The 72,089-nt window shown below is 39.3% G+C and overlaps 2 protein-coding genes across 2 annotated transcripts; both read right to left on the bottom strand.

The window, feature by feature from the left end:
* Positions 1-31,711: 31,711 nt before the first annotated feature.
* On the bottom strand, positions 31,712-59,461 carry TLR10 (toll like receptor 10). Its single transcript, XM_030314048.2, is given in 5 exon segments — positions 31,712-33,603; positions 33,605-34,470; positions 34,582-34,812; positions 35,624-35,721; positions 59,384-59,461. Coding segments are annotated over 2 exon segments (2,427 nt in total). The 5' UTR covers positions 34,408-34,470; positions 34,582-34,812; positions 35,624-35,721; positions 59,384-59,461; the 3' UTR covers positions 31,712-31,979.
* A 38-nt stretch (positions 59,462-59,499) lies between these two features.
* TLR1 (toll like receptor 1) lies at positions 59,500-70,594 on the bottom strand. The gene is made up of 2 exons (XM_030314049.1): positions 70,475-70,594; positions 59,500-61,960 (listed from the first exon to the last, which is right to left on the bottom strand). The coding sequence occupies exon 2, from the start codon at positions 61,891-61,893 to the stop codon at positions 59,524-59,526; it is 2,370 nt and encodes a 789-aa protein (XP_030169909.1). The 5' UTR covers positions 61,894-61,960; positions 70,475-70,594; the 3' UTR covers positions 59,500-59,523.
* Positions 70,595-72,089: the final 1,495 nt, after the last annotated feature.

Below are 72,089 nucleotides of genomic sequence, written 5' to 3'. Positions count from 1 at the left end.
CCAGGCTAAGTCCCTAACAGTCATGGATTCCGAGGATATTGGCTCGCTCTCAAGCCAAACACCAGCTCTCAAGCGAAGAGAACCCTGTCTCTGGGGGTTTGGTGAGTCTGTTTTGAAAGACCTTATCGCACCAGGCGGTAGACGAGGCACAGAAAGCTGAGCCTTCCTTCAGCCTAAAGAACAGTTTACACAAATGGTTCAGTACTTGCTTGTTAATAGATGTTCGCTTAATAAATATCTATGTGGCAGAATTATAACCTGGTAGTGAGGTGGTGAAGAAGGGAGTCACTCATCCTTGCTTTTCTACTTCAAACCTGCTGTCACAACAGAAGACACCAAGGGTTGTGTCTGATTACATTGATTCAGTTTCATCCTTAATACTGAACCCAGAGCTGTCTCCAGAAGCAATGCTCTTAACCACTGGGATAGAGTAAGACCTCTTTTTTTAAAAAAAAAGAAAAAGAAAAACAATGAGTAGGTAAAACAAACAAAAAAAAGAATAACCCAAGATTCTAAGAAGTAACAATGGAGAGCTGACTTCAAATAGAGTCATACTGCAAAGAGGTCGATCTCTCACGACTGACCGGAGTGACCGAGCGGAGAAAAGACTGGCATTTCTCGATGCTTTTCTGCAAGCCCCAACCTCACTCTCCTCTGGGTCAGTGTGTCAGAGATGACCATCACCTTCAACCCCGGGAAAAATGGAACCTGGAACATCCAACTGTGATGTTATCAAAAGGAAGTTGGACTGGGTACTTATTATTAAACATTGAATACTTCTTGGGTTGTACTGATATATTTTGAAAATCAGAAGGTAGATTCTCTTCCAGAAAGCTTTGTATGTATCGGAAGGGAGGGGAATTTGTTACCTACCGAGGACCTTACTTTCCAGATGCTGTGGCCTCTCCCCCTGCCCTCCTCAGCTTCTTCATTGTCCAGATCTAGACCCACAACTTCATACTTTCTGGCTTGCCTTGCTCTTTGCTCCCATCCCAATGAACAGGCCCTAGCTAGATCTTGGACAGATTTTCTTACCTTCTGCCTTGATTAGTGCATTGTAGAGAAAAAAAGCAAGGTATTCAAAATTCTGCTTGCAAGGAGAGCATATGGAACAGTCACCTCAACACAAATGTGGCCTTTCTTCTGCTGGGTGATAAACTGTATTGATATTTGGGAGGAAATCAACCTTGGGTTTCTGGTATAAGCCCCTTAATAAATAAATGTGGTCATGATGTTTTATATTTTTCATACATGGCTGCATCCAGCTTATTAATATTTTATTCTGGATGTTTTTCATGTATGTGTAGAATTGGCCTGTAATTTTCTTTTCTTATAATGTCCTTGTCAGATTTGGGTGCCAAGGGTATGCTGGCCTCTTAAAACAGCTTGCAAATTGTTCCACTTTTTCTGTTCTCTGGCAGAGATTGTAAAAAATTGGTCTAATTTCTTAAAGCTTTAGTCAAATTCTCTGGTGAAGCCATTTTAGCCTGGAGGAATTTTGTTTTGTTTTGTTTTGTTTTGTTTTGTTGTTTTGGTGGGAAGGATTACATTACAGATTCAGTTTTAAAAATTATTTAAAGGACTATTCATATTCCTAATGTCTATTTTGGCAGGTTATTTTTTTCTAAGAATTTGTCCAGCTTATATAAAATTTTTGAAAACATAATTGTTCATAATATGATATATTAGACTTTAAGGTGAAGACTCCCCACCTCCCCCCATTTCTGATATTGGTAATTTAGGTCTTCTCTTTTTTGTTCATGATCAGTCTCACTAGGGTTTACTTTACTTTGCTGAATTTCTGTATTGTACATTGTTTCCCAGTTCATTTTAACTTTATCTTTGCAATTGCCTTCCATCTGCTTCCTTGGGTATAATTTGCTATTCTTTCTCTAATGCTTGAGATGATTTATTGATTTCCAGTGCTTCTTTTTTTTTTCCTGATCTAAACATGCAACATAAATAGGACACCTATGGAAATATAAAACCCTATGAAAACAGCCAGATTTACCAACCCCTTTTAAAAGTCAACACTGAATCCAATAGGAATTAAATTAATGCAGCTCCATTTAGATTTTACCATTACATTGTTTGAATTCTATCACTCAAAACTCCTGCTAAAGATGGCAAGTTGAGGGGCGCCTGGGTTGCTCAGTTGGTAAGCATCCGACTTTGGCCCAGGTCATGATCTCGCGGTTCATGAGTTCGAGCCCCCCGTCGGGCTCTGTGCTGACAGCTCAGAGCCTGGAGCCTGCTTCAGATTCTGTGTCTCCTTCTCTCTGCCCCTCCCCCACTCACACTCTGTCTCTCTCTCACAAATAAATAAACATTAAAAAATTTTAAAAAAAGGCAAGTTGAAAACATTATTTACAGTTTTATGTCTCCCCTACCCCACCCACCACGAGTCCCACCAAAATGACAGTGAATGGTTATATGTGTGTGTGTGTGTGTGTGTGTGTGTGTGTGTATACATATATGCCCACAGGAAATAAAGTGGGCATATGACCACATATGCCCACATAAAGAGAAAATAAAGCGGAAAAGGAAAGAAATATTTTGGAGGCTGGAAGGCTTATGAACAAGTACTTCCTGACTTAGCCAACCAAAGGAAGCTGAACCAATGCCAACATTGGGCAGCCTGGAGCAGGTTGATTGGAGTCACTGGACCTTGGAAAGGCTCTGGAGGTGGTGGCTCTGTGGTGAAAGTGAGGCTGAGAACAGAAGGTTACGAGTTGGTACAAGAAGCACACAGACACTCGCACTGAGATCTGCCAACTGTTTACCCCCACCCCAGAAATCCGGAGGCTGGCTCTCTAAAGAAGGTAGGCCAGAGCATCATACAGAAAATTGAGGATGAAGTAGAATTTTACTTCCTAAACTGTGGACTCTTATCCCCTTTCCTCCACTCCAGTCTCAGATTGCTGACAGCCCGGCAAGATCACCCTCCAGAAAATTCCTGCCACTGGCAAGTTCCCTATAGCCCACAACACCACATGTGTACACACACACACACACACACACACACTGTCTTTCTCTCTCTCTCTCTCTTTCTCTCTCACACATCCCACACAGCTTCCCATGATTTTTTTAGTGTCTCATTCTTAAATGTTTTTTAATGTTTATTTATTTTTAAGAGAGAGAGAGAGAGAGAGAGAGAGACAGAGCATGAATAGGGGATGGGCAGAGAGGGAGACACAGAATCTAAAGCAGGCTCCAAGCTGTCAGCACAGAGCCTGACTTGGGGCTCGAACCCATGAACTGTGAGATCATGACCTGAGCCAATGTCGGATGCTTAACCAACTGAGCCACACAGGTCCCCCATTTAGTGTCTCATTCTTATATGTGAGATGGGAGCTAAGGATGATCAAACATCTGAGAAAACTTTCTAATTCGAAAACAGATCAAAACAAATAATAAGTTTTTAAAGAGCTCAGTATAGATAGAAACAATGCAAGGAGCAGAAGAAAACTTCAGAAATCTATCATTAATATGCTCAGAGGAAAAGAAGAGAAGGAAATTAGGACATTATGTAAAAGTTCATTGTAAGACCAACTGTTGAGCTCTTAGAAATTAAAACTATGACAACCGACATGCAAAATATAACAGAAAGATTGGAAGATAAATTTTGACAAATGTTCCAGAAAGCAGAAAAGTATCAGACATGGAAATATAGCACAAAAAATTTTTGGAGACCAGACCAAAAATTACAATGTTTGAAGAAAATAGAAGTTCCAGAAAGAGAAAACAGAGAAAATAGAGGTATTGAAATATTCAAAAACTAATTTTTAAAAAATCCTCAGAACTGAAGGACATGAGTTTTCATATTGAGAGGACTCATTGAGTTTCCTGCATAATAGATTTTAAAAGCCCCACACCTCGGGGCGCCTGGGTGGCTCAGTCGGTTGGGCGTCCGACTTCGGCTCAGGTCATGATCTTGTGGTCCGTGAGTTTGATCCCCGCGTCAGGCTCTGCACTGACAGCTCAGAGCCTGGAGCCTGTTTCAGATTCTGTGTCTCCCTCTCTCTCTGACCCTCCCCCATTCATGCTCTGTCTCTCTCTGTCTCAAAAATAAACGTTAAAAATTAAAAAAAATAAATAAATAAAAGCCCCACACCAAAACATGTAATTATACATTTTTGTAATTCCAAGGATAAAGAGAAGATTCTAAACACATGCAGAGATGAAGTAACAAGCCTCATTCAAAAGAAAAAATATCAGACTTCTCAAGAACTGCACTGAGAGCTAAAAAAAAAACAATACTTTCACACTTCTAAGGGAAAAATATTTTCAACTTAGAATTCTATACCCAACCCAGCTGTCAATCATGTGTGAACGTGAGGTAATTTTTTAAACATTTGTAACCAAGAAGGTACTGAAGGATGTGCTCACTCAAAACGAAACGGTAAAGCAAGAAAGATTTCATGGAAAGGAAAAAAAAAAAAAAGAGGATCTAATATACAGGAGAACAGAAAGGGATTTTGAATTGATAGTAAAAGACAACCCCAGGGTGACAGCTGTGCAGCAGACTTAGAGACAGCCAGTCACTGTAGGGAAGGAGGAAAGTGAGCACTGGGAAGTATATCTTCCCCTCAACATACTGAGAAGAGATTTACATTTCTGGTGGACAGTTTGGGAATGACTTAAGTAGGGTACACAGAAAGTGAAGTCTGACATTATGATTTATAATAAATCTATATTTGGTCTTTGTCCCTGTTCCTGGCACAGAGCTCCTAAAACCCCTGGAATCTCCTAAGTGGTACGAGTGATAGTGTCTTTTGTGATGCTGATGAAATGACTTTTAGACAGTCCTTATGTAATATGTAATATGGATGGGGGCTGGTTGCTAGAGAACCAACCACATGATTGCAGGGTTAAAACTTTCTGTCCCACCCCCCTGACCTCCAGGGAGGGGAGAGGGGCTGGAAGTTGAATCAGTCACCAAAGGCCAATGATCTAATCAATCATGTCTAGGTAATAAAGCCTCCATCATTACCCAAAAGGAGTGGGTTTGGAAAGCTTCTTGGTTGATCAACACATGGATATTCAGGAAGAATGGTAGGCTTGGAGAGGGCATGGAAGTTCTACACCCTTTCTCCACACCTTGCCCTATGCAGCTGTCCCACCTGGTTGTTCCTGAGTTATATCCTTTTCTGAAGAAAAGGTAATCTAGTAAGTAAAATGTTTCTCTGAGTTCTGTGAGCTACTCTAGCAAATTAATCTAATCCAAGGAAGGGGTAGTGGGAACCTCTGATTTATACCCAGGGGTCAGAAACACAGGTGACAACCTGGACTTGGAATTGGCATCTGAAGTGCGGAAGGGGGCAGTATTGTGGACTGAGCCCTTAACCGGTGGGATCTGGCACTATCTCCAGGTACCTAGTATCAGAATTGAATTGAATTGTAGGACATTCAATTGGTATCAGAGAATTTTTTGCTGGTGTGAAAAAAACACAGACATTGGAATTGGTGTCAATTCCAATTGTACAATTAATTGTACTAAGCAAGCAAACAAGTAAAAAAAAAAGATAATTATTAACTCTAGTAAGAAAGAAAATGTAGTCATAATATTCTATGTGGTTCAACCATCTATATTCAAGATTATAATTATGCAAACACTAAATAATAGAGCTTAAAAACGTATGATAAAAAAAATACTGGCCAGGAGAGGAAACTGTGTGTGTAAAGGGGGTGTTGTAACACAGCTAAACATAATGTTTTTATAGTAAGAAGACAATAGGGAATAACTAAAACCAAAAAGTTAATATAACAACAGTTCCAGGCACTGTTAAAAGTGCTTTTTATAAATTGATTCCTTTTTTTATTATTTTATTTTTTTAAGTAAGCTGTACACCCAACATGGGGCTTGAACCCACAACCCCAAGATTAAGAGTCACATTCTCTACAGACTGTGCCAGTCCCTGAATTAATTCATTTTAAAGCCCACACCAAACTTCTGAGATTTTTAAACCCATTTTACAGGTAAGGGTATGGAAAATAGTAGTATGAGCACATAATGTAGAAATCTGAAGACAGTTTCCAGAAGAAACAGCTTTAAGAAACAGAAGTGATCAGGTAGCTCAGTCAGTTAAGTGACTGACTCTTGGTTTCTCCACAGATTTTGATCTCACATTTTGTGAGATCAAGCTGCATGATGGGTGCTCTACTGATGGTGCAGAACCTGCTTGGGGTTCTCTCTCTCCCTCTCTTTCTCTCCCTCCCCTGCTCATACGTGCTCACTCTCTCTCTGTCCCTCTCTCAAAATATATAAACTTAAAAAAAACCTAGAAGTGATCATCTCTATGGAGAGGAAAGCAGGAAGGGAAAGGGATAGTAGAGAATGGCTGGTTTTCAAGCGAAGCCTTATAAAACCATTTGATGTGTTAACTTTTATATGTGTTGAACATTGGCAAAACTAAAAAACCTTATAACAAATGCACATTCTTAAAATATTTTTAACTAATAAAAAGACTCTACCTGTTGTAATCATCTGTATATGAAAAACTCACAGAAAGAAGCTCTCAGACCTCCCTCTCGTCAGCCCTGTCCTGCGGAGTCCTAGGGCACTGAAACTGCCATCAAATCTCTGCTCCGTGGAGGGGGAGGGGCCAAGATGGTGGAAGAGCATGGAAGGTTTTTTTGCATCTCTTGTCCCTGAAATACAGCCAGATCAACATTAAACCATCCTGCACACCTAGAAAACTGATTTGAGGGTTAACACAGCCATCTGCACAACCTGAACCAGAGAACTCAGCAGGTACATGGTGTGGAGAGGTGAACTGGGAGAAAGCCATGGAGGGCAGGGAGCTGTTTTTGCTTGCAGAGAGAAGATGGAGATGGTGAGGGCAGGGAGAGTACAGAAAGAATTCCCCCCCCCCCACCCAAAAGCACCTGGATAGAAAAGAAAGAGTATGCAAGGGACTGAACAACAAAGGGAGAAAGGAGAGAGGGTTTAAATTATATTAAGACTCTATAAATGTGGGGAGCACAGAGTCTGAAACTCTGCAGCTCGATTCCTGGCAGTACTGTGGTGGGAAGGGAAAATCCCCAGGAGCAGAGAGTGAGGTCCTTGGGGTCCTTCTACCACATGGAGAGAGGTGGTTCCCCTGCTGGGAGGACATTTGGTAGAAGTGGTGCGGCCTCTGCACAGGCAAAGATCCCAGCAGACCCTGGAAAATAACCACATTCGCTGGTGCTGGAACAAGGACATTAAGGAGTAAGCCTGGTGCCAGATATGTGTTGTGATTTTTCATAATCCCTGAAATGCGGCTGCTATAAGACTGCACTAACTTTTTCTGGGGCAGGCTGGCACCTAGCCACAGTCTTTGGGCATTGGCATCAGCATGGTCTCCCAAACGTTCCTGGGGGCAGGCTGGCACCTGGCCATTGCTCAATGAGAACTTCCCCCAGAAGGTCTGAGTGAGTCAACCTGCAGTCCCTCAGAAGTGAGGGTTGGGAAACACAGCCGCATCTGAGATAAAACTCAGGATGGAGGTGCTACCTGGCAACCTGATGGCTTGGTCACGGACAGTGTAAAAGCAGGGAGTGGTTGGAAGCTGGAGACAAAGGAGGGGTGCGCCACTGCTGGTCGGGGAGAGTGCAGAGTTCTGATACTAGAGATTGGGCAGCTGGGTAATGCCATTTTCACCCCTCCTGCACGTGTGCATACACACCTATGAGTGCCACAACAATCCACCCCAGTAAGCTAAGCAGTGCCGTCTAGTGGAGAATGAAGCCATTACACTGAGCTCTGCCCAATTGGGCCAACCTCGCTCTTCAGGAACAACACAAGTCTTTCCACCTGTTTAGTTTACAGATTATAAAGTGCTTCATAGTTCAACTTCCAGGGGAAACCGATGTAATTTCAATTGTACTACAGTTTTTTGGCTGGTCCATCTACCCAATTTTCCTTTTCTTTTCTTTTCTTTTCTTTTCTTTTCTTTTCTTTTCTTTTCTTTTCTTTTCTTTTCTTCTCTTTTCTTATTCTTGAATACAAAAAGAGAAAAAATTTATTTTTATTTTCCATTTCTGTTAAAAATATTTTTCTTTAATTTTTTTCTACTATATCTTTTTACTTTCCTGTAAAATTTTCAAATTCTGTTTTTTACTTCCGTTATTTCATTTTACTCAATTTAATTGTATTCATTTTTTTCAAATTTGCAAGCATTTTCATTTTTTCTTTTCCTTTCCTTTCTTTTCTTTTCTTATCTTATCTTTCCCATTTTTTTCCTCTAATCTATCAAGCTCCTTTCAACAACCAAACCAGAACACACCTAGGATCTGATTTTTTTTGTGTGTTGTTCTTAATTTTTTTAATTTTAATTTTTTTACCTTATTAATTCCTTTTCTTCCTTCAAAATTATGAAATGAAGGGATCCACCTTAAAAGAAAGAACAGGAAGAAATGACAGCCAGGGACTTAATCAACACAGATACAAGCAAGATGTCTGAACCAGAATTTAGAATCACGATAATAAGAATACCAGCTGGGATTGAAAACAGATTAGAATCCCTTTTTGCGGAGATAAAAGCTAGTCAGAATGAAATAAAAAATGCTATAACTGAGCTGCCATCTCAATGGATGTCACAGCAGCAAGGATGGATGAGGCAGAGCAGCAAATCAGCAATAGAGAGGAAAAACTTATGGAGAACAATGAAGCAGAAAAAAGAGGGAGACTAAGGCAAAAGAGCACAATTTAAGAATTAGAGAAATCAGTGACTCATTAAAAAGGAACTACATCAGAATCAGAGGGGTCCCAGAAGATGAAGAGAGAGAAAAAGGGGTAGAACGGTTATGTGAGCAAATCATAGTGGAAACCTTTCTTAACCTGGGGAAAGACAGACATCAAAATCCAGGAAGCACAGAGGACTCCCATTAGATTCAACAAAAACTGTCCATCAACAAGGATTATCATAGCCAAATTCACAAAAGACTCAGGCCAAGAAAGAATCATGAAAGCAGAAAGGGAAAAAGAGTCCTTAACCTACAAGGGAAGACAGACCAGGTTCACAGCAGACCTATCCACAGAAACTTGGCAAGCCAGAAAGGAGTGTCAGGATGTATTCAATGTGCAGAATCGGAAAAATACGCAGCCAAGAATTCTTTACCCAGCAAGGCTGTCATTCAAAATAGAAGGAGAGATAAAAAGTTTCCCAGACAAACAAAAATTAAAGTGGTTCGTGACTACTAAACCAGCCCTGTAAGAAATTTTAAGGGGGACTCTCTAAGGGAAGAAAAGATTAAAATAAAAAAAAAGACCAAAGCAACAAAGACTAGAAAGGACCAGAGAACACCACTAGAAACTCCAACTCTACAGGGAACATAATGGCAATAAATTCATATCTTTCAGCACTCATTCTAAACGTCAATGGACCGGATGCTCCAATCAAAAGACACAGGGTAACAGAATGGATAAGAAAACAATATCCATCTATATGCTGTTTACAAGAGACCCATTTTAGACCTAAAGACACCTTCAGACTGAAAGTAAGGGGATGGAGAACCATCTATCATGCTAATGGTCACCAAAAGAAAGCCGGAGTAGCCATACTTATATAAGACAATCTAGACTTTAAAATAAAGACTGTAACAAGAGATGAAGAAGGCCTTATATCATAATTAAGGAGTCTATCCACTAAGAAGATCTAACAATTGTAAACATTTATGCTCCAAATGTGAAAGCACCCAAATATACAAATCAATTAATCATAAACATAAATAAACTCATAGATAACAATACCATAATAGTAGGGGACATCAACGCCCCACTTGCAACAATGGACAGATCATCTAAACAGAAAATCAACAAGGAAACAATGGCCTTGAATGACACACTGGATTGGATGGACTTAACAGATATATTCAGAATATTTCATCCTAAAGCAGCGGCATACACATTCTTCTCCAGTGCTCATGGAATGTTCTCAAGGATAGATCACATACTGGGACACAAATCAGTCCTCAACAAGTACAAAATGATCGAGATAATGTGTATATTTTCAGACCACAATGCTATGAAACTCAAAATCAACCACAAGAAAACATGTGGAAAGACAATAAATACTTGGAGACTAAAGACCATCCTACTAAAGACTGAATGGGCTAACCAAGAAGCTAAAGAGGAATCAGAAAGTACATAGGAGCCAATGAAAATGATAACACCACAACCCAAAACCTCTGGGACACAGCAAAGGCGGTCAGAAGAGGGAAGTATGTAGCAATCCAGACCTTCCTAAAGAAGGAAGAACGGTCAGAGATACACATCCTAACCTTACACCTTAAAGAGCAGGAAAAAGAACAGCAAATAAAACCCCAAACCAGCAGAAGACAGGAAATAATAAAGATTAGAGCAGAAATAAATGCTATCAAAACAACAACAACAAAAAAACAGTAGAACAGATCAATGAAACCAGAAGCTTGTTCTTTGAAAGAATTAACAAAATTGATAAACCACTAGCCACTTTGATTAAAAAGAGAAAGGAAAGGACCCAAATAAATAAAATCAAGATTGAAAGAGGAGAGATCACAACCAACACAGCAGAAATACAAACTATAATAAGAGAATGTTAGGAACAATTATACTCCAATAAAATGGGCAATCTGGAAGAAATGGAAAAATTCCTAGAAACAGGTAAACTACCAAAACTGAAACAGGAAGAGATAGAAATCTGAACAGACCCATAACCAGTAAAGAAATTGAATCTCCCCAAAAACAAGAGATGAGGACCAGGTGGCTTTCCAGGGGGAATTTTACCAAACATTTAAAGAAGAGTTAACACCTATTCTCTTGAAGCTGTTCCAAAAAATAGAAATGGAAGGAAAACTTGCAAACTCTTTTTATGAAGCTAGCATTACCTTGATTCCCAAACCAGACAAAGACCCCACTAAAAGGGAGAACTATAGACCAATTTCCCTGATGAACATGGATGCAAAAATTTTCAACAAAATACTAGCCAATAAGATCCAACAATACATTAAAAAAATTATTCACCACAACCAAGTGGGATTTATACCTGGGATGCAGAACTGGTTCAATATCTGCAAAAACAATCAATGTGATACATCACATCAATAAAAGAAAGGACAAGCAAGAACCACATGATCCTCTCAGTAGATGCAGAGAAAGCATTTGACAAAATACAGCATTCTTTCTTGATAAAAACCCTCAAGAAAGTAGGAATAGAAGGATCATACCTCAAGATCATAAAAGCCATATATGAAAGACCCACCACTAATATCTTCAATGGGTAAAAACTGAGAGTTTTTCCTCTAAGGTCAGGAACAAGACAGGCATGTCCACCCTTGCCACTGTTGTTAAACATAGTATTGGAAGTCTTAGCCTCAGCAATCAGACAACACAAACAAATAAAAGGCATCCAAATCAGCCAGGAGGTAAAACTTTCACTCTTCGCAGATGACATGATACTCTATATGGAAAACCCAAAAGCTTCCACCAAAAAACTGCTAGAACTGATCCACAAATTCAGCAAAGTTGCAGTATATAAAATCAATGCACAGAAATTGGTTGCATTCCTATACGCCAACAATGAAGCAACAGAAAGAGAAATCAAGGAATCGATCCCATTCACAATTGCACCAAAAAGCATAGAATACCTAGGCATAAGTCTAACCAAGGAGGTGAAAAATCTATACACTGAAAACTATAGAAAGCTTAAGAAAGATATTGAAGAAGGCACAAAAAATGGAAAAATATTCCATGCTCCTGGATAGGAAGAAAAAATATTGTTAAGCTGTGAATACTACCCAAAGCAATCTACATATTCAATGCAATATGTATCAAAATAACACCAGCATTCTTCAAAGAGCTAGAACAAACAACCCTAGAATTTGTATGGAACCAGAAAAGACTACGAATAGCCAAAGCAACCTGGAAAAAGAAAACCAAAGCTGGAGGCATCACAATCCCAGACTTCAACATGTTTTACAAAGCTGTAATCATCAAGGCAGTATGGTACTGGCACAAGAACAGACACTCAGATCAATGGAACAGAATAGAGAACCCAGAAATGAGCCCAGAAACGTACGGCCAACTAACTTTTGACAAAGTGGGAAAGAATATCCAATGGAATAGACAGTCTCTTCAGCAAATGGTGCTGGGAAAACTGGACAGCAATATGCAGAAAAATGAACCTGGACCACTTTCTTACACAATACACAAAAATAAACTCAAAATGGATGAAAGACCTAAACATAAGACAGGAAACCACCAAAATCCTAGAGGAGAAAGCAGGCAAAAACCTCTTTGACCTCGGCCACAGCAACTTCTTACTCAATACATCTCTGGAGGCAAGGGAAACAAAAGCAAAAACAAACTGTTGGGACCTCATAAAATAAAAAGTTCTGCACAGTGAAGGAAACAATCAGCAAAACTAAAAGGCAAACGACAGAATGGGAGAAGATATTTGAAAGCGACATATCAGATAAAGGGTTAGTATCCAATATCTACAAAGAACTTATCAAACTCAACACCCCAAAAACAAATAATCCAGTGAAGAAACGGGCAAAAGACATGAATAGGCATTCTCCAAAGAAGACATCCAGATGGCCAACTGACACATGAAAAAATGCTAAACATCACTCATCATCAGGGAAATACAAATCAAAACCACAATGAGCTACCACCTCACACCTGTCAGAATGGCTAACATTAACAACTCAGGCAAGATGTTGGTGAGTATGTGGAGAAAGAGGATCTCTTTTGCACTGCTGGTGGGAATGCAAACTGGTGCAGCCACTCTGGAAAACAGTATGGTGTTTCCTCAAAAAATTAAAAATAGAACTCTGCTACAACCCAGCAATTGCACTACTAGTTATTTATCCAGGGGATACAAGTATGCTGTTTCAAAGGGACACATGCACCCCAACGTTTATAGCAGCACTATCAACAATAGCCAAAGTATGGAAAGAGTCCAAATGTCCATCGATGGATGAATGGATAAAGAAGATGTGGTACACACACACACACACACACACACACAATGGAGTATTACTCGGCAATCAAAAAGAATGAAATCTTGCTATTGACAACTATGTGGATGGAACTGGAGAGTATTATGCTAAGCGAAATTAGTCAGTCAGAGAAAGACAAATATCATATGACTTCACTCATATGAGGACTTTAAGATACAAAACAGATGAACATAAGGGAAGGGAAGCAAAAATAATATAAAAACAGGGAGGGGAACAAAACATAAGAGCCTCTTAAATATATAGAACAAATAAGGGTTGCTGGAGGGGTTGTGGGAGGGGGGATGGTCTAAATGGGTAAGGGGTATTAAGGAATCTACTCCTGAAATCATTGTTGCACCATCTAACTTGTATGTAAATTATAAAAAATAAATAATAGAAAAAGTAGCCTTTGCTCCTTGGAGGGTGGAAGGTTCTGTGGCACAGAGAGAAAACCACTCTTCTTCTAAGACGTGTAGCAAGTGTGTGCACATACACAGGTACATATACATTAACCTTCCATGCAGATAATCTGGAAACTACATGGTCGCCTGTTGTATTTTCTGAGGAGATATCTATTAAACAAATAGACATAACAGTAAGAGCCAATTATGCCATCTAATGAATTACAACACAAAATTAAACATCATGTTTATGTTGGTCAGTTTTAAGAATGATGATTCTGCTGATACTTTTATGGAAAACAGTTACTAATTAATAAATGTTGGAGAAACAAGAATGATGAAGACTTTATTTGTTACTCAATCTGCCCTAGGATCCTTGTTTAATCTCTTCCTAAGCCATTTATATAGTTCTGTGCCTTTTAAGGTTCACGTTTTTTTCCCTGTCACTCAAGGTAGAAACAGAGGACTCCTTAAATTATGTTAGAAACACACCGGCTCCCAGATAACACAAAGTCCACCAAAGAGAGGAAGGAAGGGAAAGACTAAGTCCCGAGGTACCCCTGATGTACGTGGTTGGACTTTACCCTCAAGCTCCAATGCAGTGAAGCAAACATTAAAAATCCACAGCTTGTTTATTTGTGAGAAGGTTGGGGAGAGGGAAGAAGGAATCCCTAGGCTCTTAAATAAGACCATATTTAAATGACCCCTTTAAAAAATAGCCTTTTTTGGGGCGCCTGGGTGGCTTGGTCGGTTAAGCATCCGACTTCCGCTCAGGTCATGATCTCGCGGTCCGTGAGTTCGAGCCCCGCGTCGGGCTCTGTGCTGACAGCTCAGAGCCTGGAGCCTGTTTCAGATTCTGTGTCTCCCTCTCTCTCTGCCCCTCCCCTGTTCATGCTCTGTCTCTCTCTGTCTCAAAAATAAATAAACATTAAAAAAATAGCCTTTTTTTCATTTTTATTTATTTTTTTAAAGTAATCTCTACACCCAACATGGGGCTCAAACTTACGAACCTGAGATCAAGAGTTGCATGCTCTACTCACTGAGCCAGCCAGGTGCCCTTAGCCTTTATTTTTTAGAGCAGTTTTAGGTTTACAGAAAAATTGAGTGGAAAGAAAACATAACTGAATAGAAACCACAGAGATTTCCTATATACCTCCTGTCCCCACACCAACACAGTTGACCCCACCATCAGCATCAGAGTAGTACATGTGTTAGAATCTAGAAACCAACACTGACATATCACTCAAGGCCTCTCGTTTGCATCAACGTTCATGCTTCACACTGTGCATTCTATGGGACAGATGTACAATAACACATATCCACCATGATAGTATCATAGAGAATAGTCTCAGTACCCTAAAAATCCTGTGTCCCTTGCCTATTCATCCCCTCCCCTCAACCTTCTGCAACCACTGATATTTTTTACTGCTTCCATAGTTACACCTTTTTCAGAATGTCACATTAGTTGGAATCATGCAATCTATAGGCTCTTCAGATTGGCCTCTTTAACTTAGTAACATGCATCTAAGTTTCCTCCATTTCATGGATTGATAGGACCCCTATATCCTGATTTTTAAAAGAATTTTTTCTATTATAGTATAGTAGGTATTTACGGATATTTATGCCTTAAAACTTTAGAGAAACACAATGCATTTCCACTTATTTCCTGGAATAGCTGTATCTCTTTTCTACCTCCTGGGAGGGTCCAGGGATCTCATGGAACACTGTCTGGCCATTCACTAATGTGTTTAGTGTCTATCATTGACCACTGTTCCAAATACTAGGGCTGAGTAGCAAATAACCCCAACACTTAGTGGTGCACTTCAAACATTTATTATGCTCACAGATTTTGGGGGTCAAGAATTTGGACATGACAAACCAGAGACACCTTGTCTTGCCCTACAATGTCTGATGCCTCAACTGCAACACTTGAAGGCTACAGGATGCTATCATCTGAAGGCCCCTCCATTCACCTGCCTGGCAGTTGAAGCTGGCTATCAGCTGGGGGCATCATTTGCTCCCCACAACCTGGTGGCTGGTTTCAAGGGTGAACATCCCAAGGGAGACAGCATCAGGCAGGAGCCTTATTTCTTTTTACAATCTAGCCTTGGAAGTCAAGCATTCTGCAGGATTCTATTTATTGAGGCGTCATGGAGCCCGCCCTCTCTCTACCCTGGGTCTCAGCAGAGGAGAAATAGATTCTGCCTTGTGATGGGGAGTGGAAAGTTTGTAGAAGAACACGTGAAACCGGAAATATTGCTGTTGCTATTTTCAGAAAATACAATCGTCTTTGTAGGGCAAAGACTTTGCTAGGCCCTGGGGATTCCTAGTGAAAAGCTATGGTTTCTGGCCAGAGAAAGGGTACAGGAACAGTGGGTAAACAGGCAATACCCCTAACAACTTTAAGTTCTAGGGTAGCAAGTAGCCAGGGTGCGTTGGAAAACATAGGACAACATCATAACCTGACTTTGGAGTTCAAGAAAGGTTTCACAGGGAAATTGTTGCAGAATCTCATGCAAAGTCTCACCTGCATTTGTGAAAACACCGATGTAGATCTGTGGGAGTCCACTTCAACACAGGCCACAGGGCTTCGTCCGCTGACACAGAACCTGCAAGTACTTACCACCCACCAGGCCTATGAAAAGGTTTCCCTGAGTAAGACCTGATGCTGGCTGGAACCTTCCACCCCTTCCACAGGGTGGCAATATGGGCCAAACCAGTATGAGAGGCAGTGCCTCTGACCTTCGAGGTCACCCAGGATTGTTGACACACCATTACCATGTCACAGAAACAGGCTTGTTAGAATTAACTGCTCAACTAGGTGGTGTTGAAAATGGTCTGAGGTCAAAAATGACAGAAGCGCAATGGGCTGAATTGCTTAATGAATATTTCCATTTCCCTTCCCTCTACCTGTTCCAAGTTTCGGAGAGAACTCAGGGGAGCACTATTTGGACAAAATAGATTAGTTTGCACCTATATTTTACAGAGAGGGAACTGAGAGAGAGGTTCAAGTGACTCACTCAAGATGACCAAACCTAAGGTTGGTTTGGTGGGGTTTTTTCTACACTGTGCAAAGTCCTAGAAAACATTCCTTTGAAATGTGTGAACAAATGTCCAATTTGTAGTGGGGTTTGGGAAGATTATCAATCAATTCCCTAATTCGTGAATTAGCATTCGGGATGCCACAGAGAGAAACAGGTGGGTGTCCTGGCCGCTTGTGGATTGCCACCCGACATGGGAGGACAAGCAGTCCTCCCTGCTCCCCCTCCTCTCCGTTCCTTTCCTCCCCACTCCCTCTTCTTCTCCTCCGCCCTGCTCTCCCTCCTCTCCAACTCCCCCTCCTTCTCCTCCTTGCTCTCCCTCCTCCCCACTCTGCCTCCACTGCCCTGAGGTAGATTCAGTTCCCTCAGCGCTGAGAGAAGCCATTGAGGCTGCATGAATGATATAGCCTTTTAATTTGCTTTTAATTACTGTGGCCTGGTAACCCTTCCAAATACCCTTCACGGAGAGTAGTTTTATTTTTCCACTTATTAACCTCATTCACTAGACTGGAAAAAGAATTCCCCCTCCCTCAAGACCGCCCCTTTCATTCTTCTAGTTCCTTTTTTTTTCTTTCTTTTTTTTTTTTCCAGCACCAGAAAACTAATGCATGTAAAACCGGAGCCAAGTATATGTGGTTTCAAACACAAGCCTGTTTGGAGCAGAAGCCCATGGGATTGTTGCATTTCAGCCTCGAGGGACAGCCCCCTTGGCCTTGGTCTGTGAAAGGGAGGGGCCTGAATGGCCCTTTGATTCAGCCCAAATCTGGGGTTGGAGGTGGGGGGAGGAGAAGGCCTGTCATTTGACACTGTCTGTTGCACTTGGCCCTGGGCCTCTTTCCCCATTCAGGCCTCCCTGAGGATGCCCTGACTTGGCTGGTGCCTCAGTACCCGATATGCCTGGCTCCTCCGTGAAGTCCACCAGCAATCCCAAAGGTGTGGGGAATTCGATTCTCTCTGAGAATGCTGCTCTTAATAAAGTTCTTCCTCCCAACACACACACACACACACACACACACCACGTGCACCCCTTGCACAACTTCAGTAGGGTGTTAACCATATATCTGCTAGTTGATTTCTAAAGTATTTATTGCTTTAGGGGGGCTCAGTTGGCTAAGCATCTGACTCTTGATATGGGCTGAGGTCACAATTGCACGGTTTGTGAGTTCGAGCCCTGAGTTGGGCTGCAAGCTAACAGCACAGGACTCTGCTTGGGGTTCTCTCTCTCCCCCTCTCTCTCTGCCCCTCCTCTGCTAGTCCTCTCCCTCTCTCTCTCGCTCTCTAAATAAATAAACGTTTTTTTCCAAAAAGTATTTATTGGGGGGCGCCTGGGTGGCGCAGTCGGTTAAGCGTCCGACTTCAGCCAGGTCACGATCTCGCGGTCCGGGAGTTCGAGCCCCGCGTCAGGCTCTGGGCTGATGGCTCAGAGCCTGGAGCCTGTTTCCGGTTCTGTGTCTCCCTCTCTCTCTGCCCCTCCCCCATTCATGCTCTGTCTCTCTCTGTCCCAAAAATAAATAAACGTTGAAAAAAAAATTAAAAAAAAAATAAAAAATAAAAAACAAAAAGTATTTATTGTTTTTGTTGTTTGCATGTCAAGCCTAAGAAATAGACAAACAAATCATTCAAATTAATGCAAGAGCTTAACAAGGTTAAGAGGCAAATACAGTGTTGTGGTTATAGCCCTGGATGTTGAACAATGAGCTTGAATCCTGGCTTTACCATTTATGATCTTGGAAAATTTATTTAATATCTCTGCACTTCTCTGGACATCAATTCCCTCATATATAGTTATAATAACAATACCTCTTTCATAGTGTCATTGTGAGATTGATGAATTCCACACATATAAAATGCTTAGGACAGTGCTTGTCACATGGTAAGGGTTACATAAATGTTGCTATTATGATAAAATTTTCTGGCTTGCATAGATAGGCAGCAAATAGTTAAAAGATGTAACTTTTAAAAGATCACATTTAAATCCCAACATAAAAATAAAATTTCTAGGAATAAATCTAACAAATGGTGTGCATGTTATAAGAAGAAAATTATAAAATTTTGTGGAATGTAATTAGAGACCCAAATAAGTGAAGAAATATTCCATGTTCGTGTGGAGGAGGATCTACTATCTTGAAAACCCTCTTTCTCCCCATATTAATCTTCACTTCAAAGAAATTCCAAACAAAATTTTGATCAGTATTTTTAGTGTGTGTAGTGGAACTTGACAAGCTGATTCTAAATGAAGATTAAAGATGGGATAATTGAGAAGTGCAATATCAGCACAAGGGTTGATGAACAGAACAATGAAATAAGAGAGAATCCAGAAAGACACTCCTGCATTTAGAGAAATTTGGCGTTTGGCAAAGGAGGCATTACGGATCAGTGGGAATAGGATGAAATAAGTAATACTGGGACAATCCGTCAGCCATTAGCAAAGATGTAAAGTTGGGTTCCTGCCTTAGCTGTCCTGTGGACTAAAGACTTATGTGTGAAAAACAAAATAAAGAGGACTATCCTTATGACCTGCCTGGGTCTCAGAACAGAAATTTCTTTTTTTTCTTTTTTAAAAATTTTTGTTAATGTTTATTTATTTTGAGGGAGAGAGACAGAGTGTGAGCAGGGGATGGGCAGAGACAGAGAGGGAGACACAGATTCCGAAGCAGGCTCCAGGCTCTGAGCTGTCAGCACAGAGCCCGATGCGGGGCTTGAACTCATGAACCACAAGATCAAGTCCTGAGCTAAAGTCAGATGCTTAACCAACTGAGCCACTCAGGCGCCCCGAGAACCAGAAATTTCTTTTTTTTTAATTTTTTAAAAAATGTTTGTTTATTTTTGAGAGAGAGACAGAGTGCGAGCAGGAGAGGGGCAGAGAGAGAGGGAAACACAGAACCTGAAGCAGACTCCAGGCTCTGAGCTGTCAGCACAGAGCCCGATGCGGGACTTGAACTCACAAACTACGAGATCATGACCTGAGCCAAAGTCAGACACTCAACTCACTGAGCCACCCAGGCGTCCCGAGAACCAGAAATTTCTTAAACAAGAGTCAGAAAGCACAAGCCATTAAGGCAAAGATTGATAAGATTAACTATGTTAAAATTAATCTGTCAACATTTTATTATTTTGTGGCTAACCAAGGTAGGTTAAGGTCCTAACCTTGCACCCTCTCCTTGTAACAGAACACAATTACATCGATCCCCTTTCAATGGTGACCTTGCAGTACCCACCTGTAGAGTAAGCAGAATACATATCTCCACACAATTGCATTTAAGTCTGACCGTGTGACTTGCTTTGGACAACAAAATGTAGCATAACATATATGATGCTTAACAGAGCATGTAAATGTGCTTGTGTGGCTACCTTGTCCTCCTCCATCTACCATGAGAAGACCATGCCCTGAGTCACTGCTTCAAATGAGAGGTACCTGGAACAGACCTAACCAGAACTGAAGCCCGACACAACCACCCTGGCCGACCAACAGAACTGTGAGTTTAGAAAATAAATTCTGGTTGGTACAAACAACTGAGATTTTGAGGGTTGTTTTCAATACAACACATGCTAGCAATAGCTGACTAGCATATTGACTTAATCAAAAGATTGTTTTCTTTTTTGAAGGATGTTGGACGCTTACAGAATCAATGAGGTGGAAGCTGGGAAATAGGCAGGAACTAGGATATTCCTGGAGGATAGGATTCGAAGACCACCAGGGGGTCTAAACAAAGGCTCCGGAAGACCAGGGCACCACTGTGGGGATGGAATCGAATTCTTTTCTATTTCTTTGATCCTCTGGTCAGGATTGAAATACCAGGAAGAGAGCACGCAATTGTCTACTGTTCTAAGAGTCTGGGCCACCTCTCTACCAACTAACCAGCAAGTGCCAGAATCTTGGTCACTGTCTCCCAGACTATATCTGGGAAAAAGGATGCCTCAAAAGGAAATAATGTACTTTTAGGAAGGGGGAGTTGATACTGGGCAACCAGAAACAAGAGATGGCTAAGACTCATGCTGACCAAGTTTCCTTCTGATTATGCTATTTCTTCCAATAGGGGCCGGTAGAACAGAATACCCACGAGTATATGCACTTACCTGGTCAAATCAGTAATTGTATTTTTTACAGTAAACTTGTGTTTACTCTCGAGAGAAGGCCATATAACTTTTCCTGTGTCTATGAAGGATCTATCTGCATTCCAAGTGACTTAACCAAAGCAGTGCTTCCCATGGAGAGTCACCTTAGCCAACGCTGGCCTCCTAGGGATCTCCTCTGAGACCCTCATTCTCCACTGACAACACAGAGGACAAGAGGAATAGTCTAGACAGAGCATGGGAGACATGAAGGGAATAGCAACAAACAGGTTAGTTGGTACAAGATTTTGCTTTGAGAACCAAGGCAATCAGAATGGGCTTTATCTCACATAACCAGCTGGGCATAATTGGGGGTTATTTTGAGTTGGAGAATAACTCAAACATAACGGTGTTTCAGGAAAATTATTCTTCCTAGGGTATACAGGTTGGAGAACAGAAGAAAGAGATTGGCCACGACTCTGTCCCTATGTTAGCTTTTCAAGCTAGAAGTGTAGCCATAGGCAACTTCCCTAAAGTCGGTTTCGTCATCTGCTACTCCCCAAAGTCTGCCATCCAAGGCCAAGGCAGGTCTGTTCCTGCTAGGCATCAGAGACCAGGTAAAATTAGGTGTGTTCAGGATCGTATGGCATGGCATCGACAAAGCATTTGGGGCATGCTTCTGCACTGGGGATTCCCAGCCTGTGAGCTACGAATCCTTTGGAGAGCCTTGGAGCTGTTACAAGGGGACCCAAGTCCGTGTCCAACCCCAGTCCGAGGCGGGGTAAATAACATATCTTATACATCTGCACTACTCTTCCCAAAATATATATAGAAGCCATTGGGTTTAATTCAATGCAAATACATTTTCGAGAGTTACTGTATTCATCCTAACAGTTTCTTATTAGTATAGATTTTTCTCAGTCGACAACTACTACTGACAAAATTATCAGACAAGGATCTACAAGAGAGAGGTGATATGTATCACCTGCTTCACTGACCTGTGAAGTTTAAATGACTGAATGCATGCAGGTGCTTAGACCAGTGCTTGAAGCAAAGTAAAAGTGCAGTAAAGCAACTATTATTACATGGTGATCGTCATCCATGAAGGGTAAGGACCACTCATCTGGATGATCTCTAAAACCATCTCGTGTCGCTGAGTTTTTATGGCTTTGTGAATTCTGTGACAAATCTGGTGGGTAAAGAAAGGCTTTGAGATCTGTTGTCCCGCCGTTTCGAACGCAGAGAATGGCTAAGCCTATAAGCCATCGTAAGCTTCAGTAGAAAGCATCCTCGGAAGAGGGCCCATATCTCTTCATCTGACAGAGAGGTGGAGAGAGGCGCAACACAGAGGCCTCTGGGCACTGACTGGTACGACACAGTCACCTGTTGCTCCGGTGATGCGTGAACTAACTGCTGTCAGACACAGCTTACCCACTGGAAAGCGCAACAGCAACTACCAAAGCAGCCACAGGGTGTCGCTGTGACCCCAAAATTTCACACAAGGGCACGCCCCTGGGGGCAAGACTCCAGTTCATTTTTAAAGTTTTCTTTCCCAGCCTTCTCAAACTTTATTGTACACAGGTATCAGCGGGGGGGGCTTGCTAAAATGCAGATTCTAATTCAGTAGGTCTGGGATGGATCCTGAAAGACTGCATTTCTAACAAGCTTTCAGGTGAGGCCTCTAACAAGCTCTCAGGTGATGCTGATGGTGCAGCGAAGTTCTGGCTTTCAGCGATTTCCCCTGGTTCCCAACCGTTTTCCCCTGATTTGGGACAGGAATAAGAATGAAGTAGAGCCGAAAAGTGGCTTCATTATATGGCTTTCCGAGGCGGTGGAGGAGGGGGGGGAAAAAAAAGAAAGAAAAATGAGAAACAACAAAAGAAAAATCAGGGCAGCTTTCTTGTGACATCCCAATGTCCTGAGTCCCTCGCAGCTACGCCCCCGGCGTCTGAAGAATGACTGATGTGACAGGTGCCCCGGTTCGAGGTGAGCTCCGGAGAAGGTCAGAATGGTTTTTCCCTGCACTTCTTTCTCTGGCACAAGGGCTCATTTAGGAATTTATTGCAGAATTTACAGAACACCAAGTGGTCAAATGCTGCAGCGAACACTGGAAAGCTTCCCCCCCCAAGCCAAGGCAGGGTTTCCAACGCGCCAGCTGAGAATTGAAGTGCACTGACAGGAAGAGACCCTTTGCTGATGGCATTACTCTTGCGTGCACAATGGGATCTATTTTAATGTCGCGAACTTCTGCTTTCCACACCCGCAGGGGAGGGGGAAAAGGGCCACTGCTGAAGTGAAACTCTTAGTAAACCCGGTTTGGGGAGGGGGGGGGACGTTTGACTTCCTGGTGGCCCTGGCCTGAAGCTTAGACGCACACTGCTAAAGGAGAAGTTGCATTATTGCTGGCGCCTGCCGTGTTTGTTTCTTCTTCTCTTGAACCTTTTCCTCTTTTTTTCTTTTTTTGTTGGTTTGGGTTTTCCTTTTTAATGACCGTCGTATATCCTTTTTGTCCTTTTTCGTTTGGCACCTGAGGCCAAGTTTTAAAAATTAAAAACGAAATTCTATCTATCAGGTTTTAGCTATTATATCAAATCAGTTTCAAGCTTATTGAGCTTCCCGCTTGTGAAGACTGAGGAAGATGTCGGGTCGAAGTTTTTTCTAAGGTTCTGACAGTGGAAAATATATTCCTTTCCCCCCTCCATCCTCTCCTGGGCCTCCTTATGGGGCAAACCTCCCCATCCAATTTGATTTATAAAATATGTAGCAGTGTGTTGTAACTGAATCTAAACTAAGACTGAAAGTTGGGCTATTTGCATGATGTTCATTCCTCCCAGTTAATATGCATATATTGATAGGCATAGGTAGGAGGACGAAAGAGTACTTGGTTGAGGGGAGGTTGCAAATGAGAGGTGGGAAGGAATAATGAAAATGGGAGGAATGTGGTGCTCATCATACTCCTTGCCCCCGGACGGGTTTGGGGCTCCTACAAAGGTTAACAGCAAGTGCCGAACAAACAGACTCATGTCAGACTGTGGATCCCCCAGCACTGAGGCTTTGGGTGCTGACATGTGCGTTGTTAATTTTTTTTTTTAAGTTTTGTTTATTTTATTTTTGAGAGAGAGAGAGAACCCCAAGCTGGCTCCACACTGTCAGCGCAAAGCCCCTCCAGGGGCTGGAACTCACAAAACCTTGAGATGATGCCCTGAGCTGAAACAGAGTCCACCGCTTAACCGACTGAGCCACCCAGGCGCCCCCTTGCACACCTGGTTTTGAAGATATACATATATATGTATATATATATATTTTAATCTTGCATAACACATGTAATTCAACTAATTTGTTTTGATTATATAAGCCACATGCTTGGCTTGGGGGAGCTGATTTTTCTGAACCTTCTAAAGACAAAATGTTTTTAAATTTTAATTCAACTTTAAAAACCAAGAAATTGTAAAGGCAAGAAATACGACATGACTTTGTGGTCTCTGCACAATTGTGCACCCTGGAACAGTACTGTACAAAAGCTGAAAGGGAGGCAGCAAAGGACCAAATTTATTTTTGCCCAATTGGCTGATTATTCACAATTTCACACTCATAAATTTATTATTAAGCATCAGAAGACTTAGTGATTTTTTTCAATTCTATTTTTCAGAAAAATATTATAGAAAAGAGCCCAAATAAATAGTTGGCAATGTTTTAAAAATGAATAGAAATGTAAATTTTCATGTTATAATAGTTACAGAAATTTTTCACCAGTTCATTAGGTTGATTACACATACATGTGGTACTATTTCTTAAGAGAGGTGGAGGGAAGAGAGAGAGGAAGAGAATCTTAAGTAGACCCCACACCCAGCATAGAGTCGGGTGGGGAGCTTGATCCCACAACTGAATGTGAGATCATGACCCAGGCCGAAATCAAGAGTGGGATGCTTAACCGACTGAGCCACCCAGGTGCCCAGGTACTATTTTTCTTGTAATGAATATGCAGTGTTTCCTCTTTCTTTAGTTCCTCTTTAATGATGGAGGTTTCTGAGATTGTGTATATAAGCCATTTTTTACTTTTTAAGCAGTTATGTTTATCTTATAGATGTGGTGGTTTATAGTGAAGATTTGTGTGCAATTATTTACCTATTTTCTAACAGGGTCATTTAATATGACATTAGATTTCAAATTATAGTTATTTTTAAATGAACTCTATGCACTAGTATGATTGTCTTATTTTTTCTCTCCAGTTTTTTAAAGTAAGACATAATTGAAATATATTACATTGGTTTCAAGCATAGAACATGATTTGAAATTTGTATACATTATGAAATGGTTGCCACAACATCCATCATCATACCTAGTAACAAAACTTTTCTTCTTGTGATGAAAACTTTTAAACATCATACCCTCTTAGCAACTTTCAAATATGCAATAAATTATTAGTAACTATAGTCATCATGCTGTACATTATATCCCGCAGAACTTATTTATTTTGTAACTGGCGGTTTTGTAAACTTTTTACCCCTTTCATCCATTTCACTCACCCCCCACCCAGCCTTTGGCTACCCCCACCTGTTCTCTGTATCTACGAGTTTGGTATTTGTTTTGGTTTTTGTGTTGTGTTTTAGATTCCATACATAAGTGAGATCATTCAGCATTTGTCTCGCTCTGTGTGACTTATTTCACTTAGCTTAATGTCTTCTAAGGTCTATTTCATATTGTCCAAAAAATGACAGGATTTCCTTCTTTTTAATAGCTGAATAATATTCCGTGTGTGTGTGTGTGTGTGTGTGTGTGTGTGTGTGTGTGTGTGTATACTACATTATACCACATTTTCTTTATCCACTCATCCATTACTGGACATTTCAGTGTTTCCATGTCTTGGCTATTGTGAATATGCTGCAGTGAACATGGGGGTGCACACATCTTTTCTAGTTAATGTTTTCACTTTCTTTGGAATTGCGGGATCATACGGTAGTTCTGTTTTTAATTTTTTGAGGAACCTCCATATTGTTTTCCAGAGTGGCTGCACCAATCTACATTCCCACCAACAAGGAATTCCCTTTTCAAGGGAACAAAGGTTCCCTGTTCTCCACATCCTCGCCAACACTTGTTATTTATTGTTTTTTTTGATAATGGACATTCTAACAGGTGTGAGTGATATCTCATTGTGGTTTTGATTTGCATTTCCCTGATGATTAGTGATGCTGAGCTTATTGACTTGGTGAGATTCTGGATTCCAGCATTGCAGCTTTGGAATGCTGGGATGTTGATACCTACCCTGTTTTAGGAAGAGAGATTTTGAACCTCCTACTACTGCATGGAACTCAGCATGGCTCCTCACCTCAAGGATAAATGAATTTGGGTTTATTGAGAGAAAACACCTCAGCACAGACATTAGCATCATCTAGGAGGCACCTTCATTCAGCAATGTCAATAGTGCAAGGCTCTCTCAAGGGCTTTGAAGGGCCCCAGGTTTAGCCACCTGAGTTAGCTACAGTGGGCAGGCCATGGTGGTGGCAAATGGGGAGTGTAGCTGTCAGTGTGGTGTGCGAGCAGAACTGAGGCTCCTTGAGATCTCCTAGAATTACTCATGGGGACCTTTGCAGGAGGCCAGAAGCCCTGCTTAAGCCGGTGGGCCAAGAACAAAAACTTGGGGTCACTGATGTTGATGTGCCTTATTTTAGCCATAGGCCAGTAAGGACTGGCAGCATTTGAGTTATATACTAAATAATGAGACTTACTCTTAAGCAACGAGACCCCTCCATTCAAAAATATGGTCTAGCATGAACAAGCATTTCATGGTGAATATAAATATGAGTGAAACCAATAGTTAACAGGCTCTTTGGAGTCGGCATAGCATAGTACACAGGAAAGCAGACTCTATAATTAGACTACCTTGGATTTCTGTCATTTATTAGCCATGAAACCTTAACTTTTGGGTACCTTCTGTACTTAATCTGTTACATAAGAATAATGATAAAATTTAATTCATAGATCTATGACAATTAGCAAATATAACTCACAACATCCCTAGAGCAGTGGCTGGCACATATAACCTCAAGAAGGGTTAGAATTTATTGTTACACACAGGGCCACGATACTAAAAAAATCATGGAGACTGACTCAACTCTTTTCCAGAAATCAAAGAACCAGGAGAAGGTTGAGGGCTAATGGGTCTCTGGATCTCCCCAGGACTAATGAGACCAGGAATCAAAAGAAGACATTGGGCCTAATGGATAATTAGAGCTAACCGGTATATATAGCTTCTTCTTCTGCCCTATTTTTTCCCCCAGGGCCAAAGGTGCTGCTGCCAGGAAGTTAAATACTTCAGGTCACTAGGTTTAGAAAGTTCCCAGACACAACTAAAAATCTAACTTCCTCCACAGAGAAAACAGAACCTAATAATGTAGAGCTTTCACCCATCCTGATATAAAATAAGAAATGCATCCCTTCCTTCAATTTTTTGTCAAAACTGTAGGAGAAACTTCCAATAACCTTAATATTGTGTTGCTAGAATTTGCCTTTGCCAATCTGTCAGATCCATTAGTCTTACCACTGAATTCACCACATGAGCCATAGCACTTGAGACAAAACCTCCTGTGCTCAATGACTTCTGCTAAAACCAAAACAAGTTTGAGTAGCCAGAAATAAGCAATTAAGTTCTGGCCACATGAGCCAGGATATTTTCCTTCTCAGAGCTGCCTCCAGGGTGTGCAGGGCTCTGGGAATATATATATATATATATATATATAATATATAATATATATTCATTCGTCTATATATAGAGACTCGTGTCTATATAATAATTTGATTTAAAAATGTTTCAAAATGTACACCCATAGGAGGCTTGGTGTCTTATTAATGAAGATGGATAGGGGCGCTGGGTGGCGCAGTCGGTTAAGCGTCCGACTTCAGCCAGGTCACGATCTCGTGCTCCGCGAGTTCGAGCCCCCGGTCAGGCTCTGGGCTGATGGCTCAGAGCCTGGAGCCTGCTTCCGATTCTGTGTCTCCCTCTCTCTCTGCCCCCCCCCGTTCATGCTCTGTCTCTCTCTGTCCCAAAAATAAATAAACGTTGAAAAAAAAAATTAAAAAAAAAATTTAATGAAGATGGATAGAGAAGAGTTACTTATATATCACTTATTTTCTAGGTGGTTCATTGAAAGAGTCTTTGTGGATCCAAGCACCATGTCTTCTTGTTTCAAATCCAAGAACCATCTCTTCCGGCATTTTATTATCCAATGCACCCTCCATGGTTAATTTATATGTACCACCAGGAGAAAATGGTAGCAGTGCTGTAATTAATCACAAGGACACGGTCTTCAGAGCCTACTTACATTAAACATTATAGCTCTTTGTGCCTCTTCAGTTCCCTAATAGTATGTCTATAACACTGGTCACATTAATAGCCGTGACACTGCATCATCGTCCACACTGCCTTCCATGACTCTTTCTCAATGGTTGGTACTGTGCTTCATTGATGCAAGCCTTCCCCAAAATATGCAGGTCAATGTGAACCAATATTCCTTTTCTGGTCTTGTTAAGTTTACCATTCATAATTTTATGGTATAAACATAGAACAAGGCATTTTCCAGTCTTGTCTTCCCATGGACTATTGAGGTAGTAATCATTGCATTCCCAGAATGGGAGCTCCTTTGATGCTGAATGGACCCTTGCCTTCCATACACTAACACCAGTGGGGGAGGGTCAGTGAGGGGTTCAGTGTGAAGAGAGAAGCACAGTCCCACTCTTCCAGGATAAGTACTTCCCTCTTCAACATGGCTTAGGACAGGGAGAGCACAATGTCACCACATCAGTGGAAGGTAAAAGAGGACATTGATTATAAGGCCCATTTGTGTTCAATATTGAAAGCCATCCTTGAAAGACTGCCTAACACATGACATAGAGCCTACAGCAATGGCAGTTATCGGATGCCAGATGCTGGGGAAAGAGGAGGAGTGCAGGGTGAAAGACACCTGCTGCCATGCTTGCCATCCTATGGTGCTATAGACAAGAGGCGGCACTATAGTCAAAACACAGATAGACACAAGCCCACACTGGTGGCTCAAGTCTAAGGGCTGGTGGTAGACTATTGATAGCCCTGACCCCTGAAATCATCTTGTGTTCAGTGTGAGAGTCATCTCAAATCAGCATGTTAGCACCATTCTGTTGGCCCAATCTTGGGTAGTCCCACACTGCTTCAGCCAGCAGCAGTGATCTGCTTGCCAGATTGTCCAACTCAAATTGGGGTCCAACAACCAAACTCTGAGAGGGCCCCCTAGGCATGAGTTCTAGAGCTCCTCAGGATATCTGATTGACTTCATGTGTAAGGCAGTGGGTCAGAAAGCATCTTGAGGGGGACAAATGAAGACCAGGATCCATATGGGTCTGGGTCTGGGCCAGGGATATCTCACTTGAAGAACACTGCCAGTCTTGGTAGTACCAGACCCTAAGAAGGACTTAGAAATTCAACAAAGGCCCTTCAAAAGAGTTGGTAGCCAGGATGGAGGAAGGGGTCCAAGGCAGTGGGGAGACACTGCAGAGTCCAGGCACAAATAATTTTGGACAGTCTAAGCGGGATATGCAAGGGGCCCAATCCAAGGCTCTGTTGTTGAGAATGGAAATGAAAGGATCACAATGATGAAATCAAATACAAAAAGTAAGAGGCATCTTGTCCTGGATTGGAAAGAAAAGTCTCATCAGTGTAGGAGTTAAAAGATCAATGTTTGACCTCAGGCTTAGGTGAGTCATTTAAAATTCCAAAGATGCAATTTCCCACTTGAAAGTGAGAGTTATATCTGATAGGTTCTAAACTCTCACTCATAGACTTACATTCCTAATCTATGCTTTTCTTGAATGGTTCATCATAATACATGAAGGAGTTGCACCTCAGAGAAAATTTGCCATAAATTAGATTTAAAACTCATCTCCCTCCAAACCATTTGGAATTTGAGGATTATAATCCCATTTTATCATAGACCTCTTTGCCACTTTTATAGAATATAGAACATTATCCACACTGGACTGTTGACACCCAGAAAATAGTGCCATTTATCTGTAGAGATGCACAGTGGTTGGGAAGGCATCCTGAAGAATCCGCAGAAGACTTGAACAATATTGATACAGAGCTCAATCTCCTTGAGAAAAAATGGAAGAAGCTCCAGGTTGGCAAATGACAAGGGAATGGGAAGGAACTTGTAACTTCATAAGACCTGGAATCATTTTCAAAACATGATCAGACTCATTACACTGGGTTCTGTTACAGCATGCAGTCTGTGTATGCTTACTTCCTCATCAATGTCATGCTTGAGGAGAGTGGGTCCCTCGATGAAATCTAAAACTTCTTGGGTAAAAGTATATCCTCAGTTCTGCATGAGGCTAGGTGCTACTTCAATCTCATATCCCAATATTAAACGTATGTATGATTCATTTTCTATTATATACCACAAGAGTCAATATTATATACCTAATAAGACTCAAAACCAAGCAAATTAGGAAGTTCTAATTTTCTGGAAAATCTTAAGTTTCTGGAACAGTACAATGATCTGATAGGTAAGATTTCATGGTAGTCTATCTGCTGAAACAAGAAGTTGCCTAGAGGTATACCTAATGTATTATTTTTAATTGTGACAAAATACATCTATTTTTAAAACCGCATTATTAAATTGAGGATTCTACCATGGAATAACTCAACCCTATTGACTTCAGGACTAATGTTACCTACTTTACATGTTCTCAATTAACTGCTCTTTAAAGATAAATGTCTCACACTGAGTAATTTACTCAAGATTTAAAAATACTCATACAGTGTCTGTCTGACTCCTCCAGAAGCCATGAATCACACTAATAGCAATGGCCCAGATGCAAAAAGCCTGGTTGGAAAAGCATTCTCCCCATGCTCTGATCTTGCTGCACTGTGGTTTCTTTGGGTTTCCCCTTTTACCAAACAGACCATGAGCTCATAAGGGAGGAAGAAGAGAGACACTCAGCCTCAAGGCTGCTGAGCTCTAGCTTCTCCAAGTAGACTGGTCATTGGCCAAATGGTAGCACAACCTGGCTTAGAGATTGACACCCAACCCTGTCTCTATACTCTCAAGTTGACCATCTTGAATACAATTTCTCAAATGACTGCTAGCATGAGAAATTCATAAGATCACAACTATAAGGAAATAAGGTAGATGCAGAGCCTAATTTTACCCTACTTAGGATATTAGTTTTATTAGATTGAATGAGATGAAGTAGGTGTTGTAGGTCAAGAGCAACCACATATTGGCAATTTCACATAATTCAAGCTGTACTCAGAAATACTTCAATTCTGGATTCTCTGCCTTTTTCCCCTGACTTTCTATCCTGAAGCTGGTTGAGTCCCTGCTAAGTTCCTCTAGCTTACCTGGCATCCATTCCATAAACACTTATTGACACCTTCTCTGAACCAGGGACTGAGTAAACACCTGTTGATATAAGGGCAGAGGGAAGTCTGTCCTTGCCTTTGAGGAGCTCATACTCTAATGAGAATGGGAAACTTTAAAAATATATAGATCATTTGTTGTGATAGAATATATTTGAAGTGTTATGGAGAATCAAGGGGCATCATACTTAGAAGTGAGGAAGTTTTCAAAAAAAAAGTTGACATTTGGATTGTACAGTCAGTCATGCAATATGTTAAGGTCTGGGGGCAGAGAAAGAGATTGAATGTTCTGGAAAAGGGCCAATAACTTGATACGGCTCAATGATAGGAGGCAGGAAGGTAACAGGAGATTGGTGTCAGATCTTAAACAAGCATGGCCATTTTCTTCCTTTATCAGGTGGGTAAGTCACAGAAATTTTTCGGAGGTAACATTTTTTGAAATATAATTTTGCAAAATTTAGAAAAGCTTGTTTTCTTTCTATGACTGGGGAGACTAGAAAGGAAGAATCAAGCAAAATGAGTAGGATGCGTAGGCTTTAAACATTATCTTTCTTGTTTTTTCTACCTAATAAAGAAATATAGATTCACTTAAGCAACTTCAACATTATGGAAATATACAACATAGAAACCAAAAGTTTTCTGTAATATAACCTCCCAGGCCTAAACCACTGTTACTATACCAAAGTGAAATTGCCAAAGTATACCAAAGTATGCCAAAGTACTGAATATAGATTCATTTAGACTTTTATTTCAATATATAAACCACCATATTAATATAATTTTCTCCATACCAGTAAATATAGAACTACCTCATTCTTTTTAATGGCTGTGTAACATTTTATCACATTAATGAACTATAATTTATTGAATTCGTTTTTATTCTGTGGAAACGTGAGCTGTTTTCAATTTTTCAGTATTACAAATATTCTGGGATGAACACTGTTTTATAGAAGCCTTTGCAAACTTGTATTTCTGTAGGATACATTCTTAGAAATCCTTCGAGGAAGTGACATAAAAGTAGTCATTTTTCATTTAAATGATATTGCCAAATAACCATCATAAAGGCTGTATCAATTTCTATCCCCACGGTGTATGCAAGGCCCATTTCCCTATGGGAAGGGAGGATTTTTATAGGCAGTCTGTTCTTATCAGAGAGATTACAGAACCTTGAGACTCTTCATTCAGCTCCACAAATGTCTGTAGTTCACACATCTCTCTGGTTTCTAATAAATTAACATTAATAGAAGCTCTAAGTTTTGCCCAAAAAAGTCCACATTTACGCCTATCTTTGGGCCATTCCAAGTATGCTTTCTTTTCCATAAGAGCTTTCAGCTTAGGATACCTGGTAGGAATACAGTAGAGTGGAATGGGTTCTAGCAAGATAAAAATTATGTAATCAGAATTTTCATGGAAGAGATTTTGGTGGGCAAAGTAAAGTTCATAATGGCACCACTCACTCTGGACAAAGTTGGGAGACAAAACAAAGATGGACTTACAGCTTTTCTCAATGCAGTTCGTGATATTTTCAGTAATGCTCTTACCAGGATCAAAGTTTCCTTCATGAAGGCAAATCAAGTTCTCTTCTTTCTCTAGATTGGGAATTAATTCATGCTTCACCCAGGTAGAATCATGTTTATTGTATGAAATAAACACATAGAACTGGACATTTCTCTTGAGTTGTTCTTGGGTTGTTTTCCTAATCCTCTGCAATGTCTGTGTCCACTGACCTAGCATCCTGAGATACCAGGGCAGATCAAAGTAGAGGCAGCAGAAGGCCATAGCCGTCCCCAGAACTAGCATGATAACCACAATGGTGACAATCAACAGAGCTGTGTTGCAAGATAATTCAGGAAGATGAACATCCTTTAACCGAGTCCCCTTTAGATTCAAAGGGTATTCACAGATATATGAATCTGACCATCCAATCATCATGCCCTGTGAATATTTTTCCAGCTGAATGAAATCTCTTAATTCACAGGTACACCGGAATGGATTTCTTCCTGCATTCAGAGTCTTAACTTCCTGACAGCTCTGGAAAAAATCCAGAGATGGGCTGAGAATTAAGTTCATTTCAATGTTCAGAATTGAGAGTTTTCTGAAATGACTGCACCCAGGAAGATCAGTTAGAAAGTTAAATGCGAGATTTAGTTCTCGCAAAGACTTCAGATGAATAATCTCTTTAGGGACAGTTTGAATTTTGTTATTATTCAGGTCAAGTATTTGAATACTTCTGGGCAAGCACCTGAAAACAGAATCAGCAAATTTGTTGGATGACAGGTTCATAGTGATCAAGGTTTCTGGCCAAAAGCAATTTTCATCATTTTCATATTGTAACAGATTCTGGCTGAGATCTAAGTGCTTCAAGGATGTGTTGTTGGCAAAGAAACTCACTAAAGAAAGTGTCTCCAATTTATTGCCCTTCAAAATTAAAGTTTTCAAATGAGGCAATTGGATAGGTTGCTTAAACAGGTCATCTGTTAAGATATTATCAGCAAAATTTAAATGTTTGAATCTTGTAGGATAATTAGGAAACTGCATGTGTGGCATTTGTGCATCTGATATAGTCAGGTTTTCTATATCCATTTTGGTAAAAAGCAAGTAGACCCTTTCCTGTGGAATATAAAAAATTCTGAACTGTATGTGCTCCAATTTTATAGTTCTCATTGCAGTATTTGAGTAATCAAATGAATTATGGTCAAGATAAACCTTGCCTCCAAAAGTCACATGTTGGACTTGGAAGCATTCTACTATGATGCCAAACAAACTGGAAGATGAGGAGAAGGTCGTCCCAGAGTAAATCAACTTTATTAAGCAATAGAATAGATGTCTTGGAATTCGCTAAAGTAAGATTTTGTTGAGTTTCATAACTTGAAAATTGGCTTTTGCCATCTATGTTTGTCATTTCTAGTATTTTTGAAGTCTTGATTCCGTCACGCAAAAGAACCCAGAAATTTGTGTTCATTGGTAAAACAATATGAAGTTTTGTTGTGTTTAAGATGGGCAGGCTACCTTCTTCATAATAAGAAAGACTTCTTAATCCTAAGAAGACTGTATTTAGATGCAAATGAGCAATTTTCTGGAAATCTGATTTTTGTATTTTTGCCCCACTCAAACCCAGGATTTCCAGATGTGACATGTTGCCAGCCTCCTCATGGATAGGCACACTGTCAAAGTCATTGAAAGAAAGATCTAAATATCTGAGACCTGCCAGTGAATACCAAGTTACAATCTTCAATCTGTTGTAAGACAAATCTAAATATCTTAACTCTCTGTTGAATTCAAAGGTCTTGATATCCAGCTCTTGGATTCTGTTATGGCATAGAATCAAAACTTTCAGTTTAGAGACAGAACAAAAATCTGAACTCTGAAGCTGAGAAAGGAGGTTGTAGGATAAATCCAGTGTGGTTGTGGTTGGGGTCAAGTCTGCAGGAACCTTTCTTAGGGACATGTTGGAGCAGTTGGTTGTCAATTCCCTGTCTTCTGGTGGCTTTGACGCGTAGCCCAGCACTGACATAACAATACTACAAAATACATAAATGCTTCTGATAAGTGTCATTGTAATTCCAAGGATTCAATCACTTGGTTCCTTCATATGGATGATGAAGATGAGTTCAAAATCCTAGAAAGATATATAATGTTACATGGTTATGTCATTTTTTAAATCCTACAGGATTATTTTTGATGCCCAAAATTCACTATATTCACCAAGAGTTTGGAACAGAGTTCTAACCTGTATATTGAGTCTTTGACATGATCTGAGATCGTGACATGATCTGAGAGTTTGGCTTACGGATTTCCAAGCCAGTTGCTGTGCATATCCCCATCACTGAGGCAAGTCAGAATTCCCAGAAGGGATACATATAATAGTTGGCAGAAGTGCCTTTCTCCCAGTTCAACTTCGGAATTTCATTGCCAGGCCATATTCAACACTCCCTTGCGTCCCATTTGGATAGCCTGAAGGCTTTAAGAAAATTTAAAGTGAAAAATTTTAAGATTTTATTCTTTTAGAGAAGTTTAAGGCTCACAGAAAGATTGAGGAGAAAGTATAGAAATTTTTCCATATCCCCCCAACCCCACACCTGCATGGCCTCCCCAGTTAGCAACATCCTCCATCCGTATGGCACACTTGTTACAATCGATGGACCTACATTGACACAGTATAATCACTCAAAGTCCACAATTGACATTATTGTTCACTCTTGGTGTTGGACATTCTATGAGTTTGGACAAACGTATAGTGGCATGCATTCATCATTATGCATACATTCATTGCCCTAAAAATCCTCTATGCTCTGCCTATTCATCTTCCTTGTACTCCACAACCCTTTAGAACCATTGATATTTTTATTGTCTCCATAGTTTTGTCCTTTTCAGACTGTCATTTGGCTGGAAACATACAGTATATAGCTTTTTCAGATTGCCTTATCTTACTTACTAGTATGCATTTAAAGTTCCTCCATTCTTTGCATAGTTTGATAGTTTGTTTCCTTTTAGCACAGGATAGTATTCCATTATCTGGATGTACCATAGTTTGTTTATCCATTCACCTACTGAAGGACATGTTGGTTTCTTCCAAGTTTTGGCAATTATGAATACAGCAGCTATAAACAACTATGTGCAGTTTTTGTGCAAGATTTAAACTCTCAATGAAGGTACTTTTTATTACCAAACTATGGGCTCCTGAATTAACGTCAAGGAATTGTTCCTCAACTTTTACATTTGTGGACATAGAGAGTCCTTTGAGCTAATATCTGATTTTCAACAATGCTTACCCATACACATGGAAGGTCTAAAACAGAAATAAACAGAATGGTTCCTGTCCTTATGGTTCCATATGTCTTCAGGTTGGTGGCAACAGCAATCTAGATCACTGACAAATAAGAGAAATAATGATAATAACAGTTTCCATTTCTTGGGGGCTTTGTACAGTGCCAAAATATATACACCATGTCTGCACAGGTACATGGGCACACACACACATAGCTTCTCAGAACAATGGGATAGCATGAACAGCAGAGAGGTCTCACTACACCATATCTTCCCATGGAGTATTATATCTTTTGCTCCTCCTGCTGTTCTGTGGGAGTTACCAGCCTGAGGAAAGTGAGGGTTGGTGTGTATTGGGCACATGTATTAAGCAGGAAATACATGCATGTATTAAGCAGGAAAACTCTCACCAAGCTACTTACCTTGCCTTGGTGTTTTCCCAGTGCATGGTGTAGGAAGACATAAAGTTTAAGAGTTTACAAATTTAATATTAGAATCTAACCACTTCTTGATAGAGACCCAGGGGGTCTTTCCTATCAACCTTGTGCCTCTTCAGTCATTTCCACCCAACAAACAGAGGAATCTTTAAAATGTACATCAGAATCTGACCCTCTTCTAGTCCAAATCCTCCACTATTTTCTTATTTCAACTGGAGGAAAATCCTGAGTCCTTGCAACAGCTGACATCTTCAATCCATTTCTCCAACTCTAGTCTGGTCATTCCTTACACTTCCCAAGCATGCTCCCACATCAGATTTTTGAACTTGGATTTGCTGTTCTTTTTCCAAAATACACTTTCTCTAGATGACAAGTGGCATGCTCCCTCACTCCCTTCATATCTCTGCATGAAGATCACCACATCAGAGAGACTTTTTTGACCACCCTCTACAAAATATCACTCCCCACTCTCTATTTTCCTTATCTTAAAGTTATGTTTCTTTTCTTTTTTTAAAAAAACGTTTTTATGTTCATTATTTTTGAGAGACAGAGAGAACAGAGCATGAGCAGGGGAGGGGCAGAGAGAGAGAGAGGGACACACAATTCAAAGCAGGCTCCAAGCTCAGAGCTATCAGCAGAGCCTGATGTGGGGCTCGAAGTCGTGAACTGCAAGATCATGACTTGAGCTGAAGTCAGATGCTTAACCAACCGAGCCACCCAGGTGCCCCAAAAAGTTATTTTTCTTTCTAGCCCTTCTCACCACCTAACATGCACATTTATCATTTTTTTATAGACTCTCTTTTCTTACCCCTTACTAGAATGTAAGCTATGTAGGAACAGAAGTTCTATCTGTTTTATTCACTGCTATAGCCCCAGTGCCCAGAAAAGTTCCCAGCAGAGTGGGTACTTAATAAATATATTGAATAATGAATATTATGAAAAACTTAGTTCTTTAATTGCCTCCGTTCTGTGTCCAAACAACTTGAAGTCTGACTCTTCTCTCAAAGTCCTCAGAATTCTGCATCCATGAGTTTCCTCATCTGTAAAATGCAGGAAATAGTATTCCCCTCCCAGAGTTTCAAGATAAATAAATGAGATAATATGTATGAAGGCATGGTGGGGGGACAAAACAGGCAGAAGTCATACAAGAGGACACCTGGAATATTACCCATGTTCATCTAGATTTTTCTTTCTCTAGAACCTGCCTAAGTTTGTTGTTGTTGTTTAGAAATTCTAGAAAATGTGGACATTTCCCAAAATAACTTAAAAATGAAATACTTTATAAAACTATTTTGTAGAATATAGAAAAATGGATACAGAATTGCTTGACCATCTTGTGACATGACTGTAAAGAGAAAACTTTGGATTTTGATATTCCTTGTCCATTGTGTGCTCAGGGGAAGAAAGCACAAAAGACACTGGTGGGGAATGGGGTTGAGAAGATGGTAACCTGGAACTGGCCTGGGGTTTTCACCTTTCCACTGAGAATATTCTTCCAATTTATCCCAGGTAGCCTTTTCTTGGTCACTCCTTTTTATATGACACTTAATATAGCATCCAATGATCAATATAAGAACAAACCACGAACATAAAAAAAGAGCCCCTATAATACAACTTTATGTTCATGATAATTTTCCAGATTTTAAAAATATGGGAAAATAAATTTGTTACCAGTACCATAACATTAATCCATTACCCACCTTTAGGATGACCTTAGTAACTTGTCCTGGGTGATGAATCCATACATTTATATCTATTCAAGGCAGATAGCATCTCCACTCCATACTGACTCTGTCATGCACATGAGGCAGTGGCCACTTGATGTCTTTTTAATAACAACCACTAACATTCATTGAGCTATGTAATACTAATTTTATATAGCTTGATCCTTACAACAACAGCCTTACAGCGTCAGTGCTACCGCAGTTCACCTTTCACAGATATGGAAGGTGGTGCTTAGAGAGGTCATATGACTGCCTCAGAGTCACAAAGTTAATAGATGGTGAGTCCAGTGCCTGGTGTCTTAGCCCCTCAGCTACCTTGTCTCTCTAGGGTGAGTCAAGGTAAATTTTGTTTTCAAAATACCTTGTAATAACCTAATCATAATAAAATTATATCTCACTAAGTCATACTGATTCTTTAAACTTTCCCATCATAGAGTCCAAGGAACCTAATGAGTAAGTCTGCAAATGCCACACAGTTTAGGTTTTATATCAACTACTTATAAGGACTGACATGGACTGAACCATTCTGTTGAGCCCTGTCTTGTTTAAGCCACTATATTTTGTTACAGCAGCCAACCTATGTCCTAACTACATACTGTTACATTTAGAATAAAACCCAAACACCTGAAATTGGTTTATAACACTCTCCATGAGCTGCTCTTGCTTCTTTCTAGGATCTCTCTTCATACCACCCTTCTCCTGGCCCTCTACACTCCAGTCATACTGTCCTTCTTTTGCTCCCTGCCACAACTATACTCGCTCTGACCTTAGGACTTTGCACTGGATTTCCCACCCCCCTCTCCCTGGGTTACTCTTTCCCAACCCTTCCTTGGCTGGATCTCTCTTCTCATTTAGATCTTGGCTTAAGAAGTTTATCTCCTAAGGGCGCCTGGGTGGCTTAGTTGGTTGAGCATCCAATTTGGGCTCAGGTCATGATCTCACGGTCTGTGGGTTTGAGCCCTGTGTCAGGCTCCGTGCTGACAGCTCAGAGCCTGGAGCCTGCTTCGAATTCTGTGTCTCCCTCTCTCTCTGCCCCTCCCCTGCTCACACTCTGTCTCTCTCTCAGCAATAAAAAAAATTTTGAAAAAAAAAGTTTATCTCCTCTAAGAGTCCTGACTTGACCACCTACCTAATCTAAAGTGGCCAGACTTGCTGTTAGTTCACATCACCTTATTTTATTTCTCTTCAAAACAGAGCACTTGTTTATTGACTGTCTCTTCCACATCTTACACCCATGAGGGAAGAAAGGAGCTGATGAGCTTTTTCACTTCTGTATCCCCACCTAATAGAATAGTGCACAAAGCACATGCTCAGTAAATACTTTTTAAATGTATCTATGAATGAGGGGTGCCTAGCTGGCTCAGTTGTTGAAGTGTGTGACTCTTGATCTCAGGGTTGTGAGTTCAAGCTCCACGTTGGGTGTAGAGATTACTTTGAAAAATAAAGTCTTTAAAATAAATAATAAATTCAATTCTGTATCTCTTAGCACATGACGGCACATAATATGTTCTCAAAAATGTGTGTTGAATGAATGAATTTGTGTTGTGCATTCCTGATATGGTGTAGTACATGATGGTCAGATCATGAGTTTGATGTTGGGGACTGATAGATTTGTGTTCAAGTCCTATCTTAGTCATTTACTGCCTGTGTTAACTTAGACTGTTTATTTAACTGCTGAAAGGTTCAATTTTTCATCTATAAAATAAATTTTGTGCAGAGGCACAAGAGATCACTTATATAAATCACTGTTACCATGTGTGGCTTATTCAAATGGTAGCAGTTATCTAGGCCAAGGGTAGGGTGATTTCAGACACAAGTTTTAAGGAGTGTCAAGAAACTCAAGAATCAAGATAAACAATGTTTTAATGGAATATTTTAAAATTAATTTTAACATAAAAATTCACAATGAACAAAATATCAAAATTTTTCGTGAAGACAGGATCAGTATTACTGAATTTTGCTTTTGTCTCAGGATCCAATGTGGCTTGGCAGGACACTGACAGTTATAGTCATTAAACTGACAAAAGTGTTTTTAACATCATCATCTCACAGAGTAATTAAATTTTTAGCAACTTACTTAAAGCCCCTAGGTTCGGAGGCTATGGCCCTTGAAAAATGCGACAATATCTAACCTAGTTGCTGCTTCTAGAATCCCCTGAAAGGAGGTGTCATGATCTCTATACATTACTCACCTCTTCTCCCTACCCAATACCACAACCTCATCTGTAATTTATTCTAAAGAAGGGAGAGGAACTAACTCTTTTGAACTTTCCTTAATGTAAGAAAATAAAAAGGTCTTATCTCTCAGTCAATGCATGTGCACTCTGGCATTTCATTACAACATTTTAAAAAGTATAACATAAAATTTTTATGAAAGATGCATTCAATATGTATTGCATATTTTTATCATACTTCTCCTACTATTACTACTCTGCTGAAAATAGGTAAAAAAGAGAATGACTTTTTAATAGCTTATGATTTAAAAATCCAAATCAAAAGACACTATGAAATGACTGTTAGTGATTTATCAAAGAATACTTAACCATCTAACTTTTCTTTTCCCAGTGATAAAAAATTAAAGAAAGGGTTAAAACCTATAGCATGTTGTACAATATTTGCAACATAAGAAAGAGCAAGAATGACATTTTTTGGGTGTCACCTATGTGCCTGGCATAGAGCTAAATGTTTTCCATACACTATCTTGTTCAATCCCTTCAATAACTTAACAAAATGGTGGTCTTTTTAAAAAAGGTTTTTTTAATGTTTGTTTATTTTTGAGAGACAGCACGTGCACATACATGAGCAGGTGAGGGGCAGACAGAGAGAGAGAGAGAGAGAGAGAGAGAGAGAGAGAGAGATTGGGAGACACAGAATCTGAAGCAGGCTGCAGGTTCTGAACTGTCGGCACAGAGCCCGACATGGGGCTCAAACTCACGGACCACAGGATCATGACCTGAGCCGAAGTTGGACGCTTTCCCGACTGAGCCACCCGGGCACCCCAAATGGTGGCCATTTTTATCCCTATTTCACAAATGGAGAAGCCAAAACTCAGAGGTTAAGTAACTTACCCAAAGTAACTCAGTGAATAAGTCACAGAGTATGGATGTGAACCCAGACCTATCTAGTCCCTTCCGGCACCCAGATTGAAGGCTTTTCAAACTGTGAAATGAAGTTTTTTAGGATGTGATTACCCATGTTGATTCCACTCTCAGGGGTAGCTGTTATGGTGGCTTCTTCCTCCCTTCCCACCCCATGCGCCTTTCTCTGAAGTGGCATGCAGCTACTAGGGGTCACTCTGCTAGATATCACAAAGCTCAAGAGACTTTGTCTACATCCATTCCTAAGTTATGAACTCATGAGAACTGAAATAAAACTTAGACCATACACAGAACTTCAATTCATCACTCAGTATAGGTGGTCTGTGGTAAAGCTCTTCTAGGAATCAGGTGCTTAGGTGCTATTAATAATCATCCTGTACTCTATAGCGGCCACATGGCCATCTTCAGCCACCGTGGACTTTTGCAGGAAACTGAACAAGATATCTACATTGTACAAAATCTATTAGAGGGGCTCCTACTTTTTGACATAAAACACAAATGCAGAACTTTAGTAAAGGAGCAACAAATATGCTTTAAATAGCCAAAGCAGATGATATTAACATGTACTACAGGAAAATAAAAGCTGGAGAAACCTCACCACAAGGATGGGATCATCCATTCTGAGTAGAAGAACTGACCAGGTTTAATCAGCGACCAGTGAAAGAAAATCCAAACCCTCAAGCACCTACAAGACAGTTCAAGTCCTTAGATCAGTAGCCCCAGCATCACTCATTAATTGTTAATCTTTAGATGAATATAGGCAAAATAATAAATACTAAAAATCTGAGTAAGGCTACTTTCCCATGTACATGTGTTCGAATGATCTCTTCTTTAGAAAAGACCCATCCCACCCTTATTTCTTTCTCATGAGTGTTAGAGCAAACAAGGCTAATAGTTCTTACCCCCTGGCTTGCAGCGGCTCTAGCAAAACTGCAGGTGTGGATGATTTGTTGGCTGGACCAGAACTGGCTGCAGGAGTGCTTGAATCAAGCTTTTCAGTGAAGCTTAAGCTCCTTTGCCCCCTACTGCATGCTAGTGGCATTACACGTTGCATGAATTTATTACAATCTTCAAGCACTTTGTTAAAAAATGGCAGTAAAATACACATACATAACATCTACTATTTTAACCATTTTAAAAGTTTCTTTATTTGGAGAGAGAGAGAGCAAGCACAAGTGGGAGAGGAACAGAGAGAGGGGGAGAGAGAGTCCCACGCAGGTTCTGCACTGTCAGAGCAGAGCGCAATGCAGAGCTCAAACTCTCGAACTGTGAGATCACGACCTGAGCCAAAATCAAGAGTCAGATGCCCAACCGACTGAGTCACCCTGACTCTCCTAACCATTAAAAAATTTTTTTTCTTAAGATTTATTTATTTTTGAGACACAGAGAGACAGATCATGAGCAGGGGAGGGGAAGAGAGAGAGAGGGAGACACAGAATCTGAAATAGGCTCCAGGCCATCAGCACAGAGCCCCACTCAGGGCTCAAACTCACAAATCGTGAGATCGTGACCTGAGCCAAAGTCAGACGCCTAACTGACTAAGCCACCCAGGTGCCCCCACCCCTAATCATTTTTAAGTGTGGTGCCATCAAGTACATTCATATGGTTGTGCAACCATCACACTGTCTATCTGTAGATCTTCTCATCTTCCCAACCATAAGCTCTAGACCTATTAAACAATAACTCCACATTCCCCTTCCTCTCCACCCATGGGGTCCACTATTACATTCTCTGCAGGAGTTTGACTACCTTAGGCACCTCATATGAGTGGAATCATGCAATGTTTGCCCTTTTGTGACTGGCTTAGTGTGTAATGTTTTCGAGGTTCTTCCATGTTGTAATGTGTCTCAGAATTTCCTTCTCTCTCTCTCTCTCTCTTTCTCTCTCTCTGTCTTCTAATAACTGAGCCACCTCAAAACTCACTGGTAATGCTAGAAGCATTCTACACTCATCATCTCAGCCCTCCTGCCTCAAATCTGGCCACAGTTTCGTGACTACCTGGTGTAACTGTCACAGTCTTTAAAGGGTGATTGCCCAATTAAACTTATTGTTGACTCCTTATCTAACCTTTTAAGAGGGCACATCTCTATAGCTTCCTGGGACTTCATTCTCTGGATGGGGTGGCAGGGTAGAAATTATTCCAGTCTGTTCTCTGAAATCTCACCTCCCTTGATGAGAGTTCTTTGGGGCCCAGTTACCCTTTCTGGTCTAGTAATAACTAAAACAAACAAAAAAACCAAAAAGGTTTCTAATACTTTCGTTGAAAACAGTGAGGTCCACACATATCTCATTTCACCTTTCATATTGGACTAGTCTGGCCTCCATGATCAAAACCTGTTCTTCAAGAAATCCTTCTCACTACATACCAGTGGTGGTAAGGCTCAGTGATGTACCCTCCATTGTCATTCTGGTTCCTTTATGTATCTTTCTTTCTCTAACTGCTCTCACTCTGACTTCAAGATCGAAAGTTTTGTTAAAGAAAAAATTATTCCTAACTCTTGTTAAAGAATGGTAAGGCAGGACTCTGTTCTTCCCTGTTGTGGTATATATTAGAATTGTCTTCTTTAAAGCTGAGTAATATTTTATTTTGTGTATATACCATATTTCTTCATCCACTCATCCATCAATGGATATTTGGGTTGTTTCACCTTTTGGCTATTGTGAATAATATTCCTATGAACATGGGGGTTCAAGTCCCTGCTTCCAATTCTATTGGGTTTATACCTAGAAGTGGAATTGCTGGATCATATGGCAATTTTTGGATTAATTTTTTCCAGAACTGCCATATTGTTTCCCAAAGCATTTTAGAGCACTTTGAAGGCTCCTTCCTGCAAAGTTCAGATCAGGGCACCTGGGTGGCTCAGTCGGTTAAGTATCTGACTCTTGATTTCGGCTCAGGTCATGATCTCGTGGTTGAGATCAAGCCTCTCCTTGGACTCCACACTGACATTGTAGAGCCTGCTTGGGATTCTCCCTCTCTTTCTCTCTGTCTCTGCCCCTCCCCCATTTGTATGTGCTCTCTCTCTCTCTCAAAATAAATAAATAAACTTCAAAAAAAAAATTCTTGTTCTAAGAATGTACTCCCTTCCCAATTTCATATATACATAAACCTATTATAATCATTCATTTTTTAATTGGCCATTCCTCTTGTGGACAATCCATTTGGAAGTTTTTATCTTCACTGGTGATATCCAGCAATGTCACCTAAATATTTAGTGTAAATAAAATCTTAAAAATGAGATTTTTTTTAAACAATAATATTGGTGGGGGATGCTTGGGTGGCTCAGTTGGTTAAGCATCCAACTACTTTTGATTTTGGCTTAGGTCATGATCTCATGGTCATGGGATCAAGCCCTGCATCAGGCTCTGCTCTGGGCATGGAGCCTGCTTAAGATTCTCTCTCCCTCTGCCCCTCTCCCCCACTTGTGCTCTCTCTCTCTAAAAAAAAATAAAAACAAAAGCAAAATAATAACATTGGGGTTTTTCATAAAAAAATGTAATGCATGTATTTCTGCACATACTTTAGGAGGAAACCACACAATAAATAACAGCATAGAGAAAAACAACAACAGAAAATGAACAGTCTACTGCACACTAAACATATGTAAACATGTCTATAAAAATAGGTAACTGGAGGTACACCCATTAGGAGTGTGGGGAGGGAATTCCTAGTTTGTTGGATAAACTAAGCTCTAAAATCTCTTTCATTTCAGAAGTTCTCAAACCACTATAATCAGGACACTCACATTCTATTGTGGTCCTCTTATGGAAAAAATTACTTATATTTTTTTGCTGTCCAAAGACATATTCTTCCTTTTTCAGAGCTCAAAATGTTTAAACACTTTGCCCTGCCGGTGAATGGAGTTTCTTTTACTTATTTTTTAAAATTTGTTTATTTTGAGAGGGGGAGGGGTAAAGAGAGAGGATCCCACAGAGACTCCACGCTGTGAGTGCAGAGCCTGATATCAGGTTCTATCTCACTAACCATGAGATCATGACCTGAGCTGAAATCAAGAGTCAGACACTTAACTGACTGAGCCACCTGGTGCCCCTTCTTTAATTATTTTTTAATTTACTTATCAAAAACAAGTGAATCCCAGTTAAACAGTAGTATTCTGGGGTCACCTGGGTGGCTCAGTCTGTTAAGCATCCAGTTCTTGATCTCAGCTCAGGTCATGATCACACAGTTGGTAAGATCGAGCCCCACATCAGGCTCTGTGCTGATAGCACGGAATCTGCTTGGGATTTTCTCTCTCCCTATCTCTTTGCCCCTCTTCTGCTTGTACTCTGTCTCTCTCAAAATAAATAAATATTTTTTAAAGCAGTATTCTGTGTCATTATCGCCATCATCATCATCATGATAGCTTGATTTACTTTTCTAAAGTAAATACAGGAAGTATTATAGGAAGTATTACATACAAGATATTGGCTAATCCTCACCAGAAACTCCACAAAACTTGCGTATAATTCCCATTTGACAGATGATGAAACTAGTCCAGAGAGAATAAGAAACTTGCCCAAGGTAATCATCCAGTAAGAAATGGAGTCAAGATTCAAAACTGAGCCTGTCTGAGTCAAAGGCCACAGTGTTTTCACTATTCCAGGTGACCAAAAGTTTATGTACTACTCTCTCTGCCTTCATCTGGAATTTCTAAATATTTAAATCCTTATTTACACTTAGCAGTAGTAACAGTAAGCTCAAAACCATATTCACTGATAATTTGGGGGTATAATTTTTTTATTCCCTTCAAAAATCTTTCCCCTTTATCCATCCCTTTTTTCCCCTCTTCTCTTACTCTGAGCTTCGGAGATATCTGCCATGGTAACACCTCCACACGCACATACAAACACATACATTCTCTCTTTCACATAATTTTCCCCTCTTAAGATATCCTTCATATATAAGTTTCAGTGAACAGAGAACCCTTTGTTACCTTAGGTGGTTGGAGGTTTATTTTAAAGATACTCCAGAAGTAAGGAAGGCTACCAGATCTCACAGAGAACTTAAAAAAAAAAAAAAAAAATGGCTACCACAGTAGCCCTGGTTGGACCATCTTATTGTATCCTCTAAAGTGGGCAAAGGCTGTTCTCTACTCTAGTAATGAGTCAACTTCTCTTTGACTCTTCCTCTTTCTTAATCTGCTCCTCTTTCTACTGCCAGCTTCTCTTTATTGCTGCCTTTGCTTCTATTTCTTACTACAGCCTGTTCTTAGTGTTATAGCTTATGGGCAGGACAGAGGCTCATAATGAGGGTACTTCCCAAAGGTAAGAAATCTTATTGAATCTTTGTATCCAAGGAGCTCTAAAATGGAGTATCTCTATTTGGCAGAGGACCCATATCTGATAGTATACTGGCCTATTTTACATCTTGCCTTTGATAAGGCCTAGGTCCCTGATCTGGGCCAGTAGGAAAGTCCTGTATTTCAAGGCTTCCAGCTGGTGGAAGGAAGAGACTGGGGTTGCTTAAAGCCACCGCAGGCTAGCTCATAGTCTAGTACTAAGTATGTGTTGAGTAAAGTTCCTCTAGTTTAGTTAGAAATATCAGTAAGAGAAAATAGTGACATAGTGTATTTTTTCTGAATTAATATTTCTCAAAAATAAAAGGTAACAAAATTCTCACATGGTTAGGAAATTCTAATACTTTATCATTCATTTACTATACTTGACAAGTATAAGGAAGGGAAAAAATTTTTGTTTGAACAAATAAATTGAATGGTCCTAAATATGTAATGGAAACCTAAAGAAAGACTTTGCAGAGATTTGGTAAATACTTCATGATCAAGGAGTAGAGCAGCACTGTCCAATAGAATATAGATGATGAAAGCCACACAAGTAACTTTAAGTTACCTAGTAACTATATTTATTTTATTTTATTTTATTTTATTTTATTTTATTTTGCTTAATGTTTATTTATTTTTGAGAGAGAGACACACAGTGTGTGCAGGGGAGGGGCAGAGATAGAGGGAGACCACAGAATACAAAGCAGGCTCCAGGTTTCATGCTGTCAGCCCAGAGCCAGATATGGGGCTCCAACCTACAAACTATGAGATCATGACCTGAGCTGAAGTCTGATGCTTACCTGACTAAGCCACCCAGGTGCTCTTCTAGTAACTACATTTAAAGAGACAAAAAGAAACAGGTTAAGTTAGTTTCAATATGTATTGAATCAATTGATATATTGTATCAAAATATTAACATATAGTCAATATAAAAACTATTAAGATATTTCTTTTTTTTTTCATACAGCATGTTAGAAGTCTGCTACATGTTTTACATTTCCACCACAATTCAACTCAGACTTGTCACATTTCAAGCACTTGACAGCCAAATATGGCTAGTGGTTACCATATTGAACAAATAGGGCTAGAGCCTTAAGCTAATTAATGACCATCCTATAATTAGCCAACAAACTGGAACTCCCGTTCACCCACAGAATTGTCCCCACTAATGAAAAATATTGATATTTTTCATTTCCTCACCTCTTCTAATTCCAACTCCTGCTCCCTTTCTCAAATAATCCTATTCACTCTTCAAATGACCCTATTGTAGAAACATCTATCTGGACCTGTGTCCTCAGAAATTACCCCAAAGGCATTAGGGATAAGCCTATGTATACATATACATATACATATACATATACATATACATATACATATTAGAGGTAGAATGGGGGAAAGAAGAGGGAAGATAAGCAAATAAGAAAGATTAAAGAAGGAAAGAGACAGGGGCATCTGGGTGGCTTAGTTGGTTAAGCATCCAACTTTGGCTCAGGTCATGAGCTCACGGTTCATGGTTTCAAGCCCCGTGTCAAGCTCTGTGCTGACAGCGTGGAGCCTGGAGCCTGATTCAGATTCTGTGTCTCCCTCTCTTTCTGCTCCTCCCCCACTCATACTACTGTCCCTCACTCTCTCTCTCTCTCTCTCTCAAAAATAAATAAGCTTTTAAAAAAATTTTAAAAAGGAAAGAGAGAAAATGGAAGGCTTTTAAAAGCAGAAAAGATAGCAAATCTAAAGGAGAAAACAAAAACATGGGGGAAAGAACAGGGGACAACAAAATGGAGAAAATCAGGATGAAGACAAGGGACAGGATAGGAATGGAGATCAAAAATAAGTGGTGGGGGGAATAAAATTTATAGGATAAAGAAAGGAGTGGCAAAGGGAAAAAAAAGTAGAGAAGGAAAGGAGGAAAGTCTGGATTTCTCATCCAGGTGCCCATTATTATTATAGCTTTATTAATAGGTTGCTTAATGTTTGTTGTATTTTTTTTTAATGTTTCTGTATTTATTCTGAGAGAGAGAAAGCGTGAGTAAGCGAGGGATAGAGAGAGAGGGAGAGAGAGAGACTCCCAAGCAGGCTTCTCGCTCAGCACACAGCTGGACACAGGGCTTGATCTCATGACCATGAGATCATGGCCTGAGACAAAATCAAGAGTCAGACACTTAACCGCCTGAGCCACCCAGGCGCCCCACTTAATGTTTGTTTTAGACCAAGTTATAGAGAAACACAATAATGTAACAAACATCCTGTAAGACACATCAACAGGAGAAATCTCCCTAGATTTCTTTGTTTTCAACCAAATACTTACAACGTTTTGATTGAATATGAAAAAATTACACACTGAATCAGATATCTTCCAATATATCCAGTGGTGTGCTAGAGCTGGGTTATACCAGCTCATAAGAGCAAAGTTTTAATTTTTAAGAATTTTGTGAAACAGTTGCCCAAAACAACTATTATTAAAAATTAAATTGTATATGCTTGCAATTAAATAAACTAAACTATATTAAAAACAAAATAATAGATACTCAAAACTCATCACTTCATAATTATTTTTTAGATATTTACTATTTATTATGTTCTTAAAGTTATTTATGTGTTTTATATCTGTATAGCTGAAACACCATAGAGAATTAATAACATTGTCTTTCTTGGTTTTTACCTGCTATAGTGGACCACATACTCCAGTAATTTCCTAAGAAAAAGTGTTTTGAGGGTTAATTTAGAGCAGGAGCTTAATGTCCTCCTTCATATTTGATCGATTGTTTGGCTGTATCTAAATTCCTAAGTTCCAAATAATTTTCCCCACACAATTTTATTTTCTAGCTTCTGGTATTGAGAAGTGTAATGCTATCCTTATTTGTGACTCCTTGTATATGCATTTCTCCTTCTCTCTGGAAAATTTTTGGATCATTGTCTAACATTATTCTAAAATTATCCTAAAATTTCAAGAGGTGGTGCCATGTACCATTAATTTTGCTGGGTGTAGTTAAGAGTTTCATGTCTTTCAATGGAATACCTTTCCTTTATTACTTTGACAATGTCTCCTCCTCCATTTTCTCTGTCTAGAATATTTATTAGATGTAGGTGGACTTCCCAGATTTAGGCTCTTATTTCTTATTTTTTCTCTTACATTGGCAATTAATCCTTTTGTTCTTTTTTTAAATGTCTATTTATCTTAAGGGGGGGAGGGGCAGAGAGAGAGAGGGAACAGAGTATCTGAAGCAGGCTCTGTGCTGACAGCAGAGAGCTCAATGTGGGACACCAACTCACAAACCATGAGACCGTGACCTGAACCAAAATCAGATGCTTAACCGACTGAGCCACCCAGGTGCCCCAATCCTTTCGTTCTTACTCCTTAAAACTTCCTTTAGCATATTTTCCAAGTCTTCAATTTCTTTGGGGAACAGGGATATCTTATTTAAGTTCTAAGGAGTATCTCCAAGTTGTCTTGGAAGAAAGGTCAGCATCCTTGTAGGCCTGCCTGTTAACCACTTCATCAACATGCAGCATTCCTTCCCCTGACTCTCAAATACATAGCGCCTGGGACCTTGTTGATTAACTTTGATAATGGATCTTTATTAAGGGTGGCCATCCACTTGTATGGGTGTTAATTTGTGGAATTCAAGAAGTGACTGTGTCCTAGTATGAGGATGAAGTCCATCAGAGAGCTTTGGAGCAGTGAAGGAAAGCAGGGATGAGCAGGTCCAAAGTGCTGGGGAGCCACAGAAAGTTCAAAAAGAGGTAACCAGGAAATTCAGCACACTCCTGAAATCCTCAGGAGGGACTGCTTTCCTGTAACTACACAGGTTGGGGACTTGAATGGTTTTACTTGAAAATAAAAGGAAAAACTAGAAACTATAGTGATGTTTGGGTTGCATTAGTAAGGTCAGAGTTTTTCATTGGTTTGTTTTCCAACTGAATCTTCTTTTGAACTGTCCATCTTATTGCCAATATAACAACTGGGATTTAGTGCTTTTCTATTTTATTCTACTAGTTCTTTATGTAAAAGAACCATCTCTGTGAAAAATACTGGTGGTATTTTGATAGGGATTGCATTAAGTGTGTAGATTGCTGGGGCACCTGGGTAGCACAGCTAGTTGAATATCTGACTCTTGATTTTGGCTCAGGTCATGATCTCATGGTTCATGGGATCGAGGTCCATGTTGGGTTCCGCACTGACAGCATGGAGCCTGCTTGGGATTCTCTCTGTCCCTCTTTCTCTGCCCCTCCCCCTGCTTATGTCCTTTCTCCTCTCTCAACATAAATAAATACACATTAAAAAAATAAATGTGTAGATTGTTTTGGGACATTTTAACAATATTTGCTCTTCCAACCCATGAGTATGGAATTTCTTTCCATTTCTCTGTGTCATCTTCAATTTCCTTCATCAGTGTTTTATACTTTTCAGAGTACAGATATTATACTTCTTTGGTTGGTTTATTCCTAGGTATCTTACCTTTTTTGGGTACAATTGTAACTGGGATTGATTCCTTAATTTCTCTTTCTGTTGCTTCATTATTGGAGTATGGAAATGCAACAGATTTCTGTACATTGATTTTGTATCCTGCAACTTTATGAATTTGTTTACCAACTCTAACAATTTTTTTGGTGGAGTCTTTCAGGTTTTCTATATAGAGTATCATGTCATCTGCAAATAGTGGACATTTTAATTCTTCCTTGCTGATTTGGATGCTTTTTATTTCCTTTTGTATTCTGAATACTATGGCTAGAATTTCCAGTACTATGTTAAATAACAGTGGGAAGAGTAGATCTCCTTGTTTTGTTCCTGACTGTAGAGGAAAAGCTCTCAGATTTTCCCCACTCAGAATGGTATTAGCTGTGGGTTTTTTCATATGTGGCCTTTATTATATTGAGGTATGTTCCCTCTAAACCTACTTCGTTGAGGTTTTTTTTTTTTTTATCATGAATGGATGTTGTACTTTGTCAAATGTTTTTTCTATGCATCTATTGAAATAATTATATAGTTCTCATCCTTCCTTTTATTAATGTGATGTATCATATTGATTGATTTGTGAATATTGAGCCACGCTTGCAACCCAGGAATAAATCCCACTTGATTATGGTGAATGACTTTTTTCTAATGCATTGTTGGAATCAGTTTGCTAGTATTTTATTGAGAATTTTTGCATCCATCTTAACCAGGGATATTGGCCTATAGTTCTATTTCTAGTGGAGTCTTTATCTCATTTTGGTATCAGGGTAATGCTGGTCTCATAGAATGAGTTTGAAAATTTTGCTCCCTTTTCTATTTTTTGGAACAGTTTGAGAAGTATTTACTCTTCCTGTGAAGCCATCTGGCCCTGGACTTTTGTTTGTCGGGGTTTTTATTATTCTTACTATTATTACTAATTAAATTTTTTTAATGTTTATTTATTTTAGAGACAGAGTGCAAGCAGGCAAGCAGGGGATGGGGCAGAGAGAGGGAGACACAGAAGCCAAAGCAAGCTTCAGGCTCTGAGCTGTCAGCACAGAGCCTGATGTGGGGCTCAAGCTGGTAAACGGCAAGATCATGACCTGAGCCGAAGTTGGCTGCTCAACCGATTGAGCCATCCAGACAGCCCCAGTTTTGGTAGTTTACATGTTTCTAGGAATTTGTCCATTTCTTCCAGGTTGTCCAAAATGTAGGCATATAGTTTTTCATAATATTCTCTTATAATTGTGTTTCTGTGGTGTTGGTTGTTATTTCTCCTCTCTCAGTTGTGATTTCATTTATCTAGGTCCTTTTCTTTTCTTTTTGATAAGTCTGGCTAGAGGTTTATAAATTTTATTGATTTTGATTCAAAGAACCAGCTCCAGGGTTTCATCGTTATGTTCTATTGTGTTTTTTTAGTTTCTATATCATTTATTTCTGCTCAATTCTTTATTATTCCCTTCCTTCTTCTGGCTTTAAGCTTAATTTGTTGTTCTTTTTCTAGCTTCTTTTGGTGTAAGGTTAGGTTGTTTACTTGAGATTTTTCTTGCTTCCTGATATAGGCCTGTATTGCTATATACTGTCCTCTTGGGACCACTTTTGTTACATCCCAAAGATTTTGAACTGTTGTGTTTTAATTTCTATTTGTTTCCATGTATTTTTAAAATTTCTTCTTTGGTTTCCTGGTTGACCCATTCATTGTTTACTAGCATGTTATTTAACTTCCATGTATTTGTGGTCTTCCTAGATTTTTTTCTTGTGGTTGACTTTTAGTTTCATAGTGTTGTGGTCCAAAAAGATGCATGGTATGATTTCAATATTTTTGTGTTTGTTGAGGCCTGTTTTGTGACCTAATATGTGATGAATTCTGGAGAATGGTCTATATGTATATGAAAAGAATGTGTATTCTGCTGTTTAAGGATGGAATGTTCTGAATATATGTTATGTCCATCTGGTCCAGTGTGTCATTCAATGCCATTGTTTCCTTGTTGATTTTCTATGTGGATGATCTGTCCATTCATGTAAGTGGGGTGTTAAAGTCCTCTATTACTATTGTGTTATTATCAATTAGTTCCTTTGTTAATGTTTTATATATATAGGTGCTTCATGTTGGGTGCATAAATATCTACAATTGTTTTATCTTCTTGTTGGATTGTCCCCTTTATGATTATGTAATGCCCTTCTTTGTCTCCTGTTACAGCCTTTGCTTTTTTTTTTTAATTTTTTTTAATGTTTATTTTTGAGACAGAGAGAGACAGAGCATGAATGGGGGAGGGTCAGAGAGAGAGGGAGACACAGAATCCGAAGAAGGCTCCAGGCTCTGAGCTGTCAGCAAAGAGCCTGACGCAGGGCTCAAACTCACAGACAGTGAGATCATGACCTGAGCCGAAGTCGGAAGCTCAACTGACTGAGTCACCCAGGTGCCCCCAGTCTTTGTTTTAAACTCTAGTTTGTCCAAATATAAGTATTGCTACTCTGGATTTCTTTTGACAACCAATTGAGTGTTAAATGTTTCTTCTCCCCCTCACCTTTTTTGTTTTAATATTTTTTAACATTTATTTATTTTTGAGAGAGAGAGAGAGAGAGAGACAGATAGTGAGCTGGGGAGGGGCAGAGAGAGAGGGAGACACAGAATCCAAAGCAGGCTCTAGGCTCTGAACTGTCAGCACACAGCCTGACGCGGGGCTCGAACTCACGAACTGCATGATTGTAACCTGAGCCGAAGTCAGACGTTTAACCACCTGAGCCACCCAGGCGCCCCACCCCCTCACTTTCAATCTGTACATGTCTTTAGGTCTAAAATGAGTTTCTTGTAGGCAGCATATAGATAGGTCATTTTTTTTTTTATCCTTTCTGACACCCTATGTCTTTTGATTGGAGCATTTAGTCCATTTACATTCCAAGTAATTATTGATAGATATGTATTTATTCCCATTTTACTACTTGTTTTGTTGTTGTTTCTGGAGATTTTTTCTGATCCTTTCTTGTCTTTGTCACTTTTGGTCTCTTCTTCATGCTCAGAGTCCTCTTTAATATTTCTTGCAGAGCTGGTTTAGTGGTCACAAACTCCTTTAATTTTTGTTTTTCTGGGAAACTTTATCTCTCCTTCTATTCTGTATGATAGCCTTGCTGCATAGAGCTTTCTTGGCTGCAGACTTTTCCCATTCAGCACTTTGAGGATATCATGCCACTCCCTTCTTGCTTGCAAGTTTCTGTTGAGAAATATCCAGCTTGACTTACAGATTTTCCCTTATAAATTATGGACTTCTTTTGTCTTGCTGCTTTTAAAATTGTTTCTGTATCACTATACTTTGCAAATTTAATTACAATATGTCTTCTTTTTGGCCTGCTTTTATTGATTTTAATGGGCATTCTTTGTGTCTCCTGGATCTGAATCTCCATTTCCTTCCCCAAATTAGGGAAGTTTTCAGCTATTATTTTCTCAAACAAATTTTCTTCCCCCCTTTTCTCTCTGTTTCTTTTGGATACTCCTGTAATATCAACGTTTATTTATTTTTGGGACAGAGAGAGACAGAGCATGAACGGGGAGGGGCAGAGAGAGAGGGAGACACAGAATCGGAAACAGGCTCCAGGCTCTGAGCCATCCGCCCAGAGCCCGACGCGGGGCTCGAACTCACGGACCGTGAGATCGTGACCTGGCTGAAGTCGGACGCTTAACCGACTGCGCCACCCAGGGGCCCCTCCTGTAATATCAATGTCACTGAGTTTCCTATATCTATTCTGATGTTCCATAATTCTTCATTCTCTCTTTTGTTCAGCTTCATTATTTTCCATTATTTTGTCTTCTTTGTCACTAATTCATTCCTTTGCTATCTCCAGTCTGCTGTTCATTGCAGTAACCTATTTCCAATCTTATTTATTGCATTCTTCATCTCTGATTGATTCTTTCTTAACTCTCTTATCTCTGTGGTAAATGTCTCACTGATGTCTTATATTCTTTTCTCAGGCCCAGTGAGTATCTTCATCATCACTGCTTTAAATTCTCCATCAGACATGTTACTTATATGTGTTTCACTTAGAGCTCTGGCTGTGGCCTTATTTTGTTCTTTTATTTGGGATAAATTCCTCCATCTTGGCATTTTGAATAAATCTCTGTCTTCTTCTCTGTATTAGAAAAACTAGTTCTGTCTCCTGCTCATGAAAGTAATGGCCTTGTGAAGGAGAGGTCATATAGTGCCCATGGCCTAGTGCTTTAAGAAGTGTCTCTGGTGTGTGCTGTGTGTGCTCTGCTATTGTGTGTTGGCTGCTCCATCCTTCAGGCCAGTCACCTGCAAAGGCTCTCCTTGCTTGCTATGGGCACTCTTTGGTCCTTGGCCTGAATGTGGCAAGTATTATCTAAATGTGCTCTGGTCTGCTTGTGAAATGAGACCTGACACCAACTGCACCAGAATTGAGGCCCTGCAGAACTCTCTGGTCAGGAGATATGGTGTGGGCAGAGGTTTGTGCTGGTCCTCTGGGGAAGGGGCCCACTCTACTGGGACTGAGGCAAGCCTAACTGAGAACAGTCCTGCAACAGCACAGAGGGGTGGGCCTTGGTGTAAGCAAGTTAGACAGTCAGTGTCCTCTCTGAGCTGCTTCCCTCAGGTGGCTCTGTGTTTATGCTGAGGGACGGGGTAGGGAAATGGCACCAGTCATCTCCTTTGTTCCTGGAGAGGCTCTGTGAATGCTGCCTCTCAGAGGAGCATTTCTAGAATAGGGAATAACTCCCCTCTGTGTGCCCTGGACATTTTTCAGATTGTTGTTTCCACACTGTCTCTCCCCAGGTTGTTTTCTTGCCTTCTATCTGGGAGCTGATTAAGACTTAGTTTTGATATAATTTCCTTTTGTTGGTTATAAATTTTCAAGTACAGAAAAGTATAAAAGCAAAACTAAGCACCAAACACAGGTAAGCAATGATAATGTTTTGTATATTTTTATCTAGACCTCTTTCTCTGCATATTTTTAACATATGAAACCTTGATATACATATATTTTGTATCCTGTGTTTTTCATTTATATTGTAATATAAGCATTCTCTATTAATGAAAAACAACTTCCTATACATTATTTTTTCAAATTGTGGTAAAAAACACATAACACAAAATTTATCATCTTAACCCTATACACTATTTTTAATGATTATAAAATATGTTACTAAACACAGTATATTCCTCCATTGTTAGAAATTTAGAATGTTTCAAATTTTTCACTGTTAACAATGACTCTGCAATTAACATACTTTGTCCACATTTTTAACTTACTTCCTTAGACTAGATTTTTGGAAGTAGAATTACAGGTCAAAGAACATGATTATTTTAAAGCCCTTAATATACATTCCCAAAAAACTTTGCCCTCCTATTATCACTATATAAAATGCCCATTTGACTACAATCTCATTAGTATAACAGGCTGATAAAAATGGTACTATTTTAATCTCAATTTGGTTAAGGCTTCTGGAGTGAAGTGTGAGATTAGATAACTGGTTTTGTAACCCTTTGCTGACTTATAGCCAATAAATGGGGTTGGAGAGTCTGAGAGGAGTTAAAGATTAGAAGAGGATTTTTGGAGAGTTTGGGGTGTATTATGAGTTCTATTTATCCTGAAGAAGAGATCAGACCTCAATCCTAGGAAAAAGGCTTCAATAGAACCATTTGGAAACCTTGCCCAGGTGAACTGTGCAGTTGGGGCACATATTGTAACCAGTCTTTAATTCATACCAAAATCTAAAGGTCTTGGCTAGGTACTCTAAGGGCATATTTTACAAATAATGAAATTTAGGCCTAGAAAGTTTAAGTAAATTGTTCAAGGTCTTTGCAAGTAAGCAGTGGAAGTAATGGAGCTAGAACTGAAACCCAAATGTTCTGAATCAGTGCTTGAATATTTACCCATTCTGCAATATTTTTTCTCATTTACCTGTGAAATCTTTATTATTTTCATTACTATATATTTGTTCATACTTTGACCTGACCTGAATTCTTCATCTTCCAACTTGGAATTCTTTGGATTCCACCAATACAATTTCAACTTCTAGCAGCCCCCTTAAAAATATTTATGAGATCAGATATTTATATTCAGGACTGACATAACTGCTATTCTTAAAATGTTGAATTTGTTAGATAAACTTTAACTGACTCTATTACTCTCTTTAAGGATTTTTTATACTTGCAAGATGCAATGGGTTGAATTTTGCTCCCCAAAATTCATTTGTTGAAGGCTTAAACCCCTGTACTTCAGAACGTGACCTTATTTGGATATAAGGTTGTTGTAGATGTTATTAGTTAAGATGAGGTCATTAGAATGGTCTCTAATACAATATTATTGGCATCCTTATTTAAAAGAAGGGAAATTTGGAGCATCTGGCTGGCCCAGTCAGTAGAGTATATGATCTCAGGATTGTAAGTTAAGCCCCACATTGGGTGTAGAGATTATTTAAAAATAAAATCTTTTTTTTTAAAGGTGTGGGGGAGTTTGGAAACAGACATAGAGAGAAGACAAAGACAGAAATATGGTCATCTATAAGCCAAGGAGAAGAGGCCTGAAACAGATCCTTCCCTCCCACCCCTCGAAAGGAACCAACACTGCCAAGACCTTGATATTGGACGTCAAGCCTTCAGAACTGTGAGCCAGTACCTTTCTATTGGTTAGGCCACTCAGGTTGTAGTACTGTTTTACACCAGCCCTAGCAAACTAATACACAACTAGTGCTGAGTATTGAAGCTTGGTTATGAAATCTTGAAGTTCAATACAGGAAGTGCAATCATCCTAGAGAAAACAGAAAATTTCAGTCCTAACAACTGTTGCAATTTCCATTAGAGAACAAAAGCTTTTATACATTTTTAAGCATATATTTCATGGTTTTAGTTTCCTTTCTGCTATAATACCTCATAGGAATTTAAATGATGACTTTTCTATATCCCTAAGTTCTAACTCCATAGCTTAACTTTTCAGGATCTTTGACATGATCTTAGTCTAACTTTTCATGCTTGTATCTCACTGTTGTTTTTCATAAATTACATGACCAAGTCAAATTGGGACACTAGTCCCAAAATAGGCCTGGGTATTCCTATCTTTGTTCTCTTCATCTCTCTATTTAGAATGGCCTTTCCATTCTTCATCATCATACTTTGAAAAATCCAAAGTTAAAGTCTTCCTTCAGTGCCCAGTGAAAAAACCTTCACTTCTAAGAATCTAAATGGTTCTGAAATACCATTTTATATTTTTGCTTCATTGATTTTTATTTTACTTCTCTGGCTTTATGTAATATGCTCTTATTGACTTTAAGTAAATTAGGGCAAGAAGCAACTAGTACAGGTTAAGTGTTATTTTGGTTTATTCTTCCAAAAGTGGAGACTGAGATAAGAGCTTTGGGTGCAGGTCATTTGTTTGGAGAAGTAGTCTCAGGGCTCAAGAGTGAGGAGACTGAGAAGAATGAAACAAGGAAGAAAGAAAAGCAAATCTCAGAGTGAGTAAGTCTCAGTCCCACCAGGAACTCATTGAGGAATGGTGTAGAATATAATTATGTTTGCCCAAGAATAAAAGACAGCAATATTTATCTAATAGGTCCCATCCCTTAAGTGGTCAAAAAATCTCAAGGTATATCTCTGGCACTTCCAGGTTTATGCATCTATCAGAATGGTTTAACAGGCTTCTACAAATATCATGTGCAGTGCTATTAATGAAGCCACAGGGCATAAACTGAGAGATACATGGTGCAGCTATGACAAGATGCTCTCTGACTACACCTGCCCAGAGCTAGCAGTTAGACTAAAAGGATAGACAGGGAGAATTACTCATGAATATTGAAAAAATCTGATAAAATTGTGCTAGAAAACATATCTAACATGGCCCATTCCTTGCAATGTTCTAATCTGTTCATGCTTAATAGTTCCTGTTCATGTTTAATAGTTCCTAAAGACAAGAATACTATGTATAGAAACAGTACACGTGGACTGTATTCCTCCTTCTGATCAAAAGAGTAAAGTCACCTGTGCATGCTAGGTTAGGCAGCTAGAATCTCAGCAAGATATCCAGCCACAAAAAAAAAAAAAAAACAGGCTCAGAATTTCCATTTGACCTGAGATGTAACTCACTCTTAGTTTGGGTTCCTCCAAATGCAGACCCTGAGACAATTATTCAACTACAAGTAGTTTATTTCAGAGGTGATCTCAGGAAACACCCTTGAAGAAATGAGGATATGAGATAAGCGTAGAAAGGAAGCCAATAAAAAATACATTTATTAAGCTGTTTCTACCATGGAGAATTAGAATTCCATTCTACTGGGGAACTCAGGGATAGTATAAAGCACACCCCAGATTTATCCCCAAAATGGGTGAGAAATTTGGGGTATTTATCTGCCAGTTCTCCTGACATTGGTTGAGAGCTCCCTCCAAGAAAAATATCCAGCATTTCTAAATTGCCCTTTGTGTGAGCAAAGTGGATTATCATGGCCAGGAGAAATCCTTCAGGCAAAGAGCCTACAGCATTAGCAATAAGTAGCTTTCAACATGCAGGGGCAAACCTGAGTAGAAATGAGAAGGGCATCAATAGCTATAGATATCTGCTATAGAAACTAAAGTTGTTTAAACAGCTACTTCTCTTGATTACATGACAAATTCAATGAATTCAGGGCTAGAGGAAGGAAGGAAGGAAGGAAGGAAGGAAGGAAGGAAGGAAGGAAGGAAGGAAGGGAGAAGAAAGAAAAAATGAGTTCTTCATGTGTTAGACATTAACTGTTTAAAATTATTTCATTAATTTTCATTGCCATATGTAAATGGTGAACTAGAGCCTGAAAGTACATGTGTTTATCTGCATCACACACTCAAAATTGCATTTAGATTTGTGTTGATGAAAATAAAGTCATTGTTGGAACTTCCAAAAGCAGCAACATTTTTCCAAAAGCAGCACACATATATTTTTTGATCTATGTGTGATCTATTTATTTTGCTTGCTCCATCAATTTAATATTAATAGCTGCTCTTAGGTTAGCCCAAAAAAGCCCATGTTTGCTCTTCTCCTTGGGCCATTCCAAATAAGTCCTTCGTGCCATGAGATTTTTGAGCTTGTGATAGCTGCTGGGAATGGAATACTGTGGAATAGGCTCCAGCAAGATCAAGATTAAGTTATCAAAAGCTTCATGAAATAGATTGTGGTGGGCAAAGTAGAGTTCATAATGACACCACTCACTCTGAACAAAGTTGGGAGACAAAACAAAGATGGACTTGTAACTTTTCTCAATGCAGTTGATGATATTCTCCACAATGCTCTTGCCAGGAACAAAGTTTCTCTCATGGAGACAAATCCTTAGGTCTTCTTTTTCTAGGTTTGGTAATAATTCACTCTTCACCCACACAGAATCATGCCCACTATATGAAATAAAAGCGTGGAACTGAAGGGTTCTTTGGAGTTCTTCTAAGGGTAGGTTCCTTGCCCTGTGCCGGGTCTGGGTCCACTGACACACCATCCTGAGATACCAGGGCAGATCAAAGTACATACAGAGGGCAGTCACAGTAACAGTCAACACCAGCACAGTGACCCCAATGGTGACAAGCAGCAGAGCTGTGTTGCAGGATAACTGAGACACATGAAAGTCCTTTAGTGGGGTTCCCTTATAGCTTTCTGGATAGTCACACTTATAAGAATCAGGCCAACCCTCTACCACTTCACTTGATACTTGGCCTATATTCTGGATAAATTCTCTTAGCTCACAGGTGCATTGGAATGGATTGTTTCCTGCTCTTATGGACCTAATCTTCTGGCAGCTGTGGAAGAAATCAGCTGATGGGTTGGAAATTGAATTATGGTCAATGATCAGTACAGAAAGGCTGCTAAAAGCTCCACAGTCAGGAAGGTGGGCTAAGGAATTGGAGGCAACATTGAGTTCTTGCAAAGCTTCTAGTTTCATGATTGGTTTAGGAATGCTTCTTATTTGGTTATTGTGAAGATCAAGTACCTTGACCTTAGGAGGTAAACATCTGAAAACAGAGTCAGTAAGTATATTTGAAGACATATTTAAACTTAATAAACTTGTAGTCCAAGAGCAATCTCCTTCATTTTTATCATACCTTAGAGAATTCTGACTAACATCCAATTGTTGTAGAGACTTCATCTCTTTGGTCATATAAACTATACTTGCAAGTTCTTTTAATTGATTCATTTGTAAACTAAGTGTCTCTAATTTAGCCAAGTTTCCACAATTTTTGAAAACCATGTCTGTTAAGAGATTATTAGAAAAATCCAAATATAAAAATGTGCTAATTTGGGATGGACAAACCATGTGGACCATATGTGTACCAGACACTGTGAAATTTTGAATGTTCATATTTGAAAAGATTTCATAGATATGACTTTGTGGAAAACTGAACACATCAGTGACCACTTGGTGTATAGAGAAGGCCTTCAGTGAAGTGTTCGAATAATCAAAATCTCTGAAGTCAAGGTGACCTTGTAGTTTTACATTTGAAATTGAGAAATACTTTATGCTTGTATGCCAAACCAACTGGATGATCATAATGAAAAAATTCCAAGTTGTTTCAATGTTGTTTAAAGTAAGATTTGATAACCTTGAGTTGTTCTGAAGTTTTAACAGAACATTTTGGAAATAAGAACATCCATTATCATCTAGCACACATTTGATATTGGAAAGTTCCAGACTTACTGCTGTGCTGACTGATACATCCAAAATAAAACTGAATTCTTTTCTTGTGGGGAAAATTATGTGTAGACTTTCTATATTAAAGTTTTGAAGGCTCTCAGGGTCTTCTTTTTCCCCATAAGCGTCTCCTAAGACCAGTAAAACCTTACTTATATGCAAAGAAGCAATTGGTAGCACACTAGATTTTTGTAATTGTGTGGCGCTCAACCCCAGAAATTCTAGTTGAGACATATTGCCAAACTCTTTGCATATGGGTAGGCCAACAAATGCATTAAATGAGAGGTCTAAATGCTTGAGATTCACAGTAGGATGGCAAGAAATCTTCCACAATTCATTGTGGGACAAATCCAAATATTCCAATTCCTGGTTGAATTTGAAAACACTAATATCAAGATATTGAATTCTGTTATGAGAAACTATCAAAATCCTTAGCTTTGATAGTGATACGATGTCAGAAGTCCGAAGCTCAGATATATAGTTTTGTGATATATTTAAGATTGTTGTTTTCAGGGATAGGTTTTTGGGAACATGAAAGAGACTTGATTCTGATCTGTCAACCAAAAATTCACTTTCATCAGTCAGTTGGATTTTGGTCTCAAGTATTAACATGAAGATGATGGCAAAATGGAAGATGCTAGAATTAGTTTTCATCATTTTGTAATATTAGACATTCCTAAGAATAGTTGTTATCCTTTAGAGCATCTTGATACAGGTACAAATCCTAAAAAAAAAAAAAAAAAAAAAAATCCACTTTAAATAATTGTATTAAACTAGGCATGACTGGCATGAAACATTTTTTCCTAGGGACTCATAAAATGAAGTCTACATTCTTTGAAGTCACACAATCTGAAACCAGGGAAATACACATATTGATAAACAATTACACTACCTCTAATCAAATAACTTTTAATATGCATGGTGTAATGGGTTGAATGGTGACATCACCCAAAAGATATACACCTTGTAACTCTGTCCTAATCACCAGAAACTGTGAATATTACCTAACTTGGAAAAAGGATCTTTGTACAGATGATTAAGTTAAGGATCTTTAGATGAGGGGATCATCCTGGATTATCCAGGTGGTCTCTAAATCCAGTGACAAGCGTTCTTATAAGAGAAAAGCAGAGGGATATTTGATGGAGATAATAGAGACACAGAGAAGGCCATCTGAAGATGGAGGCAGAAATTGGATCAGATACAGCCACAAACCAAGGAATGCCGACAGCTACCAGAAGCTGAAAGAGGCTTTAGAGAGAGCTTAGTGCTACCAACACCTTGATTTTAGACCTCTGGTCTCCAGAACCATGAGAGAATAAATTTCTGTTGTTTTTAGCTACCAAGTGTATGGTAATTTGTTATAGCAGCCACAGGAAACTAATACAGGTAGTTTTACATATTTATGGAAAGTCCACTGACCACAACCTTCCCAAGATCATATAGAATTCAAGCTAGGATTCACAGCTGGTATGTTTTCTACTTTTGACATGCACCACCTCATGGCTTTCTTAAGAGTTCCTTTCACATGGGGTTGAATTCAGGCTTTCTTGCATTACTTTCTATTATTTACACATGACTTCATGCCTAACTTTGGTATTATTCAAAAGGTAATTAGATAACTAAAGGTCTCTCAAAATCCATTTATTCATCCATTTGTTTATTCATCCAGTATTTATTGATAATCTACTGGCCATGTTTTAGGAACTAGAGATAAAGCCGTGAACAAAATAAAGCCCTAATTCTCAAGGGGTTTGTTCTCTGGTGGGTAGACAGAAAACAAATGACTAAATGTAATTTCATGTAGTAGTAAATGACATGGAAAACTTAAGCAGAGTAAATGAATCAAGAATAATGGTAGGAAGGGAGGATATAAGATGGTGGAGCAGCATGAAGACCCTCAGCTTGTCTCATCTCTGCAATGAAGCTAGATCAGCACCAAAGCATTTTGTACACCTAGAAAATTGATCTGAGGATTAACACAATAATCTGCATAACCTGAGCCACAGAACTCAGCAGGTACATGGTGTGGAGAGGTGAACGGGGGGGGAGAGAAAAGCCACAGAGGGTAAGGAGCTCTTTTTGCAAACAGAAGATAGGGAAAGGAGAAGACTGCAGTACATCAGGAGAGTGAAGGAAAAATACTCGCCCGAAAGTAGTAGGAGAGAGAGAGAAAGAGTGAAAACACAGAGGACTGAACAAGAAATGTGTTGCCCAAAACCACTGATGGGGAGAAAGGAGAGTTTCAATAACACCAAGATTCTATAAACAGTGGAGCACAAAGTCTGAAGTTCTGGAGTTCAGTGCCTGGTGATGCTCCGGTAAGGAAGTAGGGCGAATCCCCAGATGCAGGCAGCAGCGTCTGAGGAGTCCCTGTGCAATGGGGAGAAATGGTTCCCCTGCTTGGAAACCATTTGGTAGAGGCCATAAAGCCTCCCCAAAGGCAAAGTTCCCAGCGGACCCTGGAGAGCAGCCATGTTTGCTGGGATTGGGAAAATGACTCCAGAGTGGGATGAAACCTGGCACTAGTTGTATGTTTTGATATACCATAATCTCTGAACTTCTGCCACTGTGTGATCTCATGAATGTTTTCTGGGGCAAGTCGGTACCTGGCCATTGTTCAGCAAGACCCTCCCCCCGAGAGTCAGTGTGGATCCAAGCTGCAAAGATCTCTGAAGTGTGGGGTTTTGAAACACAACCCCATCTAAGATAAAACTCTGGAGGGAGGTGCCACCTGGGAGGTGGATGGCTTGGACATGGACAGGTTAGAGGCAGGGAATGGACAGAGGCCTGAGACAAAGAAGAGGTGCTTGATCATGGATCAGTGAGAGCGTGAAGTTCCTGTGCCAGAGAATAGGGAGCTGAGTGAAGCCATTTCCACCTCTCCCATGCATGCACATGGGCATGAGCATGCCCGCCATGCTGATCCACACCAGTAAGCTAAGCAGCACCACCTAGTGGAGAAGGCAGATGTTACACCAAGCCCCGCCCAACTGTGCTCTCCAAGAACAACCTCTAGAAGATGAGCATAAGTCACTCCATCTGCAAAGTGTCCAGTTCTAGGACATAGTTCATAGTTTCAGTTCTAGGGGAGACTGAATTTAACTTCATTAAAGTTTCACTGTGTTTGCTGGTTCATTTATTCATTTTTTTTTTTTTTTTGCTTAAATTATTTTTTTTCTTTTTCTTTGTCTTGTATAAGGAGAAAATTTTATTTTTATTTTATTTTTTAATTAAAATGTTTAATTATTTACTTTATTCTTTATTATTTTTAAACTTTTATTCTATTTCATTTTCTTAATTTCATTTTATTCTATTTTACTACATAATTTTTTGAATTTAAAATTTTCTTAACGTTTTTTCCTTTTCTTTCTTTTCTTTCCAATTTTTCTGTATTCTATCAAGCTTCTTTCAACAAGCAGACCAAAACACAGCTAGGATCTAGTTTCCTTCATTTGATTTGTTTTGCTTTTAATTTTTTAATTTTTTAATTTTTACTTTATTTTATTAGTTTTTTTTCTTCCTCCAAAATGATAAAACAAAGAAATTCACCCCAAAAGAAAGAGCAGAAGAAATGACAGTCAGGGGCTTAATCAACGCAGATATAAGCAAAATGTATGAACTAGAATATAGAACCGTGGCAAAAAGAATGCTACCTGGGGTTGAGAAAAGCATAGAATCACTTTCTGTGGAGATAAAAGAAGTAAAATATGGTCAGGATGAAATTAAAAATGCTATAACCAAGATGCAATCTCAAATCCATGCCACAATGGCAAAAATGGATGAAGCAGAGCAGTGAATCATCAATATATAAGACAAAATTATGGAGTAATGAAGTAGAAAAAAAGAGGGAAACAGAGGCAAAAGTGCATGATATAAGACTTAGAGAACTCAGTGACTTATTAAAAAGGAATAACATCTGAATCATAGGAGTCCCATAAGATGAAGAGAGAGAAAAGTGGGCAGAAGGTTTGTGTGAGCAAATTACAGTGGAAAATTTTCCTAATCTGGTCAAGGACACCAACACCAAAATCCAAGAAGCACAGAGAACTCCCATTAGATTCAACAAAAATTGACCATCAACAAGGCATATCATAGTCAAATACACAAAATACACAGACAAAGAATTATGAAAGCAGCAAGGGGAAAAAAGTACTTAACCTATAAGAGAAGACATATCTGGTTCACAGTAGACCTATACACAGAAACTTAGCAGGCCATAAAGGAGTGGCAGGATATATTCAATGTACTGAAGAGGAAAAATATGCAGCCAAGGATTCTTTATCCAGCAAGACTGTCATTCAAAATACAAAGAGAGGGGCGCCTGGGTGGCTTGGTCGGTTAAGCGTCTGACTTCAGCTCAGGTCATGATCTCACCATCCGTGAGTTCGAGCCCCGCGTCGGGCTCTGTGCTGACAGCTCAGAGCCTGGAGCCTGTTTCAGATTCTGTGTCTCCCTCTCTCTCTGCTCCTCCCCTGTTCATGCTCTGTCTCTGTCTCAAAAATAAGTAAACATTAAAAAAAATTAAAAAAAAAAAGCAAACAAAATACAAAGAGAGATAAAGAGTTTCCCAGACAAACAAAAACTACAGAAGTTCATGACCACTAAACCAACCCTGCAAAAATTTTTAAGGGGGACTCCTTGAATAGAGAAAAGATGAAACAAAACAAACAAACAAACAAAAAAAACAAAAGCAACAAAGACTAGAAAGGACCAGAGAACATCACCAGAAACACCAATTCTACAGGCAACACACTGGCACTAAATTCATATCTTAAGTACTCACTCTAAATGTCAATAAACTAAATGCTCCAATCAAAAGACATAGGGTATCAGAATGGATAAGAAAACAAGACCCATCTATATGCTGCTTATAAGAGACCCATTTTAGACCTAGAGACACCTGCAGATTGAAAGGAAGGGGATGGAGAACAGTCTTATCATGCTAATGGTCATTAAAAGAAAGCTGGAGCAGCCATACTTATATCAGACGATCTAGATTTTTTTTTTAATCTTTTTTCTTTTTTTAATTTTTTTTAACGTTTATTTATTTTTGAGACAGAGAGAGACAGAGCATGAACAGGGGAGGGTCAGAGAGAGGGAGACACAGAATCTGAAACAGGCTCCAGGCTCTGAGCTGTCAGCACAGAGCCCGACGCGGGGCTTGAACTCACTGACCGCGAGATCGTGACCTGAGCTGAAGTCGGCCGCTTAACCGACTGAGCCACCCAGGCGCCCCCAGACGATCTAGATTTTAAAACACAGACTGTAACAAGAGATGAATAAGGGTATTATATCATAATTAAGGGGTCTATCCACCAAGATCTAATAATTGTAACAATTTATGTCCCCAACACGAAGCACCCAAATATATAAATCAATTAATCACAAACATAAAGACACTCATTGATAACAATACCATAATAGTAGGAATTCAACACCCCACATACAGCAATGGACAGATCATCTAAGCAGAAAATCAAGAAGGAAAGAGGGCTTTGAATGATACACTTGACTGAATAGACTTAACAGATACAGTCAGAACATTTTATCCTACAGCAGCAGAATACACATTCTTCTCAAATGCACATGGAATATTCTCCAGAATAGATCACACACTGGGACACAGATCAGCCCTCAACAAGTAAAAAAGATCGAGATCATACCTTGCATATTTTCAGGCCACAATGCTATGAAACTTGAAACGAATCACAAGAAAAAATGGAAAGACCATGAATACTTGGAGATTGAAGAACAACCTACTAAAGAATGAATGGGTTAACCAAGAAATTAAAGAGGAAATTAAAAAGTACGTGAAAGCCAATAAAAATGAAAACATAACAGCCCCAATCGTTTAGGATGCAACAAAGGCAGTCATATGAGGGAAGTATACAGCAATCCAGGACTTCCTAAAGAAGGAAGAAAGTCTCAAATACATAACCTAACCTTATACCTTAAAGAGCCAGAAAAAGAACAGCAAATAATACCCAAAACCAGAAGAAGGGAAATGATAAAGATTAGAGGAGAAATCAATGATATCAAAATTTTTAAAAAAGCAGTAGACAGGTCAACAAATCCAGGAGCTGGTTCTTTGAAAGAATTAACAAAATTGGTAAACGCCTAGCCTGACTGATGAAAAAGAAAAAGGAAAGGGCCCCAATAAATAAAATCACAAATGAAAGAGGAGAGATCACAACCAACACCTCAGAAATACAAAAAATAATAAGAGAATATTATGAACAATTATAGGCCAACAAATTGGGCAATCTGGAAGAAATGGACAAATTCCTAGAAACATGTAAACTACCAAAACTGAAACAAGAAGACGTAGAAAATTTGAACAGACCCCATAACGAGTAAAGAAATTCAATCAGTAATCAAAAATTTCCAAACAAACAAGAGTCCAGTGCCAGATGGCATTCCAGGGGAATTCCACCAAACATATAAAGAAGAGTAAACACCTATTCTCTTGAAGCTGTTCCAAAAAATAGAAATGGAAGGAAAACTTCCAAACTCATTCTTTGAGGCCAGCACTACCTCGATTCCAAAACCAAAGACTCCACTAAAGGAGAATTATAGACCAATTTCTCTGATGAACATAGATGCAAAAATTCTCAACAAGATACTAGCAAACTGGATCCAACAATTCATTAAGAGAAATATTCACCACGATCAAGTGGGATTTATTCCTGGGCTGCAGGGCTGGCTCAATATCTGCAAATCAGTCAATGTGATATATCACATTAATAAAAGAGAGGATAAGAATCACATGATCCTCTCAAGAGATGCAGAGAAAGCATTTGACAAAATACAGCATCCTTTCTTGATAAAAACCCTCAAGAAAGTAGGGATAGAGAGATCATACGTCAAGATCATAAAAGCCATATACAAAAGACACACCCCTAATATCATCCTCAATGGGGAAAAACTGAGAGCTTTCCCCCTAAGGTCAGGAACACGACAAGGATCATCCACTCTCACTACTGTTAGTCAACATAGTACCAGAAGTCCTAGCCTCAGAAATTGGACAATGCAAAGAAATAAAAGGCATCCAAATTGGCAAGAAGGAATTCAAAGTTTCACTCTTCGCAGATGACATGATACCCTATGTGGAAAACCCAGAAGACTCTATCAAGTCCTGCTAGAACTAATATGTAACTCAGGAAAGTTGCAGGATATAAAATCAATTACAGAAATCGGTTGCATTTTTTTAGTGTGGTTTTATAAAAAAATTTTTAAATGTTTTATTTATTTTTAAGAGAGCTAGAGAGACAGAGCATGAGCAGGGGAGGGGCAGAGAGAGAGGGAGACACAGAATCCAAAGGAGACTCCAGGCTCTGAGCTGTCGGCACAGAGCCCAACACGGAGCTTGAACACACAAACTGCGAGATCATGACCTGAACTGAAATCAGATGCTTAATTGACTGAGCCACCCAGGTGCCCCTCAGTTGCATTTCTGTACACCAATAAGGAAGCAGCAGAAAGAGAAATCAAGGAATCAATCCCATTTACAACTGCACCAAAAAACATAAAATACCTAGGAATAAGCCTAACCAAAGAGGTGAAAAATTTATACACTGAAAACTATAGAAAGCTTATGAAAGATATTAAAGAAGACACAAAAAATGGAAAAACATTCCACGCTTGTGGATTGGAAGAATAAATATTGTTAAAATGTCTATACTACCCAAAACAGTGTACACATTTAATGCAGTTCCTATCAAAATACCAATAGCATTTTTCACAGAGCTCAAACAAACAATACTAGAATTTGTATGGATCCACAATAGGCCCCAAATAGCCAAATCAATCCTGAAAAAGATAACCAAAGTTGGAGGCATCACAATTCCAGACTTCAAGCTGTATTTCAAAGCTGTAATCATCAAGACAGTCTGGTACTGGCACAAAAACAGACACATAGATCAAGAACCCAGAATAGTTTTCCAGAACCCAGAAATAGACCCACAAACCTATGACCAACTAATCTTTGACAAAGCAGGAAAAAATATCCAATAGAAAAGAAAAGTCTCTTCAGCAAATAGTGTTGGGAAAACTGGACCACTTTCTTACACCATACACAAAAATAAACTCAAAATGGATGAAATACCTAAACGTAAGACAGGAAGCCATCCAAATCCTAGAGGAGAAAACAGGCAACAACCTCTTTGACCTCAGTCCCATAACTTCTTACTTGATGTGTCTCTGGAGGTATGGGAAACAAAAGCAAAATGAACCATTGGGACCTCATCAAGATAAAAAGCTTCTGCACAGCGAAGGAAACAATCAGCAAAACTAAAAGGCAACCAACAGAATGGGAGAAGATATTTGCAAATGACATATTAGGTAAAGGGTTAGTATCCAAAATCTATAAAAAACTTATCAAAATCAACACGCCCCCCCCCAAAAAAAAAACCCAAATAATCCAGTGAAGAAATGGGCAAAAGATTTTCTTTTCTTCTCTTCTTCCAAAGAAGACCTCCAGGTGGCTAGAAGACACATGAAAAATGCTCAACATCACTTATTATCAGGGAAATGAAAATCAAAACCGCAATGAGATACCACCTCACACCTGTCAGAATGGCTAAAATTAACAACTCAGGCAACAACAGATGTTGGTGAGGATGCAGAGAAAGATGAACCCTTTTGCACTGCTGGTGGGAATTCAAACTGGTGCAGCCACTCTCTAGAAAACAGTATGGAGGTTCCTCAAAAAAAATAGAACTACTCTATGACCCAACAATTGCACTAATAGGTATTCATTCAAAGGATGCAAAAATGCTGATTTGAAGGGGCACCTGCACCCCCATGTTTATAGCAGCACTATCGAAAATAGCCAAATTATGGAAAGAGGCCAAATGTCCATCAGCTGATGAATGGATAAAGAAGGTGTGGCATATATATTCAATGGGATGTTACTTGGCAATGAAAAATAATGAAGTCTTGCCATTTGCAACAGCATGGATGGAACTAGATTGTATTATGGCAAGTGAAATAAGTCAGAGAAAGATAAATATACGATTTCACTTATATGTGGAATTTAAGATACAAAATAGATGAACATAAGGGAAAGGAAGCAAGAATAATATAAAAACAGGGAGGGGAAAGCTGGAGACAAAGGAAGGGTGTGCAACTGCTGGTCAGAAAGAGTATAGAGACAAACTATAAGTACAGAGTTCTGATACTAGAGACTGGGCATCTGGGTGATGCCATCTTCACCCCTCCTGCGCATGTGCATACACACCTACAAGTGCCACAACAATTCATCCCAGTAAGCTACGCAGTGCCTTCTAGTGGAAAATGGAGCCATTACACTGAGCTCTGCCCAACTTGGCCAACCTCACTCTTCAAGAACGACACAAGTCTCTCCACCTGCTTAGTTTACAGATTATAAAGTGCTTCATAGTTTGACTTCCAGGGGAAACCGATGTAATTTCAATCATAGTTCAGTCTTTTTGCTGGTCCATCTATCCAATTTTTTTTTCTTTTCTTTTCTTATTCTTGAATACAAAAAGAGAAAAAAAAATTATTTTTAGTTTCCATTCTATTAAAAATATTTTTCTTTAATTTTTTCTACTATATCTTTTTACTTTTTTGTAAAATTTTCAAATTTTATTTTTTACTTCCACTATTTCATTTTACTCAATTTAATTGTATTCATTTTTTTTCAAATTTGCAAGCATTTTTTTCTTTTCTTTTCTTTTCTTTTCTTTCGCTTTTTTTTCTCTAACCTATCAAGCTCCTTTCAACAACCAAATCAGGACACACCTAGGATTTAGCATCCTTTATTTGATTTTTTTGTGTTGTTCTTAATTTTTTAATTTTAATTTTTTACCTTATTAATTTCTTTTCTTCCTTCAAAATTACAAAATGAAGGGATTCACCCCAAAAGAAAGAACAGGAAGAAAGGGCAGCCAGGGACTTCATCAACACAGATAAAAGCAAGATGTTTGAACCAGAATTTAGAATCACGATAATAAGAATACCAGCTGGGATTGAAAACAGATTAGAATCCCTTTCTGCAGAGATAAAAGCTAGTCAGAATGAAATAAAAAAATGGTATAACCGAGCTGCAATCTTGATGGATGCCACAGCAGCAAGGATGAATGAGGCAGAGCAGTGAATCAGCAATAGAGAGGAAAAACTTGTGGAGAACAATGAAGCAGAAAAAAGAGGGAGACTAAGGCAAAAGAGCACAATTTAAGAATTAGAGAAATCAGTGACTCATTAAAAAGGAACTACATCAGAATCAGAGGGGTCCCAGAAGATGAAGAGAGAGGAAAAAGGGGTAGAACGGTTATGTGAGCAAATCATAGTGGAAACCTTTCCTAACCTGGGGAAAGACACAGACATTAAAATCCAGAAAGCACAGAGGACTCCCATTAGGTTCAACAAAAACTGTCCATCAACAAGGGTTATCATAGCCAAATTCACAAAAGACTCAGGCCAAGAAAGAATCATGAAAGCAGAAAGGGAAAAAGAGTCCTTAACCTACAAGGGAAGACAGACCAGGTTCACAGCAGACCTATCCACAGAAACTTGGCAAGCCAGAAAGGAGTGGCAGGATATATTCAAAGTGCAGAATTGGAAAAATATACAGCCAAGAATTCTTTATCCAGCAAGGCTGTCATTTAAAATAGAAGGAGAGATAAAAAGTTTCCCAGACAAACAAAAATTAAAGTGTTTCGTGACTACTAAACCAGCCCTGTAAGAAATTTTAAGGGGGACTCTCTAAGGGAAGAAAAGATTAAAAAAAAAAAAAAAAGACCAAAGCAACAAAGACTAGAAAGGACCAGAGAACACCACTAGAAACTCCAACTCTACAGGGAACATAATGGCAATAAATTCATATCTTTCAG

This window comes from Lynx canadensis, chromosome B1, assembly GCF_007474595.2.
Source record: "Lynx canadensis isolate LIC74 chromosome B1, mLynCan4.pri.v2, whole genome shotgun sequence".
In the NCBI taxonomy this organism is placed as follows: domain Eukaryota; kingdom Metazoa; phylum Chordata; class Mammalia; order Carnivora; family Felidae; genus Lynx; species Lynx canadensis.
This window is presented reverse-complemented; position numbering and strand designations above follow the sequence as displayed.

What these genes read in the sequence shown, in the direction of transcription:
- TLR1 (XM_030314049.1), bottom strand. Translation starts at nt 61,893, where the DNA reads ATGATGAAAACTAATTCTAGCATCTTCCATTTTGCCATCATCTTCATG.